Here is a 72,089-nt window from a genome sequence, read left to right as displayed (position 1 = left end):
TCCGATGATATTCCTGGGTCAAGGGGTAAGTTAATAATTTTGGAAATTCACAACTGACCCAGGGAATCTCGGAAATACAACATGTAAATAGTTTAATCATTCTCTAAAAAAAAAAAAAAAAAAAAAAACAAAAAAAAAAAAAAAAAAAAAATGTGTATTTATGTGTATATAATTTCGAAGCACCAGACTCCTAGGGGAACTCGTATTGTATGTCCTAACCTAGACCCAGGGGTCTGGAATCTTCAAATTTTATTTTGTAGGGCATGGTCGAGGGGATTCGCCAGGAGAGACCCTGAAGGAAGGAGTCAAGGAGGGAAAGGATATTTTGAATTTCAAATTCTGGCCGATAATTATGGGAGATGTACGGTTGCTTACATCACGCCTGCAACCGCACCATCTTTTCACCAGAAAAGGCAACCGTCGTCCTTCTCTCTCCATCATTCCTCATTAGACAAAAAAATTGAGTTTGCTCTTCCTTCTCTCTTCATTCACTTCTCTCTCTAAAAGACGGACGAAACCCTAACAACAAAATTGCCCAGTTCTTTTCGTTTTCTTTTTCGTTCAGATCTAAACCGATGGATTCTACCAAGGGAACTGAGTATGACCCCACTTTGTTGGCCGAATTGACACAGAAGGTGGGAAGCATAGAGAAAGCGAAGGAGGTGTACGCCCTATTCGCCGCCAGTCTGATGTCGTCTGCGCCGACTGTACCGTCACTGCCAATTCCGGCGGATTCGGCCGCGACACCGGCAAGTCTCTCTGAAACAAAATCGCAAGTCGCGGAACCGCCGCATGCAAAGGCCGTTTCGCAAGTAGCGGAGAAAGAGGAGGCTTTACACAGGCAATCGGAGGACGGTGAACAGACGCATGACGAGACCTTGAAGGAGACAGAAGGTAAGGTACCGGAGAACCCTAATTTTGAGGGTAGGGAAATGTATGAGGGGGAAACCCCTATTGCTGATGAAATTCTTGAGGGGGAAACCCCTATTGCTGTTGAAATATATGAGGGGGAAGCCCCTATTGTGTTTGAAGTTCGTGAGGGGGAAACCCCGGTTTCTGTTGATATTGCTGAGGGGGAGACCCCTGTGTTTGAGAAGGCTGCTGAGGGGGAGACCCCTATGTTTGAAACAATTACTGAGGGGGAAACCCCTACTTTGGAGAGAATCGCTGAGGGGGAAACCCCTATTCCAAGAGATGTCAGGGGGGAGAACCCCATCTATATCGAGGGGGCAACCCCAATGTTGATTGGAGAGGGGGAAACCCCAGAAAACCTGTTGGCGGAGTCGGATCTACATTCGACGGAGGTACCGGAGCCCGAGGAAGGGCTGAAATTGATCGTGGACCTGGTTGATGACCAGGAAACAAGTGAGCCCAAGATTGATGAAAGGGCCGAAAGGAGGCGCACCAGGAGAAGCCTCCTTGACGAAGTTGATGACTTCATACCTGAAGCGACAGAGACAGAGGCGCGCTTGGCCAAGGAGAGAGCAAGAAAAGGAAAGGCGCCGGCGACTGCATCTACCCGGTCAAGGAAAGCTCCCTCCGTCCAGGAGGTCGAGGAGACCCTTTCCCCTGAGACCGAGGAAACCCTTGTCGACGAGCACGAGGAGCCCATCCCTGAGCCAAGCTATAACTCTGAGGAGGTTGAGGAAGAGCCAATTCCCGGACGCCCCGTGATTTGGCTGACCAAGAGCTTGCTGGAGGAAATGAGACAGTTTGACGACCAGAAAAGAATCGCGGTGTACAAGGAACGATGCAGCGCAGGAAAAATGGCCAAGTCAGGAAAACAGTATAGCAAGAGGGAGCTCAAGATGATTGCATGTGACAAAGAATTTCGCGCCTATATCCAGGCAATAGGGTTTGAGTGGCTGTTGCAGCACAGCCAAGAGAGGGTACCAGTGGATCTGGCAAGGGAGTTTTTCTCCACTTTTCGTTTGAAGAATACCTCAGACCTGGACGCGGATTCCATCACATTCAGACTCTTCAATCAGGAACACGAGTTGAGCATTAGGGAGTGGTCCCTACGGATGGGGTTATTCACTAAGGAAGAAGATGAAGAGGGGGCTTGGAACGACAGGATGGTGGGGATGCCAAAGAACACACCTGGGTTCAAAGTCCAGACAGCATGGGAACTGGTCACGCACTCTAAATCAGGGGCGTTCAAATCCAGCTACTCCAAGGCCTCCCACATCGAAGATCGGATCCTCCGTTTTGCTCAAACATTTATCAGTTACAATTTGATGGGCAGTGCGAATTCAGCCCTCACTACTACCGATCTCTACTTCACTTGGTGCATGGCAGAGGGTGTTAAGGTGCACCTCGGATATTGGATGGCTCAGGCGTGCCACCAGATGACAAGCAACCCAGGACGTCATATGTACACCTGCCACCTCATCGGCGCTTACCTCCAGAGGAATATAGAAATGAGAATTGCCAAGGCTGCTCCACTTGTAGTCATGTGCGACCCCCCAGAGGTGTTCAGTGTTGATTATTTCTTCAACAAGGGGTTGCTGCAGACTCAAGGCACCAAAACTCTCTTCTATTCTTTAGGAGACAAGGTGAAGGCGGAGCCGGAGGAAGCAGAAGAGGCCATACCAAGTGAAGAGATCGAGGAGCTGCGGAAGGAAGTCCAGGACATGAAAAAGGAGATGCAGATAATGCGGAAGGATATGATGAAGGAACTCGGTGGGATAAGGAACGAATTGATGGGGAATCGGGAGGCAGTGCAGACCCTGAGGGGAAATATTGCTGATTTGGCAGTGAAATGTGCCAAACAGAATGATAGGATGACGGAAGCGGTGGAGCTTTCAATGAAAATGTTGAAGTGGATGCAGCAGACGCTCCCCTTGACCCAGTTGAGGACAACTCCTGGGTCCAGCAGTGAAGTCAGGCAGACCACCCATAGCAGTCCCTCCGTCAAGCGACCACAGCAGTCGCTTCAGATGATCTCCCCGACCATTCCCGTGCAAGTTCCAGCCCCACCAAAATCAAAATTGATCGTGAGAAAGTCAGTACCGGAAATCCCAGAGCAGAAGGAAGAAGAGCTGGAGCAGCCAGCTAGGAAGAAGGTGAAAGTGACCCGCCCCGGAGTCCCACCCCAGTCTGGCTCCCGAGGGAGCCAGCCCCAGAAATGATCAAACATCTCTTGACCAAGTAACTTTTATTTTTCGTTCTTTTCTTTTTTTTATTGTCTACCTGTTATATATGTGTTTATCGCTTGTTATATCTTCTCCCACTTAGCCCACTGCGTGGTCTAAGTGTGAGAAGTTCGTGTTTTCTGTTGATTTATTTGTTTTTCTATGTTTTTCTGTGTCTTTCTCCCACTTAGCCCATTGCTTGGTCTAAGTGTGAGAAGTTTTATGATTTTAGTTTTGCATTGATCTCTCTGTTCCCCCCTTCACGACGATGGCTTAGGGACAAGCTTGAGTGAAGTGGGAGGGGGAGAGGAGTCAATGCATTATCCGTATTACATGTTAAGAGTCTGTTAGTTTTAAGTATTGTCACATGAGCCAGTGGATTTAATACGGCATGATTCCCTTAGTGAAAGTAATTGAAGATAGGAGGCATTTCAACTTAGAAGCTTTTTCCTTAAATGAGCCTAGTTAATTTGAATGAAGCGAGAATGACGGAGAATGCCTCTACTTACTTAGTTGTGAAGCCCTACTATATAGTGAGTTATAAACCTCAGATAACTTTGAGCTAACAAATGTTTAAGGGCCACCACTGAATGCTTAGGGAAGAAGAGCTATGAAGGAGAAAGAAAAAAACAAGAGGGAATTGGGTTATGAAGGCATAAGCTGGACGAAGTCCAGGGTAAGGCGGTATAAGCTGGACGAAGTCCAGGAGAAAAAATGGAGGAACAAGCTGGACAAAGTCCAGATAATAAAAAAAAAAAAGAGAGAAGAAAAGAAAAAAAAAGAGGAGGAATAAGCTGAACGAAGTCCAGAGGGGCCGAGCCTGCGAAAAAAATTTCAAAGCACAAAATTAAACTAAAACCAAAAATACGTAACTTAAAACCAAAAATTGTCAAAAACAAGGTTGGGTTGCCTCCCAACAAGCGCTCTTTTATAGTCATTAGCTTGACGTTACCCCCTTCTTTACTCCTTGGGTGGTTCCTCTAGATCAACCTCCTCCTCCACTATCTTGTCCGAACTGTAATACTTTTTCACACGGTGGCCATTGGCTTGAAACAATTGTCCATCCGGAGCTAGAAATTCCACTGTTCCACTATCTTATATCTTCTTCATCATGTACGGCCGGTCCATTTAGACCTCAAGCTGAGCCGACTGCAATATCACTTGCGTCGCACATGATCTCAAATGGTTGACTCCAATCTGGCGTGATGAGGATAGGAGCGCTGACTAGAGCTTTCTTCAAAGTCTCAAAAGCCTGCAAACAATCGAAGTAAAATTAAATTTCACATCCTTCTCAAGCAATTTACAAAAAGGTTTAGAGATCTTAGAAAAATCCTTGATAAATCTTCGGTAGAAGCCTGCATGTCCTAGAAAACTTCTTACTCCCTTTTCATGGGATGGCGGTGGGAGTTTCTCGATGGCTGCAATCTTTGCCCTATCTACCTCTATCCCTGCAGAAGACACTTTATGCCCTAGAACTATACCTTCTTTCACCATAAAATGGAACTTCTCCCAATTAAGAACAAGGTTAGTTTCTACACATCTCTGCAAAACCTTAGCTAGATTGTCAAGACAATGATCATACGATTTACCAAACACAGAAAAATCATCCACAAAAACTTCCATCACCTTTTCAATCAAATCATGAAATATGGCCATCATACATCTCTGGAAAGTGGCAGGGGCATTACACAAACCAAAAGACATTTTTCTATAAGCATAAATACCATAAGGACATATAAAAGCAGACTTATGTTGGTCTTCGGGGCAATTGCAATTTGATTGTACCCAGAATAGCCATCAAGAAAACAGTAATAATCGTATCCCCCTAGTCTATCAAGCATTTGATCAATAAAAGGTAGAGAGAAATGATCTTTCCTAGTGGCTGCATTTAACATTCTATAATCAATGCATACTCTCCATCATGTGGCTACCCTAGTGGCTATCATTTCTCCATCCTGGCCGGGTACTACTGTCATCCCCCCTTTTTTAGCTACTACTTGCGTAGGACTTACCCACTCACTATCAGATATTGCATAAATAATCCCTGCGTCTAGTAACTTTATCACCTCTTTTCTTACTACATCTTGCATGATAGGGTTAAGTTGATAAGGTTAATTTCATGCATCGGTAATGTGCAAAGAAATGTTATAAATTGCTGGGTCTAACACGTTTCCTAAGCCAGGTGTGTGAAGAAAATCGCTAGATCAAGGAAGTAAGGAAGACGATGGTCTAGCGAAAGAAAAAGGACGAAATGAGCAGGATTTACAAGGAAAATTGGCGTGACGGGGGAGTCTACAGCTGAGGGCAACAAAGTCATTATCAATACCTCGCTGGATCCACTAAAGCGCCTATAAATAGAGAGGAGCATGCAGCGTAATGGATATAGTTTTTCACTCTTCTTAGCTCATACATTTTACACACACTTGGGGAACATTCTGGGGAATAATCGTAATAGGGGGGTACTTTCTAAATATCTCGAGTTTGGTAACACCGTCCCAGTGAGGGCGAAGATACATTTGTTTTAATTTCAGCTGTTTTTGCTAGTTTCCACCGTTGAACTTCACTTTTGGGAGTCGACTTTGATGTTGATGATGTTTTACTGTTTATCGCTCATGGATCTGAGTTTAGCTGTTTGATTTCAAGTTACTTTTGCTTAGATCTCTCTACTGTTAGCGTAATTCTTAAATTGCTATGTCGATCTCTGTTTATTTCGTTATTGAGGTGTTTGATGTGGAATTGGGTGACAGATCTGTGGTTGATTGAGTGTTTGGAGCTTAAATTTGTAAATCTGACGTGATGGAGAATTTCTTCTGTTTGGAGTCCGTGTCGGACGCTTGGATCCGGAGTGGATTTAGCGTCTGAAGTTGGTTTTGGCGTGTGAAAGAAACAGTAGTGGATAGACTTGTTTTATTTCCTTTGTTTTCTATTTCCCTTCGTCTAGGTATGCAGATCTGTAAGTTCTTCGTTATTTATGCATAGATTTGATTCCAAGTTAGTAGCTCTGTTTTTTATTTGCTTATGTGTCTTTCTCAAGAAGTTTTATGCGAATTTGGTTGTAGAAGACGATGTCACTGCCAGTTAGTACTAGAGTTAGTTATTCTGCCACTTTCCAGTCGTACTCTGCTTTTTCTTAGATGTGGTCCCATCGTAGAATTATTTCCTAGGTCTAGCTGTTAGGTTAAGTTTCTTTCTAATATTCCCAAGTCAAGTTAATTTTAATTTTTCCTCAACCCAAGAAAATGCGTGGCAGCAGCCAACACCAAAAAATACTCCCAAATCCTTGATTACGATTCTTACGCATCCTTCTCTGTGGGATCGATCCCTACTTCCCTATACTAGGTTTAGTAAAGTGGTTGAGGGTTTTTGAAGCGGGGAAGTACTTGTGTCCCGACGACCGGGATTCCACGCAACCTACGAGTTCCTGGACCAAGTGATCTAGTGGACTTGCTGGATCTGAGGAACCTGCCTTATTTGAATATCGCAACACTGCACACACACCACACTTGTACTGTCACAACCAACCAGGTAGCTTCATAAGTCTACGTTGGTTTTGCACATGAGGTTCATGCCCTTCCTCAAGTAAAATTCTATGCATGCATGTGGTAGGGCTAATTCCTTTTAGATCACTAATAGACCATCCTATGGCAGACCTATACTTGTTCAAAATGCATAAAAGCTTCTCACACTCTTGCTCACTTAATGCAGCGGATACAACAACAAGGTAAGTGTTTTCCGGCCCTAGGAAAACGTACCTGAGATGGTCGGGAAGAGGTTTAAGCTCTACCTTGGGCGGTCCTCGTGGCTTTCCCACTGTTCTTCTCCTTTCTGCCTCTTCTTCGGGAGTGCGTAATGGCAAGAATGCATTCCCCATTTGGGGGATTCTTTCTGGCAGCACTTCCAATTCTGCAATGATGGCACATACGTTAGCATCACAAGAAAATAAATCAGTGTTAGGAGTAAAAGAATTCTTGAGACAAGTTTCAAGAGGGTCCTAGTTTTGGTGATAAGTGACTTCCACTTCTCCAACACAATCGGTGACGACTTGGATGACACTGCATTCTTGGTAGCCTTCTGCCCTTCTTTTCCATGAAATTTCAGGGCATCGTAGATGTTGAATGTAATGCTCTCATCATGTAGCTTTAATGTAAGCTCTCCCTTTTGTACATCTATCATGGCTCCCCCAGTAGCTAAAAACGGTCTTCCAAGTATCAAGGGAACCTTCTTGTCCTCCTGCATGTCAAGAACAACAAAATCAGCTGGAAAAATAAATTCTCCTACTCTTACCAAGACATCTTCTACTATCCCCATTGGTGTTGTTGTGCTTCGATCTGCCATTTGCAGCGTGATTGAGGTGGGACGAATGCTGTCAACATTAAGTTTCCTGTAAAAAGACAAAGGCATCAAGTTAATGCTAGAGCCTAGATCACATAACGCCCTACCCTTTACATCATTCCCCAAAACACAAGATAAATTAAAACTCCCTGGATCTTTGTGCTTAGTGGGTAAGCCCTTTTGGATGATAGCACTGCAGTTCTCTGTTAGGCCTACTGTCTCGTATTTCCCCCATTTCCTTTTTCTTGTCACCACATCTTTCAGAAATTTGGCGTAATTGGGCATTTGTTGCAGGGCTTCTACTAGTGGGATGTTGATGTGGACTTTACTCATTGCTTCCAAGAATTTGGCAAACTGAGCATCAAGCTTCTTGCTCTGCAGCCGTTGAGGTTACGGGACAACGATACTGTTCTGTGCGGGACTGTTTGGCTGCTGCTGTCCAGCAGGCGGGCCGCCGCGATGAGGTGTGGCGGTCACCGGGTTTCCGCCAGTGGCTAAGCCTAAGTTCTCCTCGACCTGCTGAAGTATAGGCGGCGGACCGCCGTGTTGGGGTGCGGCGGACTACCATACTGCTTCGTCAGATGCATCCCCAGGCGACTTCTCTGCCTCCCTTCTTCTCATTCCTAGATCTCCTGCCTCTGGCGGTTGATATTTAGTTCCGCTGCGCAGCTGTACGGCGTGGCATCTTCCTCTCGGATTAACCTCTGGCAGGCTAGGAAGGTACCTGGGGTGTGCCTGTTTCCTATGGTTGTGGCTATGATCCCAAGATTAATTTCCAGCATCTCAACTTGAGCAACTAGGGTTGCCAACCCTCTTTCCAAGGTGCTTGTGTTTCTTTCTAGATTTTCCAACCGCTGGTTCGTCACATTTCTATGTTCGAAAACTTCTGCGATGCAGATTCTCCCAAGTAGAGCGGGGTTGATCTTCCATACCTGCACATAATTCAGACGGGTTATCAGAGCAGAAATCTTGTGCATCATAGGAAAATTCAGAGCAGTTTGGGTCATAGTATGATCCCCCATGGTCGGAGTTATAGTATTCATTGCTTAACCCCCACTGCTGTTCGTAGCCATATGGATCCTCCATCCCTACAGGAAAATCCATCGTAAGATGAAAATAAAAATAAAAGAAAAAGAACTAAAATAAAAGCGATTAAAATCCAAAGTAGCAAAATTATTCGTTTGAAGATATCACTCCAAAGTGAATTGTCTTCCCCGGCAACGGCGCCAAAAACTTGATGCACTTTTTATTAGCACTAAATAAACCTGCAAGTATACAGAGTATATATAGTATAGCTAAAGGTTAGTATCGGATATCGAACACGGGGAAGACGAACACAAAGTGTCTATCCTCTACTAAGACTCAAATACTATCTGGAAAAACAATTGGGTTTTGAAAACTTTTGAAAAACTAAAAAACAATAAGAGCATAGATCAACTAAAAGCAGATAAATCAAGAGGAAGACAATAGAGATAAGGGAATCCCAGGGATGTGTGTTCACAGTTATGGTTATACAAAATTCCAACTACAATACCCTAGCACAGTTTATACTTTGAAAGGACGAGTCACTTAGCTTATGCTCATGCGATTCAAATGTTGATTACAAGATTAGGGTTGTCAATCCTAACACGTAACTCCAAAAAGCTCCTAAGACCCTTGAAAAATCCTCACTCTCAATTAACAGTGCCGTTTTAAGGGAAGCTAACTATAGTGTCTACTAAGTGAATCTAACTCACTAGAACTCTGTCACAGTTATGAAGCAAGTTATATTAAATCATACACGATTGTGTCACTCAATCATGTAGCATCAAAACTACTTAGGGAAGAAACAAAGTAAAAACAAAATGGATATTAAATAGAAAAAGGAATTTGTATAACCAAAGTCGTTACTAACACATCCCTAGAATCCTATGAGTTTAGTTACACATAATTGAATAAGCTAAGAACATAGATTGAAGGGAAGACAATTTGAACATAAAACTAAAGCAAATAAAACCCGTGGGTTGAATCCTTGTCGTTCTTGATGTTCTTGAAATCTTTCTCCAACTCCTTGCACCAATGAAGTACTCTAGGCCTTGATCTCTAAGAAGTATTTTGCAATTAGAAGTTCTCCATTTTTGATGAAGCTTGGGGCCTTATTTATAGGGGAAAAACCATGCCTTGTTGTAGAAGGAAATTTTTTTCCAAAATATGGTAAAACTGGGCGCAAATCTAGGGCTTCTCGGATTCGGCACCTTTTTCCGGCGGGCCGCCGCACCTTGCCCGGCGGTCGCCGCATTTGAGTCCAGAGAGTCTATTCTCTCGGCGGCGGACCGCCGCACATCTTCCGGCGGTCGCCAGACGAGACTTCTCTTCCAAGCACATTTTGCCGAGGCGGACCGCTGCATTGTTCTGCACGCAGGGCGCCGGCGGTCGCCAATACCAATTCTCTAATTTTCCCTTGAAATTTGAATCGTGGCTTCCGTTGCACAAATTTCTCTCTCATTCTTGTCATTCGATTCTCCCTCTCTCTGTCCCCTTCCTCTCTCGCTCTCTCACTACCTCAGTCACAAGAAGACTTCACACCGAAGAAGAATCCACAAGCCGTTAATCGTCGTGCTCCCTTACCGTTCCACCTATCCCACTCGAATCCACCTCTTGCACACATTGCAATGTCTTATTCTTCCACAATTTGTTTTCGTAATTGTTGAAATATTTCTAGATTCGGGTAGATCTAGTATTGCGTCATGACAAGTAGATCCAGGCAAAACAAAGAAGTAGATCCAGTCTACAGTTCAGTCGATTTCAACAAAGATTGCATTTTTTTGTTATGAGGTTATTGATGCACTATTTATTAGCACTAAAAATTCCTGCAAGTATACAGGATAGATCTAGTATAGCTAAAGGTCAGTACCGTGTTCTCGAACAGGGGAATAATATCACAAATTGGCTACCTTCTACTAAGCCTCTTTTACTATTTGGAGAACCAGAGAATTTTGTGAAAACAATTGAATTGAAAATAGAAAGCGGATGAATGCAGCACAAACTAGAGATCGAATAGATGAGATAAGAGAATTCTAGGGATGTCCGTTTACAACTATGGTTATACAAATTCCTTCTACAATATCCTAGCACAGTCAATACTTCGATAGGACGAGTCACATAAGTTCTGCCCATGCGGTACAAGCGTAGAATACTAACACTAGGGTTATCAATCTTAGATTCGTAACTCCTAGAAGCTCCTAAGACCCTTGAAAATTCCTCACTCTCAATTAACAGTGCCGTTTTAAGGGAAGCTAATTGTAGTGTCTATTAAGTGGATCTAACTCGTCAACCTCCTCTCACGATTATGTAGCAAGTTATAGCAGATCAGCATCGAATGTGTGATTCACTTGGATTTTACATGATTTTAGAGGGTAGTTTTACTTGAATTTGATCGTATATTGTGTATTTTGAGACATGGTTTATAGCTACTTCTCTATGTTATTGGCGAAAGGTGGAAAAAGGACGAAATTGCAGCACGAGGCTGGCGAACCGCCAGCTTCGCATCAGTACCAACCTGGCGACTCGCCAGGTCCTTCGCCCAGAATTGCCGAGAGCAGCTGGCGACTCGCCAGCTTCACCGTACAACGAACCTGGCGACCCGCCAGGTTCGGCCGACAGATCCAAACAAGGAAATTTCGAGCCCTATTTAACCTAATGTGCATGGGACGCCTCCTACAACATTCTACACGCCTTCAACCCCAAAAATACTACTTTTTCACCTAGGAAGAAGAGAAGAACGAGCAGAGGACGAGTATTCATCGCAAGATTGAAGACGAGACCTCCAATCCGCCCAATCCAATTCTAGGAGTTTCTACTTTTAGTTTAATTCTTGTTCAAACAATGTTTTTGAATATTTCTTTGAATATTTCTTTGACTTTTGTGATGAATATGAGTAGCTAAATCCTTCGTAGGCATAGAAAAAGAAAATCAATTAAACATAAGAATCAATGTATCTCCCCCGTAGAACTCTACGGGGGAGATACATTGATTCTTATGTTTAATTGATTTTCTTTTTCTATGCCTTGACTCATGTGGTTATTTTGATTTCTTCTATGCTTATACATTTATTTGACTGATCACCTTATAAATGCATGTGGGTTTTACTACAAGAACTGAGAAGTGAGTAGTTTAATTTGGAATAAAAGAAATTGACGTCTTTTCCAATATAATCGAGAGATTTGAGCCTTTGGATGAAGCTAATCTTAGGAGCTATTAGGAGTTGTTGCCTTAGTTCTAGGAAGGAGACTTCGGTTCTAGGTAGCAATCTACAAATTATATGCTTTGAGAAAAGATATAGTTTTACCTTAGTGATAGCTTAATAACCCTTGAGACCCTTTGTTGGCATAGTTAGGAAGTTAGTTGAGCATAGGATAGTTGTTATCGATCTCGTAGGATTCTACCTTCTCATCCCTGATCTACATCCATTTTCTTATTTGCTTTTAGTTCTCTAGTTGTTTTTAATTGTTTTTACTTTGTTTTTAAGTAGATTTAGAAAACCCAAACTTTCCGATTCATCTAGATAGTAGTTGAGGTTGGTTCATGGTAATTAGGTTGACACTGATTGTCTCTGTGGATACGATACTCTTTGCTTACTATTTGCTACATTAGCCCCGTACACTTGCGGGTATACTTGTGTTAAAAATAAGTTGAGTCAAGTTTTTGGCGCCGTTGCCGGGGACAATATTGTGTTACTATAGCCTAATATCGTGATAAAAATTAAGATTACTAATTTAGATTTTACTTGCTTTATTTTTCTTTTCTTTTTGAGTTATTCTCACTTTCGTGTTTTTCTTTTCAGGTTGTATGCTCACTCGCTCTAAGGGGCAACCATTAGAGTTATTCGATCCTGAGATCGAAGCATCCAATCGAAGGAGAAACGCTCAGAGAAGGCTCAACCAAAGGCGATCACTTTCGCCTCATAAGAGAGAACCGCCTATTCTTGTTGCAGTAACAATGGCGGACAACGGAGAGAACAATGCACCACATCCAGATCCGGTAGTCCAACAACTCCAACTACAACTTGCAGATTTGGTGAAACAGGTTAAAGAAAAAAATGAACAACAAGCCATGGTGCCAGTGCAAAACATGTACGCTTACAGAGGGGTAGAGGACCCACCAATTGGCAACGATGGGATCGATGCCAATCATTTTGAGCTCAAGCCAGGATTGCTAAATATGGCTGAGGCTAATGCTTTCGCGGGGAAGGCCAATGAAGATCCCAACAAGCATCTTACTAAGTTTATTCAGATCAGTAACACGGTGAAGCTTAATGGGGTGAGAGATGAACAAATCAGATTAAGGCTATTTCCATTTTCCTTGAGAGATGATGCTAGAGACTGGTACGACAGCATGGGGTCAGGATCTGTTAAAACGTGGGATGCCATGGTAGACTTATTTTTGGAGAAGTATTTCCCACCCAGTGAAGTTCTAAGGAGGCAAGCAGAGATAATTCAGTTTAAGATGAAGCCTCATGAGACAATCCGAGAAGCATGGGCTAGATTCAAGACACTGCTGAAAAGATGCCCCAAACATGTGTTGGGGATAATCGCAGCGGAAAATGCAAAACAAATAAATCCACATAAGAATCTATTTAGGTGATTATGTGGGTCGATTCAATTTCATGCTTGAACATGTAGAGACATATAATTGCGCAATTAATCACACACCTATTGATAAGTCAAAGCAGCGTATGATTAAATAACGTGTGTCCTATATTATTACAAAGATTAGGAAATATTAAATCTCCAAGACATCGTCTTACAGTAGATAGCAACAAAGACGTGTCTATACTTTAGATCCATTCAATGCTATACCACACCAGTGTCACTAGTCATTCTCAAGGTAAAGACGACTTTCGGATGGACACTGCAACCTTTCACGATAGGTAGCCAAAGCCTATCTAGGTTGTGAAAAAGTTTTACTTCTACAAGGTACCGGTTGGGCCACCTACTGTGATGACCTGTTCCACGACCCAACCTTCAATGTAGAAGACTTAGACTGATTTTACTTTCCGGCGTTTTAATTATATAATTTAATATATAATTAAATACGGTCAATACCCATTAAAGTAAAATACACAGTGTGAAGAAAACATTTATTATTCTCATTAAATGAAGAGTGTTTACAATATACAAGCAATTTATCAAATTCAAAAACTCGAAAAATGCTTTTTAGTATATATGTTCCAACAATCTCCCACTTATACTCAAAACATGCTTTCGACTATTATAGGGGATTGTCCCCGGCAACGGCGCCAAAAACTTGACTCAACTTATTTTTAACACAAGTATACCCGCAAGTGTACGGGGCTAATGTAGCAAATAGTAAGCAAAGAGTATCGTATCCACAGAGACAATCAGTGTCAACCTAATTACCACGAACCAACCTCAACTACTATCTAGATGAATCGGAAAGTTTGGGTTTTCTAAATCTACTTAAAAGCAAAGTAAAAACAATTAAAAACAACTAGAGAACTAAAAGCAAATAAGAAAACGGATGTAGATCAAGGATGAGAAGGTAGAATCCTACGGGATCGATAACAACTATCCTATGCTCAACTAACTTCCTAACTATGCCAACAAAGGGTCTCAAGGGTTATTAAGCTATCACTAAGGTAAAACTATATCTTTTCTCAAAGCATATAATTTGTAGATTGCTACCTAGAACCGAAGTCTCCTTCCTAGAACTAAGGCAACAACTCCTAATAGCTCCTAAGATACTTAGCTTCATTCAAAGGCTCAAATCTCTCGATTATATTGGCAAAGACGTCAATTTCTTCTCTTTCAAATTAAACTACTCACTTCTCAGTTCTTGTAGTAAAATCCACATGCATTTATAAGGTGATCAGTCAAATAAATGTATAAGCACAGAAGAAATCAAAATAACCACATGAGCCAAGGCATAGAAAAAGAAAATCAATTAAACATAAGAATCATTGTATCTCCCCCGTAGAACTCTACGAAGGATTTAGCTACTCATGTTCATCACAAAAGTCAAAGAAATATTCAAAGAAATATTCAAAAACATTGTTTGAATAAGAATAAAACTAAAAGTAGAAACTCCTAGAATTGGATTGGGCGGATTGGAGGTCTCGTCTTCAATCTTGCGATGAATACTCGTCCTCTGCTCGTTCTTCTCTTCTTCCTAGGTGAAAAAGTAGTATTTTTGGGGTTGAAGGCGTGTAGAATGTTGTAGGAGGCGTCCCATGCACATTAGGTTAAATAGGGCTCGAAATTTCCTTGTTTGGATCTGTCGGCCGAACCTGGCGGGTCGCCAGGTTCGTTGTACGGTGAAGCTGGCGAGTCGCCAGCTGCTCTCGGCAATTCTGGGCGAAGGACCTGGCGAGTCGCCAGGTTGGTACTGATGCGAAGCTGGCGGTTCGCCAGCCTCGTGCTGCAATTTCGTCCTTTTTCCACCTTTCGCCATTTAAGCTCATTTTCGACCCTTTTTCTACACATTCTTCACAAAATGGTCAAAATACCAATAACATAGAGAAGTAGCTATAAACCATGTCTCAAAATACACAATATACGATCAAATTCAAGTAAAACTACCCTCTAAAATCATGTAAAATCCAAGTGAATCAATGTGTCACTTAGACATGCAATATTACGGAACAACTTAAGTAAGAAATGAAGTATAAACAAAACGGATATTAAACAGAAAACATAATTCGTATAAACCAAAAAGAATATTACTAGCACATCCCTAGAATCCTATGAATTTAGTTACACATGATAGAATAATCTAAAAACATAGTTTGAAGGGAAAACAATGTAAACATAAGAACTAAAGTGATAAAACCCAAAGGTAGAATCCTGTAGCCTTGATCTTCACTTGACTTCGTCTTCAACCTCTTGCACAGTGATGAACTCTCAAATATTTTGCTCTAGAATTGTGAGGCAATTAGTGTAAAAAAGGGTTGTCTTAAATGAAGAGGTTTAAGGGGGTATATATAGGGAGTAAGTCGAATCCTATGGAGGAAAGGAAAAGATTGGCTAATCTTGGTAAAATCTGGAGAAAATCTAATTAAATTCGTGCACCGCCTTCTCGCAGCGGACCGCTGCACCTTGGCCAGCGGTCGCTGTGCATTGTCCGAAGCCTCTGCAGATTTGGGTAGCGGTCGCTGCTGGGGTTTGGAGCCCCTTGCACAGCGGAAGACTTGTACAAAATAAATAAATCAGACACGGATCTATTTGACCGATTATGTGATTAATCTATTCACATGTTAAACAGATAATTGCATGCTAGAACGCAAATAATTCATGCTCATAGAAAATAAATCCTAAACATGATTTCTACGGTTTAGAGTTACCGATTTGATTCTCCAAAGAATCGACGATTGCTCGCGCCTTCTCCACGTGATGATCTTCAATACTAGACCACGGATCTTCTCTCTGGTTCCCGAACTATATCTCGATATCAGGGTGGGCTGATCTTATCAAAATACTAGGACTCGAATAAAGAAGACAGAAGAAATCCTTTTGGGAAAAGGAGTAGAAATCGAAATTCTCCTCAGCTGGAGAGTTTGAAATTTTCGAAAAATTAGAGAATGAAAATTGTGATAATTCTGTCTCCTTTATTCTCCTATTTATATTAAGTTCCTTTTGGGCCCAAACAGGGATCTATGGAAGGTTTTGGATATGGGCTCATCCAATTTACTTTTTACTAATTAAATTGAACCCACAATTTAATATAAGTTATAACTTTTCAGTATACCAACGACATCATCTTCTTCAACCAAATTGCGTAAAAAAAACTCATAAGGAAAACAACATGAACGAAATCAGAGCAGAGCAAACTAAATCTAAATCAAATTGATGCATAACAATGAAGAACTGAACGGATCTACAGATGCTAGACGAAGTAAAACAAGCAGAAAACTCAAATCCATCTAACAATTTCCTTTTCTCACTTCGGATCCAACCTCAGACGCTAAATCCACTCCGGATCCAAGCGTCCGACGCAAACTCCTCCCAACAGAAACACTTCATCACTTCAGATTTAAACAATAACCTCCAATCAGTCAATAAACCACAGATCTATCACCAAATTCCCAGATCGAGTACCACAACATCAAAATAAAACAGAGATCGACATAAAACTTGTTTAAATAAACTCTCAGCAGCAAGATCTACGTAAATCAACTCGAAATATCACAACTAAACGCAACCAACAGAAGCGAAAAGATAACGAGTAACATCAACAGCCAAGTCGACTCTCGAAAGTGAAGTTCGACGCAAAAGTGCAAAACAGCCGAAATTAAAAAGAGATTGTATCTTCGTCCACACGCGGACGATGTTGCAACTGAGACCTTCTAAAGAAATGAACCCTTCGTAACCCCGAACTACCCCAGATCTCCCATTCCCAAGTGTGTGTTATGTGTGTGAGCTAAAAGAGAGTAAAAAAAAGTTCCTCCTTGTGCGTTGCATGCTCTTCTATTTATAGGCGTTGGAGTGGGGTCCAGCGAGGTATAGATAGACTTTGTTGCCCTCAGCTACTGACTCCCTCCATCACGTCTTCTTTCCTTTGAATTCTGCTCACTTCACTTCATTCCTTTGCTAGACCATTTCTTTCAGCATTTCCTCAATCTAGCGATTTTTTCACACACCTGGCTTAGGAAACGTGTTAGACCCAGCAAATTATAACGCTTTTCACCATATAACGCTTTTCAGCAAATTATAACGCTCACTTCACTTCATTCCTTTGCTAGACCATTTCCTTATCAAATTACTCACACTTAAACCATACTTGTCCTCAAGTATAAAGACAAGAAAAGAAAAATAATAACGCGAATTTCAAGCAAGGTTATCTCCTGACCGACTCCTAGACCTAGACACAATTAAAAACTTAAAAAGTTTAAGAAAAACATACAAATACATAAACACATATACATGAGCTAGCTTCAACCTTTAGGCATCCGTCCCCACAAGATTAAGGTCAATTCAATAGGTTGCACTCCTCCAAATAGGCCCTTTCCCTTCCTTTACCTAGCCAATCTGTCAGCTTGTCAAGATAGCCTTTTACTTACCCGATTGTTGGATTCACTCGATCACTCATTCCTCACCAGGGATGTTAGGATCGATTCTCTCTTAAGTTAATGCTACACCACTGAAGCGTCGGGTTATGAGAGTTCCTTTTTTTCCTGGGTCGCTATTATCATTCCTGCCTTCTAGACAACTTCCCTCTGGACTTCGTCCAGCTTATTCCTCCCTTTTTTTTTCTTTTTTCATTTTTCTTTTTTTTTTTTTTTCCTCTGGACTTCGTCCAGCTTATTCCTCCATTCCTCCATTCCTCCTCTCTTCTGGACTTCGTCTAGCTTATACCTTCATAACCCAATTTCCCATTTTTTTCTCCTTCACAGCTCTTCTCCCTAAGCATTCAGTGGTGGCCCTTAATCATGTGTTAGCTCGAAGTTATTTAAGGCTTATAACTCACTATTATAGTAGGGCTTCACAACTAAGTAAGTAAGGGCATCCTCCATCGTTCTCACTTCACTCAGATTGACTTGGCTTATTTAAGGAAAAAGCTTCTAAGTTGAAATGCCTCCTATCTTCAATTACTTTCACTAAGGGAATCATGCCGTATTATATTCACTGGCTCATGCGACAAAACTTAGACCTACAGACTCTTAACATGCAGACAAAGTAATGCATTGACTCCTCTCCCCCTCCCACTTCACTCAAGCTTGTCCCCAAGCCATCGTCGTGAAGGGGGGAAACAGAGAGATCAATGCAAAACAACAAAACAAAACTTCTCACACTTAGACCAAGCATTGGGCTAAGTGGGAGAAAAACACAATAAAACAAAAAACACAAACTTCTCATACTTAGACCAAGCATTGGGCTAAATGTGAGAAAAACACAAGAAAACAGAAAATACAATCTTCTCACACTTAGACCACGCAGTGGGCTAAGTGGGAGAAGACACAAACAATTATAAAACACACATAGGTAACAAATAAATAAATAATAAAAAAAAATTAAAAGAATGAAAATTAAAAGTTACTTGGTCATGGGATGGTGATTCACTTCTGGGGCCGGCTCCCTCGAGAGCCGACTGGGGTGGAATTCCGGGTCGGGTCATTCTTACTTTCTTCTTTGCTGGCTGCTCCAGCCTCTTCCTCCTCCCGTGCCGCTTGTTCGAGTACCGGCTTCCTCACTATAGATTTTGATTTAGATGGGGCTGGAACTTGTTTGGGAACGGCCGGGGAGATCAACCGCTTGAGCGATTGCTGCGGTTGCCTGACGGAGGGACCGCTCCGAATGGGCTGCTTGACTTCACTGCTGGACCTGGAGTTGCCTTCGACCGGGTCAAGGGGAGCGTCTCGCTGCATCCACTTCAACATTTTCATTGAAAGCTCTACCGCTTCCGTCATTCGCTCATTTTGTTTGGCGCACTTCACCGCCAAATCTGCAATGTTGCCCCTCAGGGTCTTCACTTCCTCCCGATTCCCATTCAACTCCTTCCTGATCCCACCAAGTTCCTTTATCATTTCCCTCCTCATTGACTGCATTTCCTTCTTCACGTCCTGGACTTCCTTGCGTAGCTCTTCAATCTCTTCACTTGGCATGGCTTCCTCGGCTTCCTCCGGCTCTGCTTTCACCTTATCTCCCAACGAGTAGAAGAGAGTCTTGGTGCCGTGAGTCTGCAGCAACCCCTTGTTGAAAAAATAATCAACACTGAACACTTCACTTCTGGGGGTTCGCACATGACTATCAACGGAGCGGCCTTAGCAATCTTAATCTCTATGTTTCGTTGGAGGTAGGCGCCGATGAGGTGGCAGGTATACATATGACGCGCAGGGTTGCTTGTCATTTGGTGGCACGCCTGAGCCAGCCAATATCCTAGGTGCACCTTCACGCCTTTCGCCATGCACCATGTGAAGTATAGGTCGGTAGTTGTGAGAGCTGAATTAGTGGTACCCATCAAGTTGTAACTGACAAACGTCTGAGCAAAGCGGAGAATTCGGTCTTCAATGTGGGAGGCCTTGGAGTAGCTGGACTTAAACGTCCCCGCCTTGGGGTGCGTGATCAGTTCCCATGCCGTTTGCACCTTGAAACCGGGTGTGTTCTTCGGCACTCCAACCATCCTATCATTCCACGCCCCCTCTTCATCCTCGGCTTGGGTAAACAACCCCATCCGCAGAGACCATTCCCGAATGCTCATCTCATACTCTTCATTAAAAAGCCTGAACGTTATAGAATCCGCGTCGAGATCAGTGGTGTTCTTCAAACGAAAGGTGGAGAAAAACTCCCTTGCTAGATCCACGGGCACCCTCTCCTGGCTGTGCTGTAATAACCACTCAAATCCTATCGAATGGATACAAGCGCGGAATTCCTTGTCACATGCAATCATTTTAAGCTCCCTCGAGCTGTACTGCTTCCCAGATTTGGCCATCTTCCCAGCGCTACATCTTTCCTTGTACACTGCGATCCTCTTTTGGTCGTCGAACTGCCTCATCTCTTCTAACAACTCTTTAGTCAGCCAGACTTCCGGACATCCTGGAATCGGCTCCTCTTCAGCTTCTTCAGAGTCATAGATGGGTTCAGGGATGGGCTCATCTTGTTCCTCGACAGAGGGTTCCTCGGTTATAGGGGAAAGGGTGTCCTCGACCTCCTTGACGAAGGGAGCTTTCCTAGACCGGGTAGATGAGGTCGCCGCCGCCTTTCCTTTCCTCGCCCTTTCCTTGGCCAAGCGGCGCTCCTCTGCCTCTGCAGCATCAGGAACTAAGTCATCGACTTCATCAAGGAGGCTCCTCCTGGTGCGCCTCCTTTCTGCCTTCTCATCAATCTTAGGTTCATCTTCATCCCGGTCGCCCACCAGGTCCACAATCAATTTCAGCCCTCCCTCGGGCTCCGGTACTCCAGTCGTGAGTAGATCTGCTTCTTCCAATAGCTTTTCCGAGGTTTCTCCTTCGCGTTCCACTATCGGGGTCGCCCCCTCAATATAGATGGGGTTCTCCCCCCAGACACCGCTTGGGGTCGCCCCCTCTTCCACGAACTCAGGGGTCGCACCCCTGAAATCAATTGGGGTCTCATCCCCAGTTTCCAAAGGGGTTTCCCCCTCAGCAACATTCTCTAAAACAGGGGTTTCCCCCTCAATCACACTATCCACAATAGGGGTTACCCCCTCCACAACTTCATCTAAAACAGGGGTTTCCCCCTCACAAACTTCCCTACTTTCAAGATTAGGATTCTCAGTTTCTTGCCTTTCTGTCTCCACCATGGTTTCGTCGTTCGTCGGTCCGTCACCCTCCGGCCGTTCGTGTACTGCCTCCTCTTCCTCCGCCTTTTGTGAAGCGGTTTCTGCATGTTGAGATGTAGAATCTTGCGGTCCTTCTTCATGAAGATTCGCCGGTTGTGCAGCCGAGTCTGCCGGAATCGTCAGTGGTGGTACGACCGGCGCAGACGGCATCAGGCTAGCGGCGAACAGGGCATACACTTCTTTTGCTTTCTCGACGCTCCCCAATTTCTGCGTCAATTCCGCCAACAGGGCTGGGTCGTACACCGTGCTTTGTGAACTTCCGGTGCGTTGGGTTGAATCCATCGGTGCAGATCTGAAAATGAGAGAAAAACTGGTCGAATTTGGTTAGGGTTTCTATTTTAGAGAGAGACAACGAAAGTAGAGAGAAGGGAGAGTAAATCAGATTTCGTCGATTCGGGATTATTGGAGAGAGAAAGACGACGGTTGCTTTTCTGATGAAAAGATGGTGCGGTTGCAGGCATGATGTAAGCAACCGTACAACTTCCATAAATATCGGCCAGATTTTGAATTTCAAAATATCTTTTTCCCTCCTTGACCCCTTCCTCCAGGCTTCCCTTGACTTCTCCCTTCAGGTTCTTCTCTAGCTGATTCCCTTGACCATGTCCTAATAAAACAAAATGAAGGTTCCAGACTCCCAGGTCAAGGTTAGAGTATAAAATATCGGTTTCCTTCGGAGTCTGGTGCTTCGAAAATATTTTTGGATTTTCTAAGTTTGAAAAGTAATTAAACTATTTACACATTTTTCAGAGTATTCCCGAGATTCCCTGGTTCAGTTTGTATTTTCAAAATTGTTAACCTACTACTTGATCCAGGAATTCATCGGGAATATCCCCTCGTCTGTTTAGGCGATAGTAGGGAGTGCATGTAGTGGAACTTCGTCCACAACACACAACTCGGAATTATCCCTATAGACTTTCACTCTATGACCATTAACAAGGAAAGAGACAGAGTTCGGAGCACTTCCCTGGATCTCCACTGCTCCATTTGCTCGGATGCCGATGATGGTATATGGGCCGATCCATTTAGACTTCAATTTTCCTGGCATTAGCTTGAGCCGGGACTGGAAAAGGAGCACCTTCTGTCCCACATGAAGTTCCTTGACCCGGAGATTCTTATCATGCCATAACTTCGTTCTTTCTTTGTACCACATGGCAGACTCAAATGACTCCAGCCGAAGTTCCTCCAAATTCTTGCAATTGTAACTTCCGCTCTTCTTCGCAAGCTATCGGTTTCATGTTCAGTTCTTTCACTGCCCAGTACGCCTTGTGCTCAATCCCAACAGGTAAGTGACACATCTTGCCAAACACAAGTCTGTAAGGCGACATTCCAATAGGCGTTTTATAAGCAGTTCTGTAAGCCCACAATGCGTCTCCGAGCCTCTTGCTCCAGTCCTTCCTTGATGGATTAACTGTTTTCTCCAATATCGCCTTGATCTCGCGATTAGAAATCTCCGCTCTGGCCATTAGACTGAGGATGGTATGGAGTCGACACTCTATGGTGAACACCATATTTCTTCATCAAAGCCTCGATGGTGCGATTACAGAAATGAGTTCCCTGATCCGAGACGATGGCCCGAGGAACTCCATATCTGTTGAAAATATTGGCCTTCAAAAATTTTGCCACCTCCTTCGATTCGCATGTTGTGGTGGCCTTAGCTTCTATCCACTTAGACACATAGTCCACTGCAACCAATATATACGTGTTCCCACAAGACGATGGGAACGGTCCCATAAAGTCCATTCTCCACACATCAAAAATTTCGCACACGATCACCGGGACCTGAGGCATCTCGTCTCTCCTTGAAATTCCCCCCGTCTGCTGGCACCTCTCGCAACATTGGCAGAAATCAAAGGCATCCCTATTTAGCGTCGGCCAATAAAAACCGTTGTCCAAGACCTTCCTCGCTGTCTTCCTTGGTCCAAAGTGGCCTCCACATGCTAAGGTGTGGCAATGAATTAACACCTCTCTTTGTTCCCATTCAGGAATGCAGCGTCTAATCACTTCATCTCGAGCACATTTTCCACAGGTAAGGATCGTCCCAAAAGTAATATTTAGCTTCACTTCTAATCTTCATCCTCTGGGCCCGGGAAACTTCGTCTGAACTTGGCATCTCTCCCGTGACCAAGTAGTTGGCTAAATCAAGAAACCACGGTTCTGCATTTAGTGTGCGCTTCCCCTTCTCCGATTCCCCTAGACCGGTCAGAGCCAAAACTGCTTCCCAGTTAGGTGGTCTAGGAAATTTCCCTAGAAGGTACAAATGCTCCTCGGGAAGGCATCGGGTATGGCCTCTTCTCGTTTCCCCTCGATGTATTCCCGCTCAAGTGATCACCTACTCTATTCTCCGTTCCTCTTTTGTCTCTTACTTCCCAATCAAACTCCCCGCAAGAGTAACACCCAACGGATTAATCTCGGCTTAGACTCTTTCTTAGACAACAAGTACTTAATCGCCGCATGATCCGTGAAGACTATAACCCTCGACCCAAGGAGATACGGTCGAAATTTTTCAAACGAGTATACGACCGCCAACATTTCCTTCTCTGTGGTGTCATAATTTTTCTGAGCCTGATTCAGCGTCTTGGAAGCATAGAAGATCACATAGCTTTTTCCATCAATTTTCTGTCCTAGGACAGCTCCCACAGCAAAATCGCTCGCATCACACATTATCTCGAAAGGATGGCTCCAGTCTGGTGCCCTGATAATTGGTGCTGATACTAACCTGTCCTTAAGCAACTGGAACGCCCTTTCGCATCCTTCGTCAAAGACGAATTCCACATCATTATGTAACAACCGAGTGAGTGGTTGCGCGATTTTTGCAAAATCCTTGATAAACCTCCTATAGAACCCTGCATGGCCTAGGAAGCCTCTCACCTCTTTTTGGTTCGTAGGGTATGGTAATTTTGATATCACATCCACCTTTGCTTTGTCTACTTGAATACCTCTCTCAGAAACCACGTGACCCAGGACAATGCCTTCAGTCACCATGAAATGGCATTTCTCGAAATTCAACACTAAATGCTTCTCTTGGCATCTCTGTAACACTAGATCAAGGCTGGCTAAACAAGTATCAAATGAGTTCCCATATACGGTGAAATCGTCCATGAATATCTCAATGCATACTTCCAACAGATCCGAGAAAATGCTCATCATACACCGTTGGAAAGTTCCCGGTGCATTACACAATCCCCATCAATTTTATGTCCTAGGACAGCTCCCACAGCAAAATCGCTCGCATCACACATTATCTCGAAAGGATGATTCCAGTCTGGTGCCCTGATAATTGGTGTTGATACTAACCTGTCCTTAAGCAACTGAAACGCCCTTTCGCATCCTTCGTCAAAGACGAATTCCACATCATTATGTAACAACCGAGTGAGTGGTTGCGCGATTTTTGCAAAATCCTTGATAAACCTCCTATAGAACCCTGCATGGCCTAGGAAGCCTCTCACCTCTTTTTGGTTCGTAGGGTATGGTAATTTTGATATCACATCCACCTTTGCTTTGTCTACTTGAATACCTCTCTCAGAAACCACGTGACCCAGGACAATGCCTTCAGTCACCATGAAATGGCATTTCTCGAAATTCAACACTAAATGCTTCTCTTGGCATCTCTGTAACACTAGATCAAGGCTGGCTAAACAAGTATCAAATGAGTTCCCATATACGGTGAAATCGTCCATGAATATCTCAATGCATACTTCCAACAGATCCGAGAAAATGCTCATCATACACCGTTGGAAAGTTCCCGGTGCATTACACAATCCAAACGGCATTCTTCGGTATGCATAGGTACCAAAGGGGCACGTGAATGTGGTTTTCCCTTGGTCCTCTGGATTAACGTAGATTTGGAAATAGCCGTTGTATCCATCAAGGAAACAAAAGTACTGTTTGCCAGCCAGTCTTTCCAGCATCTGATCAATGAAAGGTAGGGGAAAATGATCCTTCTTTGTGGCTTCGTTTAGCTTCCTATAGTCGATGCACATCCTCCACCCCGTCACTAGTCTGCTGGGCACCAGCTCATTCTTTTCATTCTTAACAACCTGTATTCTAGATTTTTTTGGTACCATATGGACAGGACTGACCCACTCACTGTCAGGAATGGAGTAGATAATCCCTAGAGCAAGCAATTTTAACACCTCCTTTAGGACCTCCTCTCGCATGTTCGGGTTCAGTTTCCGTTGTGCATCTCGATGAGCCTTCGCACCTTCTTCTAAACGAATGTGGTGCATACAAAGATCCGGACTTATTCCCACCAAATCTGAAAGAGTCCATCCTATTGCTTTCTTGTTCCTTTTGATGACTTCTAATAACTCATTCTCTTGCTCCTTGGTCAGGTTGTTGTTGATTATTACCGGAAATGTCTCATCCTCCTCCAAGTAAGCGTACTTGAGGCCTGGTGGAAGTGTCTTCAGCTCCTTTCTTGTTTCATTCGTCTCCTGGGACAAGGGATTTTTGCCCGCAATTTCTGGTGATGCCTCCTTCCCAGACCCAGGAGATGTTTCCAGACTAGCCACGTGAGCTAATCCCTTAGATTTGGCTGACTCAGGACTTCTGCAGAATTCCATAATGGCCTCCGTGAGTTCTTCATCTGTCAATTCTGCTGTGTTCATTGCTGCACACCATCCTACAACTTCTCTGTCAATCGAATGACTCAACTCCGAGTTGTTGATTTGTTCCTGTATCAATTCCGTCTCAAGATACTCTTGGACTAAAGGGTTAATAACATCAATAGCATAGAGATTCTCAACATCTAAAGGCCTTTTCATCCCCTCATCTATGCTAAAGGTATACTTTTCCCCGTTATAGTCCAAGCAAATTGTTCCATCAAAGACATCGATAATGGTCTTAGCGGTACGCAAAAATGGTCTCCCTAAAAGTACCCCACTGGACTCAGCAGACTCATTATCATTCATCTTGATCACATAAAAATCAGCAGGATATAGAAAATCATGCACCTTGACTATAACATTTTCCAACACTCCTTCAGGGCAGATGCAAGTTCTATCTGCTAACTAGATCACTACCTTGGTAGCAACCATTCTCACCCCAGTCAACTTCTTATAGATCGAAAGTGGTAAAACATTTATTGACGCCCCTAGATCACACATAGCATGCTCGACCTTGATATCCCCTAGAGAGATGGGTATGTGAACATACCTGGGTCGATGCATTTTGAGGGCATCCTTCTCTTTTGTATCACAGCAGACACAGTCTCCCCGATCACAATCTTCCCATCTGGCTTGGTCTTCCCTGCAATAAACTCCTTGATAAACTTGCTGAAGGCAGGCATTTTAAGGGCTTGCAAGAATGGCAGGTTGATTTCCAACTTGCTAAAAATCTCCATGAGATCCTCTGTATCATCCTTTTTCTTCTTTGCTTCCCCACGGTATGGAAATGGTTTTGCTCGCTTTACTGCATTTGTGGAAGTCCCAGCCTGGGTTTCATCAACTCCCTTGTTTCCTTCTTTGCTCACTCCTTCCGGTTCTTGGTCTAGGAAGAATGGGTCTCTCGGTCGAGGTAGGGACCCCCCTAAATCTCCCTTCTGGAGGTCATCTTGAACAAGGCTTTCCCTGGGTCTAGGGTTATCCCCTTGATGCATCTGGCCTTTTTGTCCTCTACTAACCTGCACGGGTACTTCCTCGTCAATCTCCACAGTCGGCCCTTCATAACCCCGCCCAGATCTCAAGGTGATTTGACTAATGTTTGCTCGGTCTAGCGGTTTGACGGTGGCGGGAAGTTTCCCTTCATTCCCTCGCATTTCATTCAAGGAAACTGCGATCTGGGACAGTTGCTTTGACATCATGTCCATGGCAGCCTTATGTTCAGACTGAGCGTCTTGCAATTTGCTCTGCATGAACTGCTGTGAATTCACTAGATCATGTACCATGTCGTCTAAACTCCTCTGTGGTCTGGAGTTAAATTGACCAGAATTTGGTCCTTGACCTTCGTTCTGACGATAGTTACCTTGATGATTGTTGTATTGGCTGTTAGACCCTTGATTTCCCTGATGGTTGTTGTACTGGCTACCAGACCCTTGATTCCCTTGATGATTTGGTTGGGAATTCTGGTAGTTCCCTTGGTTATTCCTCTGATGAGGTGGCACATAGGAGCTCCCTGGATTGTTGTTCTGATTCCTATTTCCCCAATTAGTATGGTCCTGATTCCTGTACCCTAGCTGCAATTGCCCCTCTTGACCTTTCCCTGACCAGTTGGACTGCCTCCCCGGAGGGTGTGCATAATTCTTGAGCTGAAGTGGGGGTGGTTGGCCTTGATCATGGTCAGTCCATCTGAAGTTTGGGTGAGTCCTCCATGGAGCGTCCCTCTGTCTTCCTTGGTTCCAACTTCCGTCGGGATTCCAACTTCCCATCGAATTTGCCTGAGCTTGACACTCCCCTTCGCAGGGCTAACAGTAGTATGGTTGAAGTTTCCTTTCCTCCTGACCAGGGGGTTTCTCAATTTCCACCGGAGCATGCGGATTGTATTTCTCAATTGCATTTAGCAAGGCCTTTTCTAGTTTATCGATCTTATCTTCCACCTTCTTATCTTCTTGTTCCATCACTGCATTGGCTGATCCTCTCCTCAATATGATTCGCGGGTTATCATAGGCCTTCTTCGTCTCGATCAGCCTTCCCAAGGTTTCCCGAGCTTCACTTGCCTTATTCTTGGAAAAATTTCCCCCGCTCGAGGAGTTCATCAAGTCCTTTGATTCAGGGTTTGCACCTTCGTAGAATAGATAGTAAGTCTCCGCTTCTATCATTCTGTGGTTCGGACAAGCATCCAGCAGCCCCTTGAAACGGGACCAATAAGAACTCAAAGACTCATCGTATTCTTGTTTGCACTCCTGAATCTCCTTCTTCAAGGCATTCGTCTTGTTGGATGGAAAAAAGTAATCCAGAAACTCCAGTTTAAAATCCTTCCACGTGTTGATCGAGTCCGGTGAGAGCCTTAGCAGCCAAGTGTTCGCCTCTCCTTTGAGAGCAAACGGAATTGCTCGAAGACGGTAGTCCTCCTCTGTTGCCTCATTGGGTCGCTTTTGAATGCTGCATAGTTTACTGAACTCGTTCAAAAATTCATAGGGGCATTCGTTCCTACGCCCAGAGAAAGTGGGTAGAACTCCGAGTACATTCGTCTTGATATCGATCGACCTCCGTCGTGGGTTCGATACTATAGCATGAGTGGGTTCACCGTCAAGATGTGCGGTGAGCGACCCTATTTTCGGATCAGGGTCTACTAGATGAGCCATATTCGGGTCTTCGTCCTCCTCATTCTCAGAATGCTCTGGTTCTGTTGACGACTCCGGGTTCTCCTCTGTCGACGAATTCCACTCTTTTTCACTCTCTGACTCGAACGGGAATGGATCCTCCGTCCTTAATCCTGATCTGGTGGTGATGGTAGATGTAGATTCCTTGACTCGCCACCTGTATTGGCCACTCCCTTACCCAGATGAGCTTGCCCAACTTCCAAAATGGACGCTTGCGTTCATAAACTGTCAAGGAGAAAGAAAATAACAGAAATTAAAATATTTACATCAGATCTTTAAACGAAATAACAATAAACGCCATCCTTCCCCGGCAACGGCGCCATTTGAAAGTACGTGGATGTGTTCACGGTGCGCACAGAAGGAATAAACAGGTTCCCTCGGTCCAGCAAATCCACTAGATCACGTGGTCTAGGAACTCGTTGGTCGTAGGAAATCCTGGTCGTCGGACACACAGAGCACTTCTTTCAAAAACCCCCAACCACTTTACTAAACCTAGTATAGGGAAGTAGGGATCGATCCCACAGAGAAGGATGCGTAATAATCATGTTCAAGGATTTGGACTTGTTTTTGGTGTTGGCTGCTGCCACGCATTTTTCTTGGGTTGAGGAAACAAATTAAACTTGACTTGAGAATCTTAAAACTCCTATGCTAATAGCTAGACTTAGGCGAAATAACAAGAGAACGTTGCAAGAAAATTAACTGCTCAATCACCAAATCTAAGAAAACTACTCTGATTACCTAGACCTAGGAAACAAACTGACTGTGGGGACCATGACTGAAAAAGCAGGGTACGGACGAAAAGCTGGCAGAATAACTAACTCGGGTACTAACTAACAGCGACATCATCTTCTTCAACCAAATTGCGTAAAAAAAACTCATAAGGAAAACAACATGAATGAAATCAGAGCAGAGCAAACTAAATCTAAATCAAATTGATGCATAACAATGAAGAACTGAACGGATCTACAGATGCTAGACGAAGTAAAACAGGAAACAAGCAGAAAACTCAAATCCATCTAACAACTTCCTTTTCTCACTTCGGATCCAACCTCAGACGCTAAATCCACTCCGGATCCAAGCGTCCGACGCAAACTCCTCCCAACAGAAACACTTCATCACTTCAGATTTAAACAATAACCTCCAATCAATCAATAAACCACAGATCTATCACCAAATTCCCAGATCGAGTACCACAACATCAAAATAAAACAGAGATCGACATAAAACTTGTTAAAATAAACTCTCAGCAGCAAGATCTACGTAAATCAACTCGAAATATCACAACTAAACGCAACCAACAGAAGCGAAAAGATAACGAGTAACATCAACAGCCAAGTCGACTCCCGAAAGTGAAGTTCGACGCAAAAGTGCAAAACAACCGAAATTAAAAAGAGATTGTATCTTCGTCCACACGCGGACGGTGTTGCAACTGAGACCTTCTAAAGAAATGAACCCTTCGTAACCCCGAACTACCCCAGATCTCTCATTCCCAAGTGTGTGTTATGTGTGTGAGCTAAAAGAGAGTAAAAAAAAAGTGATATCCTTGTGCGTTGCATGCTCTTCTATTTATAGGCGTTGGAGTGGGGTCCAGCGAGGTATAGATAGACTTTGTTGCCCTCAGCTACTGACTCCCTCCGTCACGCCTTCTTTCCTTTGAATTCTGCTCACTTCACTTCATTACTTTGCTAGACCATTTCCTTCAGCATTTCCTCGATCTAGCGATTTTTTCACACACCTGGCTTAGGAAACGTGTTAGACCCAGCAAATTATAACGCTTTTCACCATATAACCGATGCATGAAATTAGCCTTATCAGCGAGCGAAGGGTACTCGGACCCGATGCAGTCGAAGAGATGATTGGAATTGTTCGACAAATTCGTGCAAGAATGAAGGAAGCCCAGGACAGACAAAAGTCATACGCTGACGTCCGACGGACCGACTTACAATTTCAAGCCGGCGATAAAATTTTCCTCAAAGTGTCCCCGTCGAAAGGGATAACGCGCTTTGGTGTTAAAGGAAAGTTGAAACCGCGTTTTATCGGACCTTATGAAATTCTGGAAGAAGTAGGACCCGTAGCCTATCGATTGGCGCTACCACCAAGCCTTGGAAATGTGCATAACGTTTTTCACGTATCGCAGTTGCGGAAATATGTGTTTGATCCGAAACACGTGATCCACTATGAAGAAGTCGCGCTAAATTCCGACTTGAGCTACGAAGAGAGACCCCAGATGATCTTGGACCGAAAGGTTCAAAATTTGAGAACTAAATCCATTACTAGTGTAAAAGTACTATGGAGAAACCACGAATACGAGGAAGCCACGTGGGAGCTTGAGGACAAGATGATGGAACTGTACCCAGAACTCTTTCCATGAAGGTACAAAATTTCAGGACGAAATTTCTTTTAAGGGTGGTGGAATGTAACGCCCCACTTTTTCAAACCCTAAATTTCGGGTTATAAAATTTTTGCATTAAATGCCTTTAGTGCTATGGTATTATTGATGAGTGAATTAATTGCATGATTGCTTTGTGACCTAGTCGCGTTGTGGAATTAAGATTTATTTGCATAGTCAAATATATGACATGGCGTTGAAAAGTCAAAGATGTGGAAAATATGACGTGGCCGTGGAATGGTCAAAGTCGTTGGAAAATGTGAAGTGGAGGTGAAATTCGAATATGTGAATATTTTGATGTGGGGTGAAATAATATTGTGGTGAATTATTTTTCCTAAGGGATGAGTGAGAATTAAATAGGAGCACTATTTATTTATTTGGAAATTTCGACCCATATCATTATTGGAGGAGAAATCCTATTTTCTTGGATTTAATTATTTACTTGGGATAATTATCCGAATTAAATCCAAAGTCCGAATATTCCTAATTTATATCATAAATTTTCGGCCCCCATGATTGTATCAAGGAGATTTTCGAAAATCTCCTATTATTGGGAGAAGGGATTATTTTATTATATTATTTGATCCCTTGTTTATTCTCTTCCATATATAAATTCAAATATCTTAGCATATCTTACCATATCTAAGAAGATCTTGTCATATCCTATTTGAATTAGGATTTGAATTTAAATCATAGGCATAAAAATCGCCAATTCCATAATTATTTGGGAGGATTTATTATTTTTGTGCTCCGTGATATTTTATTCTACTCTGTAAAATATCCAAATAAAATCATAGGCTAATTAAATAGCCTATAATTCGAAAATCCCCCTTATTTTCCCAAATTACACGCCAACTACTAAATCAAATCTCTCCATATCTTCTCCAATCTTTAATTTATTTAATTAAAGATATTATTTTTGCACTCTATAAATAAGAGAGAACCTAACCCTAGAAGTGAGAAAAATAAGGACATGGTCCTAAATCTTTATTGATGAGAATGAGATCTGTATTATCATGCCTTGATTTGTTTTATCGTGCCTATCCCTCGTGGCTATGCCAATATTGATTAATCGAATTCGGATCCTCGTAGAGCCGCAAACTCTACTTGGGTTAGTGTACACCAATGTTAGACCGAGTGTTGGCATACGGGTCGGCCGGTCTAGTGATCTGGATTGCGGCCGCATTCCTTGTCATGTAGAATGAGGATATGGTAAACGTCGATGTGAAAAATGGTTGCGCGACCGTGATATTTGATAAAGGATATAATTTGGTGCCTCGGGCCTTTCTAAAGATAAAACCCCGATGGACACTTGAAAATGGCATGATAATTGCTATGGTTTATAAATCTGCTTTCGGCATAAGTCCACTGAGTATGTTTATAGTACTCAGCCCTGCATGTGTTTTCCCTATGTGCAGGTTGAGCAGTGACGAGCGGTTGGCGGTGTTGAGCAGGATAATTGAATAAAATGATTGTTATGGTACTTCGTGTGTAGTTGTGTCTTCATACATGGCTTCACCTTCTCTTGGTTGCTTCCGCTGAAAAATATGAAACTTTCTATAGTTCTTTGATGTTCGAATTATTTTATTTCTTTGGGATATTGAGACATGATTACCGTTGGGGTTATTTTTGAAACCTTGTCATTTTGGGAATGTTAATTGTGATAGTCCTTTCTCTTGAAATCTCATCGCTAAGGCATTATTTCTTCTCTTATTGATAGTTGCTCATTAGATACTTAGGGAAAATTTCTTTAAATGAAACCCTAGCCTATGATCTTGTTGCATTTAAGTCCGCCTAGTTAACGATCGCCGCATTTAATATACCCTAAATGGGCGGGTCGTTACAGTTTAAATAAATAGTTTGACCAAAACATTTAATATTCAAATAGCAGAGGAAAAACTACAGTAATGACTTGACATTTAAATCCAAAAATAACGGTTATCATAATTAATAATCCAAGAGTAAATGGGGCTCAAAAACATAATTGTGAAAAATAGTATTTTTCTCAACGGAAGCATTCAAGAGAAAGAGTGACGTCATGTGTGAAGACACGACGACCCTCGAAGTTCAAAATAAAACCCAACAAGACTTTCAAGTTCGACTCAACACCACCCCAAGCTCATTGCCTCTCAACCTGCACATGAAAAAAACACATTCAGGACTGAGTACTACTCCTTCCATCCCAAGATATTAGACTCATATACCATTTTGGGGTGTCCAACATACTTGAGCCATTTCTATTTATGGTAAAAATTTACTTTATTAGCAACTCCACTTACGCCACTAAACAACATCTCCTAAATTCCTGTGCCCAAAAGAAAGGGGTCTAATATCTTGGGACGGAGGGAGTATAAAATATTGTGCTATCAAAAATATTTATCATGCCATCATCAAGTAACCATCGGGGATTTAGCTTTAGAAAAGCCTAAGACACTAAAATATTTCATCATTCAAAATCATGACTACGAAGAAAATTTCCCATATACGTCAACCATATCTGCACATACATGATATGGACTGTGTGTTGGGGCAGCGAAAGACACGTAAAACAAACATATCCTTACGAATCTATTTTAGGTGATTATGTATTTGATTCCAATTTCATACAATTAAATCTAGATTTATCCTAATTCATAGGATTAGATCAAGGCAATCTCATGTTTTTGCGTGGTTCTCCCAAGATCTCACTTCAATATATTGATTCTTCAAGATCCACCCACCCGTATGAACAATCAAGGACGTGGGAATGAATGGAAGATTCGTGGTCGACGAATCATGGATTGACGGGAGATTCAGCTAGCAACATCGAGCCACTTTACTAGAATGAAAAATTCTTTTGCTTTAATTCATTTTGATGTGTGGGGTCCTGCACCGATTACTGGGGGTTATGGATTTCATTATTTTCTGTTATTTGTGGATGATTATTCTCGCATGACTTGGGTATATTTCCTAAAAAATAAATCTGACAGTTTTGAGAAGTTTAGCGAATTTTATGCTCTTATCCAAACCCAATATAATCAGAAAATCCAAATCCTTAGATCAGATAATGGGAGAGAATTTGTAAATGAAAAAATGCAAGACTTCTTTCGGGAAAATGGTTTAGTTCATCAGACTTCTTGTGCCTACACTCCAGAACAAAATGGGGTAGCCAAGAGAAAAAATCGATACACCCAGGTAACAATCAACGATCTCTACATCAAATAGCATGTTTATCAATAATTTGATGTGATATTCTATAGATCAAGATTAAATTGCATGAAATTGGAACCGAATACATAATCAACTAAATAGATCCGCAAGGATATGTTTCTTTTCCGTGTCTTCCACTGCGGTAACCCCAACAATTGGATCAGAGCCAATTTATTAAGCTCTGATATGTATTTGATTAATTGAAATTTTCGAAAATTAGTGTAAAAATCTAGGGATTTTCGAAAATCATGCAATTACATGTTATATGTTTATAATATGTGTTGGATATATGTTTTTCTTGAATTTATTTTCAGATCCATGACATGATGTTCTAGCGATGATTGAATATTGAGATTAATATTCTAGATCTATGATAAACATCATTAAATCTATATATTCTAAGTAATATATACTAGATTATATGTATAAATTGATACATATATGTATGTGTTTAAGTGAATATATGTGTTTGAATTAAGAAATAAGGTGATCCATGATTGAATATTTGGACCGATGAAAGAATATTACGAATTTTAGATCTAATTCAAGTTCTTCACAAAAATATTCTAAATCTAAGCAAGTATTCATAGATCTATATATTTATGTTCTTGAATATGCTAAAGCGATTTAAATGGCTAAAAGCTTGAAATTTAAATATGCATATTTTGACATGAACATAAGTGATTGTTACAATTGAAAAACGAGATAAAATTGAATCAAAAGAAAAAAATAAAATTGAAACTAGGGTTTCGAAAACCCTAGTTTGGTATCCGCTGCAGATCGGGGCGAGAGTTGGCCTTACTCGTCATCCGACAACAGCTCCAGTCCAGTGGTAGCACGACAGACGATGGATCGAGGCGGCGGCGAGAGGCTGCAGCAGCGGCTGCAGCGGTCGACTGCGGCCCGAAACCTTAATTAGGGTTTGGTCCGCAGTTTTGGTTTTCGTCCCTTTGTTTTTCGTGTTGTCGTTTCGTTTCCTGATACACAAATTTATAATTTTGGTTTAAAATCCTAAACCAATTAAACTAAGAAGAATTACTTAACTTGTGAGAAATTGGAATGATTTAATTAATTAATCATGATTTCCAATTTGTAAGGGAATTTCTTACCTTATTTAAAATTGCCATTTAGAATAATTAGCTCAATAATTTATTTAATTTGTTAATTAACTGATTTAGGTAGATTCCTTCCCTCTTGGTAAAGTCAAAATAATTAACATAAGAAAATTCAATATTTGAAACCTAATTTTTTGGCCTTTCTATAATTGGATGGAATTTTAAAAGAATATTATCTCTAATATATGCTTTCATATTTATTTTAAGGCTTAATTGAAATTGTCTTTATTTTAATTGGTGGTTTGTGGATTTATTTCCTTGAAATATAACTTGGCAAAAGACATAAAAAAATTATTTAAAGGCCTTAAAATTTCAAAAATTACATTGTTAAAAATTGGATGAATTTTAATTGGAATTCAGTTCCTAGATTAAAAACCTGAATATCTTTAATTTGATGAAGATGAATTTTATTTCATTTAGGACGATAATTTAATTTAAAGATAGAGATAAATTCATTTGGCATTGAAATCCTCAATTATTAAAGTTTGAAATAATTAATTGGAATTTAATTGGAATTCAATTCCTAGATTAAAATTTGAATTGTATCTTTAGTTTTTTATGAAGATGAATTTATTTCATTTAAAGAACGTCAATTTAAATTAAAGCTATGAGAAATTCATATAGCACCAATTTGCTATTAAAATCCTTAATTATTTATTTAAATTGAATTTTGTCTTTAATCTTTGATTAAGGTGAATTTTATTTCATTTAGAGAACATCATTACAAATTAAAGATGTAATAAAATTCTTCTTATCATGTGATTTTCTGAAAGCTATGAGAATTTTTATTCTCGAATTTAATTGGTGTTTTTAAATGGATTTAGTCTTAATTGGATAAATGCGGATTTTTATGTCCATGTGGGCATTATCTTATTAAATTAAGACTTGGCTAATCTTTTATGATATACACCTAGACAATAATTTAGGAATGGTGGATTATTTCTATCTAAGTATATTCTAAGTATATTAAAAGGTATTAATAATCAAGATACATTGTTTTAATTAATAATGTATGATTATTTAAGACTAGACTTTAGGTATAGATAATCTTGTTTATGTGAAGGTAGAATATTATTTTTATCTATATTAGATGTTTAATTAAATAATCAAGTTTCGTCATTATGTTTATGTGAACTTCTTGCAAGTGTGTTTACATGTTCTATGATGATTTATGGATATTTAATCGTCTAAGTTGTGATTTTATTTGTTAAAATCTAGTTTTAACTTAAGTATCGCCTATGTACTTGTTGTATGCTATGGATAATGTGCTTTCAATGCCTTAGAAATGTGCATGCATAGCTAGTAACATGTTTAGTTATCCTTTGAATGTGGATGTCTGTCTGATCTGCTTAAGTGATACTTCCTCTGTCCGCGGATAGGAGTCCCGGTTCACTTTTACTATAAATGGTAATAGGGTTCCACCTTCCACTAACGCATTTCACTCACATTTCATTTAAAACTAATATATACAAGTGGGAACCCTATTTCACTAACTTTTTTCCACCCACTTTTCTTAACATTTTTTAAAACCCGTGCCGCCAAGAAATGAGACTCCTAATGGCGGACGAAGGGAGTAATTTAACAGTAAACCAAAAACTCCAAAATATAAAGCGATAATTACAACAAGTTTGTACATGGCCTCCATAAAATTGATCTAAGTACGAAGTAGTGACCGACCTGTCATTACGGGAGGAACATTACCAGTTTGTATGTTTAGATTTCTCTAAATAAAGGTTATTAAAATCGGTAAAATTAGTTTTTCAGTAATATTGCGACTGGTCTTTACCAGAGCAATATTGCTACGAAATTATAACGACTTGTATTTTAATAATGTTTGGAGAGAGTTATAGGAGGAATTGCTTGTCCGATTCGACCTTTCTTTAGAGGAGTTCACGCATAAGTAAGGAATCCGTAGTGCATGGTTATAACGCTTTAGCAATATTAGTCAGTCATGCCATTTTTGTGGCTGTCGATATTGTGGCCAGTAAACCTAATAAATTTCTTGCATGAATATGACATTGCTTCTTAGTTTAACACCGTTTGTGTTTGATTTTTATGGATGTAAGATGTATTAATTATTTTATGATTATTTGCAATTCCATGATATTTTACATGTTTATATTACCAGTGTTTGTTCTTAGCTTGAACGAAATGTGATTACAACTTGGGACATATATAGTGTCATTCTTAAATCAAAGGAACATGATTCCGATGCATATGTGGAATGGAAAAAGAGACTCAATACTGATCAGTTAGCTGGTGATATGAAATCGTCCTTCTGCCTTTCATACACCAGACAAGGATATGGAAGCTTATGATCGATGGCATGCTGCGAGTAGTCATGTTAAGCAGTTTTTGTTAGCCTTGGTCGGCAATGCTCTTGGCTGGATTGACAAGCCCGACAGACCATTGATATAAGAACCCAAATGGTTTGATTGGTTGTCCACCAAGTGTCTTATGAGATCGGTGGTGAACACATTGAAGAAAACTGTCTTGAAGGAAGACCAAAAGATGAGTGACTATGTCGTAGAAATGTTGTATAGTTTTGATAGACTCAAAACGCTGTGTGGGAAAATAAAGTCCGGAGACCCAACAACTCATGATCCTCGATGGCCTTCCAAAAGAGCTATGAAGATGCAAAGAATGAGATTTTGTACACTTGTTGGCCAACATCTCTTCTAGTACTGTTCAACAAGCTTATTGATGCTCAAATTAAGATGAGGAAGATACAAAGAAATGTGGCAAAGAACTCTTCTGACCTAGGACGGGAGTCCGACATGGCAGAAAGTTCAAGTCAAGTTCATTTGAAGAGGAGAAATGTTTAATTTCGACATAGCCATAACACTTTTGTGTTTTTGAATAGTGGGAGTTTATTTTGCTTATATTTACGATTGTTGAATTTTAGTTTTTGATATTGTTTTTTTGTCACGTTGGATTATTGGTTTGGAATTTTTATTCTTATATTATCCGTTACTGTTTGGGAATATCAATATCGCTTTATAATGCTTGCATTATTAAAAATGAATTTTGATTATCCAATTACTAATGTTATCGAATGAAACTAAATTTAATATCAAAATGTTTACTTGTGATATTTCTTGTTGATTAAGTTATTAAGAAGTTTTACTTCTAAGTTGTTAAATCAACAAGAATATACATAAGTAAACATTTTGATATTAAATCTGGTTTCATTCGATGTCATTAATAATTAGATCAAAATTCATTTTTCCAATAATGCAAGCATTATAAAATGATATTGATTTTCCAAAACAGTAATTGATAATCAAAGTATAAAAATTCCAAACCAATAATCCAATGTGACATAAAAAACAATATTCAAAATATCAAAAACTATAATTCAACAATAGTAAATATAAGCAAAATAAACTCCCACTATTCAAAAACACAAAAATGCTATGGCTATATCGAAATTAAACATTTCTTCAATTCATATGAACTTAACTTGAACTTTCTGCCATGTCGGACTCGCGTACTACGGTCAAAAGAGTTCTTTGTCACATTTTTTTGTATCTTTCTCATCTTGATTTGAGCATCAATAAGCTTGTTGAACAGTACTAGAAGAGACGTTGGCCAACAAGTGTACAAAATCTCATTCTTTACATCTTCATAGCTCTTTGGAAGACCATCGAGGATCATGAGTTGTGGGTCTCCGGGCTTATTTTCCCATCCATCGTTTCGAATCCATCAAAACCATACCACATTTCTATGACATAGTCACTCATGTTTTGGTCTTCCTTCAAGATAGTTTTCTTCAATGTGTTCACCACCGATCTCATAAGACACTTGGTGGACAACCAATCAAACCATTTGGGTTCTTATATCAATGGTCTGTCGGGCTTGTCAATCCAGCCAAGAGCATTGCCGACCAAGGCTAACAAAAACTACTTAACATGACTACTCGCAGCATGCCATCGATCATAAGCTTCCATATCCTTGTCTGGTGTATGAAAGGCAGAAGGACGATTCATAGTGAGGAACAATTTCAGATCACCAAACAATCGATCAGTATCGAGTCTCTTTTTCCATTCCACATATACATCATTATTTTATTCCTTTGATTTAAGAATTGCACTATAAATATCCCTAGTTGTAAGCACGTTTCATTCAAGCTGAGAACAAACACCGATATTATAAACATGTAAAATATCATGAAATTGCAAATAACCATAAAACAATTCATACATCTTACATCCATAAAAATCAAGCACAAACGGTCTTCAACTAGGAGGCCCATGTCGCTGGATCTACCGAAGCAAATCCGACGCGCCGCCGAGAGCACCACCGCATCCTCGAACCGTCGGCCATCGTGCTCTCATTGGACTGGAGCTGTCACCGGACGACGACCAAGACTGGTCGTCGCCCCCAGCTCCTCCCTCGTCGCTATGGGTGTCGAAACGGGTACTCGCGGGTACCCGCACCCGATTTCGGCCAAAATTGTTGTCCCGATACCCGTCCCGCACTATGTCGGGTATTACCCGATACCCGAGTCGGGTATCCTGCACCCGACACGGCGGGTACCTGACCCGACCCGACCCGATTTTTTTTAAAAAAAATGTTTTTGTGTTTATTATTTGCATTATCCTCAACTTGTTGATCGTCATCCGTAGTAATGTTAGTATTTTAATGCATCTTAAAAGCATATAAAAGAATCCAAAAAAAATCTTTTTTGTTTATTATTTGCATTATCCTCAACTTGTTGATCATCATCCGTAGTAATGTTAGTATTTTGATGCATCCTAAAAGCATATAAAAGAATCCACAGATCATTAGTGATTAGACATTGAACATCTACAATTTAATAAGTATATGTATGCTACTGTTTATATCTCCAGTGTGTACATATGCTACTGTACATATGCTACCATATTTATACATATGCTACTGTACATATGTTACTATATACATATACTACTGTATACTATAGAGTATTGGTATTTGTATGCTCTTTATTAGAGGAAAAAATGACAAAAAAATTATATGTTGAAATCTGAGTATGACCCGAATAATTTAAGTTATATTAATATTTATACTTACAAAATATTTGACTATAATTGGATAATTTTCGGGAATATCGGGTATCCAATCCGATACCCGCAAAACCAAAAATATGATTACCCGATCCCGACCCGTTACCCGTTTTCGCCGGGTAGCGGTACCCGATACTCGACGGGTATCGGGTCGGGTGTGCGGGTACCCAATACCCGCTACCCGTTTCGACACCCCTACTTGTCGCCAATCTTTGATGGGCTCGAAGCTAGGGTTTTTCGAAAACCTAGTTTCAAATTTTGTTTTCGTTTTCAATTCAATTTGATTTCTCGTTTCTCAATTGTAACAATCACTTATGTTCATGTCAAAACATGCATATTTAAATTTCAAGCTTTTAGCAATTTAAATTATTCTAGCATATTAAGAACATAAATTCATAGATATATGAATGCTTGCTTAGATCTAGAATATCATCGATCCAAGTATTCAATCATGGATCATCTTATTTCATGATTCAAACACGTATTCACTTAAACACATACATATGTGTATCAATTTAAACATATAATCTAGTGTATATTACTTAGAATATATAGATCTAATGATGTTCATCATTGATCTAGAATATTTTGTAGATTTTGGGATTTAAATCCAATAATCTCAATTTTCAATCATCGATCTAGAACATCATGTCATGGATTTGAAAATAAAATCAATAAAAACATAAACCCTAAACCCTAAAACATAAATCCAACGCATATTATAAACATATAATATATAATTGCATGATTTTCAAAAATCCCTAGTTTTTTACACTAATTTTTGAAATATTAAATTAAAAAAACATAATCAAAGCCTAAGAAATTGGCTCTGATACCAATTGTTGGGGTTACCGTAGAGGAAGACACGGAAAACAAACATATCCTTACGGATCTATTTAGGTGATTATGTATTTAATTCCAATTTCATGCAATTCAATCTAAATCTATAGAAAATCACATCAAATCGCACATAAGCAAGCTATTTGATGAGAGAACCGATTGTTACCTTTTGATCCATGAATGGATTGATGTTGCTAGCTGAATCTCCCGTCAATCCATGATTTCTCGACCACGAATATTCCATTCTATTCCCATGTACTTGAATGTTCATCCGAGTGGGCAGATCTTGAAGAATCAATATAGTGAAGTGAGATTTTGGGAGAACCACGAAATAACATGAGACTGTTTTAATCTAATCTTATGAATTAGGATAGAACAAGAACAAAATCCAAAACCATAATCTCCCTAGAGCAAGGGCACGAAAAACAGATGCAAGAGGGAGAGAGAGAAGGCCGACGACGACTAGGGTTTGGAAAGGAGTGTGTTGTGCTATTGTGTGCTAGGGTTTCCTACCTCTCTTCACTATTTATAAGATGAACTTCTATTGGGCTAGAATGAGAATCCATGGAGTGATTAGATGTTGGGTTAGCCCATTAGACAATAAACTTATTAAATCAATTAACCTATGATTTAACATATTATTTAATGGAGTATTATTTTATTCCATTAAAGAATAATATTGAACTCTCATCTAAATCACTAAATCACGAAGAACTTGGGTTCTATTTTATTTTAGCATTTAAGATTATCTTAATTCATTAATTTTATTCTTTGTCTGCTATGTGATTTGAAACTTTATTTATCATTCATGGAACTACGCAGATTTCTAAATAATAAATTGCTTTTTCAAACATCTCTTGGAGATAAAATCATACCATACTTGACATGCGAATTCTATGAAATAATATTATAATATTTTCATGTTATTCAATTACTACCACCCAAGATATCATGATTGACTTGCAAAAAACTCTCACATATTGACAAGTCAAAGTGACGTCTGATTAAATAAACAATATTAATATTTGCAAAGACTAAGAAATACTAAAATTTCTGAAGTATATTGTTTTAGTAGATAGCAATAAAAAATATATTTCGGGTTGATCCATTCAGTGCTCTACCACACTAGTGTTACTAATCTCTTCTTAGGTAAGAGAGAATTATCACAAACACTGTAACCATACCAATATATATCCAATGTCTATCTAGGTTGTAATTTATTTTTTCTTCTTACTAGATTCGGTCAAGTCCCCTGCTGAGAACCCATCAGATTCCCTACTTTAACCTTTGGACTTGTTTATTTACATTTCAATAAATAAACCATTATATTATATTATCTATTCTCATAATTAGGTTTACAAGTGGAAGTGGCGTTATCTCGTATACGTGCATGAGTTGACTGTACAAGGCCATGTACGCTCGAAACATCTTTTAGTATACAAACCCCAACACTGTGGTAACAATCCAAGTCACTAGACCGGCCAACCCATAAGATGACATACAGTCTCTCATAGGTGTACACTAATCCAAGTAAGGTTTGCGGCTCTACAAGGATTCTAATTCGATTTAAATAATACATGGCAAAGCCATTACAGATAGACACGTTAATAACAAAATACAGCATGATAAACATATTCACATTTCATTCTCATCGATAAAAATAGTTAGGACATTGTCCTTATTAAATTCTCATCGATAAACATATTCACATTTAAAAGAAAGCTCACCTCGAGTGCTTAATCCTCGATTAAATTCTTTCCCTTACGATCTCGGCTCGTTTGCGAAGATTCACCTTTAGAATTTAAATAAAAAATTATCAACACAAAGAATCAAGTAAATAAATAAGATGCATGCATCGTAAGGCTTTGATTATTTTTATCGATAAGATTACAAATTTTTCCAATTAGAAACTTAGGTATTTCGATTAATTTTGGCTGCCCAAGGTCGTGGTGACGCCGGCCGACCACTCACGTTTTCAACAAGCTCGTGTTGTCGTTCTCGAAATTCTTCTTCTCCTTCGGGATGATGTCGTAAAACAATACTCCCTCCGTCCCACCACAAGTGATCAACTTTCCATTTAGAGTTGTCCCACCACAAGTGATCAATTTCATTTTTTTAGCTAAAAACGAAACTTCAACCATTTTTTACTTTATTCTCTTTCTTACTTTATTATCTCTTTGTCTCTCTTACTTTTTCCTCTCTCATACTTTACTCTCTCCACTTTAATTTAATATATATCATTTTCTTAATTTTCATGTCCAAAAGAAATCCATCACTTATAGTGGAACGAAGGGTGTATAATTTTACTCTAGCCCCAATAATATTAAAAGAAATAGCACGCACATTTAATCCATTCTAACCCAAAACATTTTAAATTTCCGTAGGCCCAAAAATAATCATGCCGCCCACTATTATGCCCAAACCAACCAAAAATAATGTGTAGAAAACCCAAGTCTATAACAAACCCACTCAATTATTGGCCCAAATCAAAAGAAATAAACAAGAAAAAAGGGAGCTAGTGGTAAAACAATAGAGAAAAAAGAAATGAAATATATACTCCCACTCCAACTCTCACACGTAGACCCTCCACTTTAACAATCATCAAATAGACGCTCCAACAAAATATTCCCATCCCCAAATTTCTCCTTTCTTCCCAAAAATGGGACTCAAGCATACACCTCCAGAAAGGAAATTTCCGTCGACACGAATTGAATAGAAATTAGAGCTCCGTCTCTCTCATGCTCTCTCTCACCACATCGAAAACGAGATTTCCAATTCACCGCTGCAGATCGCCGTCGCACTGCCCCAAACGACCCCGATTAGCCCCGTTTCCCCATTAAAGGTACGATCTTGATTTATTTATGTTTCGACTTCGATTTATTCGATTAGTAGCTTGATTGCAGAGAGACGACGGCGTAGAATGTATGGATGTAGTAGTATGAAATTCAAATTGGGTGGAAGAAGTGTATACCTTCAATAACAGACTGTGAGTGAAAGAAACAAAAAGATAGGCGCTACTTCCTCCCTTGATTTTCTGACAGAAGGGTTACAGTGAGTTGTTTCCGCCATTTGAAGAATAGTTGTAGGGAGTTTACCTTAAGCTGGATTGGATTTGGTTATGAAGAAGCCTGTTCAAGCAAGAATTGCAGATTGTGTAGAAAACAACAAATTGTTAAATTAGCCAAAACGTGTGGTTATAGGAAGGAATAAATCGTGAAAAGTTATGTGGCCGATTACCTTGACCGAGTGAGTGAGAGTTAAGAGAATTGGCATTGTTCTTGTGAGTTGTTGCAGATTTTAGAGAAACAATAGGTGTGGGGTGAAACTTAATTTGAATATTATGGAAAAGTGGCGGTAGGAGTAGAGCAGGTTAGGGTTACGGTTGGGAAAAGAAATACCGTGATTGTCAATGAATTAAAGAGGGGAAATAATTTCCAAATTGATTGAGAAATCTATACAATATATAAAAAGACAGTTTTGAGGGTATTTAGGGAAATAAGAGGAGTTTTGAGGGTATTTAGGAAAATGCCTTTTTAAAATATATATTATTATTTAAATATTAACATGAATGTTGAAGACAACGTATTTGGTTTAGAGTCAGTTATTTAATTTCATAATTAGTGGATAAGAGTTGGTTATTTAGTTCTATAGTGGATTAATGGTATAGTTAGTGGCATAATGTTTTCACGAGTACTTATTTATCCTACCAAATCAATTTTTTTATATGTGAATAAGATGATTTGATTTACTTTACATCTCATTTACTTCATTTATGATGGGTTTGGTTGCATTCTGTTTATGAAATAGGTATAACTGCACTTACTCTACTCATTGAGCTGTCGGTTCCTTTTGCTAAAAATTTTGAGTATTCATATTTCTGCTGTGAGCTTACTCTATTGGCAGATTACAAACACATACACAACAACTGAAATTGCATTCACGGGGGACACTACGTCAGACTTCATTACTGATGTAGACAATGCTGATGCTTTGAGGGCAAAGATTCTCATTATGGAACAATAGATACAACGCCAAGATATTCAAATCTGCAAGCTTTTGGTGGCAAAGTGAGAGACAAACAAGCAGAGTCTTGGTCTCAAAAATATAATGATGTGAACGGAAGGGTTCCCTTTGGAGAATATGCAGAACATGAGAATTCCACCTTGGCCACAAGAAGAAATGGCTACTACAGCTCTGCCGACAAAGGGCTCCGAAGAGAAGTTTTTAAGGTTTTGTTTTCTCTTAAATTAACTTTCTTACCTACTAATTGTTTTTCTTTCTGTTCCTTTGGTGTGCTGATGTAATAATAATGTATATCACATTATTATTATTATTACTTGGAGTAGTTAATACAATATTCCAAATAATTTCTTTTTTGTTCTTTCATCGAATGCATGTGGTGTGAATTGTTCAATTGTGCGCTCTCAACGGTCTCATCTTATGCTTTGCCCTACATATTATCGTTTTAATACATATTGATTGTTGATTTTGTGCATTGCAAATTGATTTTGTTCTCTATTTTGTTGTAGTTTTAGGTAAATATTGTAGTTTTAGGTGAAGCGGGCGACTTTAAAAATGACAAACGAGTTATTTTACCTATGAGTTCTATCGAAGAATGACGAATTGTGAAGAATTGAAGGTTTTAGTTTATAATGATGAGATTTATTGTAATTTTAAAGTTAATGTAGTTTATAAAGAAGTTTTAAAAATGACGAGTAATTATCCATTGTGTTTAATTCTTTATTGTGTTAGATTTTTATATTCTTATTCCATAATTTAATATTTAAACATTATATTAAGTAATTTGTTTCAGATTTATTATGTTTCATTGTTGATTTGCATAGATTTTTTATTCTCAGATAACTAAAATTGTTACTCATATTGTTTATTGTTAATATTGATTCTAATTTTATTTAATTAATTTAAAATTTAAAATTAATATTTTAAAAATATATTAATATGTGGATAGCACGAGCGAAGAATAAGAAGAATAAGGGCTGATTGACTGGTTTTAATTGAGAACTTTATTTTGCAGATAATGGGAGAATCGGAGAAGTGGATCTTTACAGATTTAATTTTCTGCAATTGAAGATCCTAGAATTTAATTAAATTAATTTGGGCTCACATCCCTTGTATTTTATTTAAATTTTGTAGTTCATACTTTATAGTATTTCAAAAGATTGGATTTGTATCATTTATTTAATTTATCGGATCCAAACATGGAATTGAGTCCAATAAATATTCCTCAAGGAAATAAATTATTAATATTCGACTTGTGATTTTACCGTTACAATTTCAAACTAGTTAAGCAAGTTATCTTGTGTCTTGGCAATGATCCCAACCATTTGAATAACAATTAAATTCACCAAGTACTGATTATTTAAAAAGTCTCGTCACATAATCAATGAAGTTGACTTAGTCAACGCACAGTCAAAACTTCAAATCGAATAAGGTTGCTAGAATATCAAATAACCATCTCATTTGTCATTTAATTCACGGACTTCACGACATTAAAAGCATTAAATTAATAAGAGTGAACTACATAAACGGTACCTGATCTTTCACTTTCGCACATAAACGGTACCTGATCTTTATTTTATATCGTTTTTGGTACCTATTAATCACATTTTTGGTACCTGATGCAATTTTCACCCCAAAATACCCTCTAAACAAATTCATTTTTCCATTTGTGTCATAAAGGGTATTTTGGGCATTGACAAAACTAGTACCAAAATGATATTATAATACCTTCTCTCATTCTCCCCACTCTTTATACTATTATTATTAATCAATATTAATATTATTATTTTGATGTTATAAATTAATAATTTATTTATTTTTTAATATCATTTAAATATTTTTAATCATAATTATAGTTATAATTATGTTTAAATATAATAATAATAATAATAATAATATTGTTATAATAGTAATAACTAGTAGTAATTAATAAATAATAATAATTATTTTATATTAAATTAATAACTAATCAATATAGTCTTAATCAAAATTTAAAATTGTGTATTGTATTCATAATGATAAAGAGTTGAGCATTTTTAGTTAGGTGTTTCAACCTTAAAATGAGTATAAATAATTGATTAAAAATATTCAATTGATTTAATTATTTTAAATAATTAATTTAATTAGGTGTTTTGTTATTGATTTATATTATTAATGCAATTAGATGAATGTATAAAACACTAAAAAAAAGAAGAAGAAAAAAAATAGAAAAGAAAAAAGAGGAAACATAAACTAAGGAAAAAAAAAGAACAAGAAAAGAAGATAAAATACTAAAAAGAAAGAAGAAAATGAAAAAAAAGAAAGAAGAATAAACTAAAGAAGAAAAACAGAAATAAGAAAGGAAGAAAAAAAAATTACATATTTGGTTCTATTTAATTGAAATTCCAAAAATATCCTCCATAACAAAAAAATCACATGTTTGGTACCTAAGATTATTTTTGTCATGGGGTACCAAAAACGATATAAAATAAAGATCAGGTACCATTTATGTGCGAAAGTGAAACATTAGGTACTATTTATGTAGTTCACTCGATTAATAAAAAGGTTCGAAAATTAGGATTCAAAAAGTGGGGGATTACACGCCGGCTGTGTATGCAAAATTCTCGTAGCTTCCTCGCGATCCGCCAGGTTGGTCTTGAAGCGGTGACTCGCTGGAGTTGGCAGTTCTGGGCGGTTACTGCAGCAAGTTTTGAGGAGTATATACGACGGTTTTTGACAGAAGCGTGGGTGAGTTGGCAGTTCTGGGCGGTTACTGCAGCAAGTTTTGAGGAGTATATACGACGGTTTTTGACAGAAGCGTGGGTGAGTTGGCAGTTCTGGGCGGTTACTGCAGCAAGTTTTGAGGAGTATATACGACGGTTTTTGACAGAAGCGTGGGTGGGGGGTGGGGGGGGGGGGGAGAAAAACGGCTGGAGATAGAGTTAATATTTGGGGGATTTTAAAGTTTGATTCATGGGGAGATTTAGGAGATAGCGTGGAGATTGGAGTGAGGACTATGGGAGAATTATTGGAGAAATTGGATGTTGCTAAGCTGGAGATTAAGTTAGAGGAGAAATTCTAGAGAAAGTTCCAACAAGTCAAGCCATCATCATCTTCAAATTGTTGCTCCATGAATTCTAGGGTTTCCATTTGTTATTGTTCCTAGTTTGATAATGCTTGGCTAAAAATCTCTTCATGCTCCAAACATGTAGATGAATGATTTGTTTGTATGATTTATTTTATGTTCTTCTTTATCTTATGATCGTCGTATCACAATTTTATTGCTTGAATCTATTACTTTTGATGCATCATTTGTAGTAGATCTTTATTCTTATTTAAATGTCTCTTTAACTTTGAATAAGATAGATATTTGTGGTAGTGAATTATCAATTCGAATTGTTTAGATAATAATTTGATAATGATATTTCATGTGCTAACAGTAGTTGATCTTGAGTCTCGCGCATCCGTAGGATTCTTAGGTTAATGAAAGTTAGTTTATAGAATATGTGTTCAGCTATTCTTAAACTATTGTATGTCGAGCATGTTCAGTGCTAGCATTGAGAATTCATTTTATAGTCCCGTAATTCATAACATAGAATTGAATATTAGAATAAATCATTGTTTTATCGGTAGATGTTTGGCGTAACAATCTCTTCTCTTAATTCATCTTGCTCGTTTTTTTCTTTTAATTATTGTTGCATTTTCTTTAATCAAAATCTTCAAACTAAAGTACTTTTTATTATGTGTTTTATTTGCTTTAGAGTTATATAATCTTTACCTTCCCTTTGGATTGACACTCAATACTACATTCAACGTTGTATTCTTGCAGTATCGTTATAATATTAGAGTTATTTTTATTAAACTTGTATGATCTTGCACGTGATAGTTGAAATTGAAAATTACACATCATAAGACATGGTATGGTTGGGTTTTGTGTAGGGGTGAGCATTCGGGTTTCAGTTCGGTTTTTTATCCAAACCGAACCATACCTGAAAATTCGTATTTAGTTCAAAACTCATTGAACCGAACCCAAAGAAAAAAACTGAAACCGAAAAACTGAAAGCCGAACTTAAAAAATCGAGCAAAACCAAAAAAACTGAAAAAAATACATTAAGATATATATATGTGTGTGTGTGTGTAATTTATTTTATTTTATAGTATATACTACTCCCTCCGTTTCTTCATAGTTGAGGCAGAACTTTTCGGCACGGAGTTTTAGAAATGAATGTTGGGTGTGTTAAGTAAATAGATAAAAAAGTAAGAGAGAGGAAAATGTAGAGAGAATAAAGTATAAAGTGAATAAAGTAGAGAGAATAAAGTAAGAGGGAGTAAAGTAAGAGAGAGGAAAAAATTACCATATAAGAAAACGACTCAACTATGAAGAAACTTCCCGAAATGGTAAAATGACTCAACTATAAAGAAACATAGGGAGTAATACATAGGAGCATTAGGGTGACACCGTGTTTAAAGTGGCACCATAACACTAATCCTAGCCCTTAGATCTTTGAGATGGACGCCTAGGATTGAATTGATGAAATGAAGTTCGAATTGCAGTCTTATGTGTTGGATATTGCAGGCGTGGGTATTTTAATCAATTTCCAAAAATTTAAATCAGAAACGGATTTGGTAATATGTAATCGGCAAATACTAGTAGGGGTGAGCATTCGGGTTTCGGTTCGATTTTTTGCCAAAACCGAAAAACCAAATTTAGTTCAAAATCCAAACGGAACAGAACCGAAAAACCGAAAATCGAACTTCAAAAACCGAACAAAATCGAACAAACCAAAATTTTCTTAAAAAAACCGAAAAAACCAATAAAATGTAATATACATTAATATATTATATATAATATTTTATTTTATACTATATACTAATAGAATATAATATAGGGGAGTGTTATATTGCTAACTCATAACTTAATTACTAACTACAACTAAATAATAGCCATTAGATATTCAAATTAAGGGCTTAGATCATTAATCCCTAAATGTCAATACGATAAAAAAAACGTCAATAAGGCCATGGGATTAATTCTAAAAAATATCAATACGAGTATTAATGTCAATTAACTACATGTTTAGTTATAACTAATTTTTAAAAGAAATCCCAAAACTTTAAATTCATATAACATATATCAAATTAAATTTCATAAGGATTCCAATGATATCATACATGCATATGTTCCGACGTCAAAATTTGAAAAAAAATTCGAAAATTTTTAATTTTTTCGCACAAGCAAAAATATCAACATACTATATAAAATATGTCAATATAATACATGTAGAATGTCAATATAAGCAATGTGTTAACATTCTTAAAGCATTGTGTTCACATTCTTAAAGCATTGGACAGTGATGCGTTGGGCTGTACTTGAGGCCGCATTGGAAACATGTGTCTGCGGCCCTATGTTTCTGGTATTCCTCCTGAGACATGTTTCGGAACCGGTGATTGGGACGCTGCCCTGAGGACAACGCAAACGATGAGGCTAAGTCTGAATGTGGGAAAGTGGAATTGGGGGTACCAAAGTTGGGCACTACAGAGGAATTGGGCGAGTAGGATGCTGAATGTTGGGGTGGTTGAGAGTGTGCCCGTAGAGGGGGACTCAAATGCTATATAGAGGAACGGTGAGTGGAGAATGAAGAGCTTTCCTTATGTGATATGGTCTAGAAGCTAATGATGGTTAGTGAAAGCGTGTTCTTAAAAATACTGAAGAAAACCCTCGGTCAAAGAAATCCGCTAGACACTGGGTCTAGGAACTCAGAGAACCTTGAGCTACCTGTCATCGGGCACACAATCACTCCCTTAACTCCCTCTTCAAAAACCTTCAACCTGTTTAGCTAAAAGAGACTAGCACGTGGAAGTAGGGATCGATTCCACAGAGATGAATGTGCAAGTAAACATGTTCAAAGACTTGGGGACTATTTTTGTGTTGGTTGCTGCCACGCAATTTTAGGGTTGAGCTTTTTTTATCCTAGACTTGGTAATTGAAATGTGCTACTCTAACAACTAGATCTAGGCAGAAACTTAAAAACATGCATATAAACCGGAATAAGCGAGACAATTACTAGATCAAAGAACTATTTCCTAAATTAACCTAGACCTGAGAAAACAACTGAAGGTGGAGACCATTTTCTGAAAAGGTAGAGTACGGTTGAAAAGCTGCAAAATAACTAACTAAAGGACTAACTAACAGCGACATCATCTTCTCCAACATTTGGCATGAAACAACCAGTAAAAACAGAGCGAAAACGTAAATCGAAACGAAGCAGATGGAATTAAAAGTAACAAAACCGAAGAACAGTTAAAACTAAGGCAGATCTACGGCTACTAGATGAAGCAAAGTAAAAACGAAAGCAGAAAATCAAAGATCCATGCACAACTCAGTTCCCCTGTTCAGATCCACACTTCGGATGCTAAATCCACTTCGGATCCAAGCATCCGAGACAAACTCCGATCAAAATCATCTCCATAACTGCATATTCGCCGATTCGCCACAGATTAACAACAACAACCACATATCAACTCAGATTTCCCAGATCAAGTACACAAAACATCCAAAGCAGAGAATAACAATCAACCTCCGAAATAAAACCTCAAAACATAAAATCAACGTAAATCAACACAAAATCAACACCATCGTGACGTAAAATAAAATTCATAGATAAACGATAAGTAGCAAACGAGCAATCGACTTCGAAAACGGTGAAGTTCGACGGAAATCAAACGCAAAAGCTGAAAAGTAAACAATTGTATCTTCGCCCTCCTTGAGGACGGTGTTGCAACAGAATTTCCCGAAGATGAACCTCTAAACTACCCCAGAATCCCCATTTTTCCCAAGTGTGTGAGTGTGTGTGTGAGCTGAGAGCTAAATCATGTATATCTTGTGTGTTGCATGCTCCTCTTTATATAGGCATGGAAGTGGGTCCAGCAGGGGCTCTTTTGTGTGAATAGTCTTCTTTACCCTCAGATTTGGACTCCCTTCGTCTAGCCATTTTCTTCCTTGATTCTGCTCACTTTTCATCTCCTTCCTTCGCTGGTCCACTGCCTTAAGTTCTTCCTGGACCTAGCGAATTCCTTCACACACCTAGCTTAAAAATTGTGTTAGACCCAGTAATTGGAAATTTTTCATCACATAACCGATGCATGAAATTAGTCTTATCAAACTGCTCACACTTAAACCATACTTGTCCTCAAGTATAAAGACAAGAAAAAAGAAATAAGGCGAATTTCAACGCATGGTTATCCCCTGACCGACTCTCTAGACTCTATCTTAACACAGACTCCTAGACCTAGACACAAACTGGCACACAAAATAACAAACACTTAAAGAAAAACACATAAACACATATGCATGAACTAGCTTCAACTTTTAGGCAACCGTCCCCACAAGATTAAGGTCAATCCAACAGGCTGCACTTCTCCAAATTGGCCCCTTCCCTTCTTCTACCTAATCAATCTGTCAGTTCGTCAAGATAGCCTTTTACTTCCCCATTTGTTGGATTCACTCGATCACTCATTCCTCACAGGGATGTTAGGACCGAATTTCTCATAAGTTAATGCCATACCACTGAAGCGTCGGGTTATGAGAGTAAGGTTACTATTGCTTCCTGCCCTTAGACATATTTCTCCTGGACTTCGTCCAGCTTATACCTCCTCTTTTTTCTCTCCTTCTTTTTTTTTTTTTTTTTTTTTTTTTTCTGGACTTTGTCCAGCTTATTCCTCCATTTTTTTCTCTAGACTTCGTTCAGCTTATAACTAATTTCCTTTACATGGACTTCATCCAGCTTATACCTTTATAACCCAATTTCGCCCTATTTTTTCTCCTTCATGACTCTTCTCCCTAAGTATTCAGTGGCGGCCCAGTTTTACATATATTAGCTCAAAATTGTTTTTAGGCTTATAACTCGCTCTTATAGTGGGGCTTCACAACTAAGTCAGCTAAGGCATCTTCTATCGTTCTTACTTCATCCAGATTGACATCGGCTTATTAAAGGAAAAGGCTTCTAAGTTGAAATACATCATGTCTTCAAATTCTCTCACTAAGGAGATCATGCCGTATTATATTCACCAGCTCATGCGACATAAACAAAACCTAGACTTAACGACTCTTAACATTTAAAACACATACAAGCATTGACTCCCCTCTCCCTCCCACTTCACTCAAGCTTGTCCCCAAGCCATCGTCGTGAAGGGGGGAAACAGGGCAGGCAATCCAACATAAAACAAACAACATAACCAAATAAAACTTCTCACACTTAGACCGAGCATCGGGCTAAGTGGGAGAAGACACAATAAAACAGAAAATATAAACTTCTCACACTTAGACCAAGCATTGGGCTAAGTGGGATAAGGTAAACACATATAGCAATTATCAACAGAGACACAGACAATAACACAGACATAAAAAAAGACAACAATTACGCTAATACAGAAAATAAAAGTTACTTGGTCATGGGGGGGAAATTCACTTCTGGGTCTGGCCCCCTCGAGAGCCAGACTGGGGTGGGATACTGGGTCGGGTCATCTTCACCTTCTTCTTCGCCGGCAGCTCCGGCTCTTCCTCCTCCTTCTCTTGCTGATCGGACACTGGTTTCTTTAACGTCAGGGACTTTGATTTGGATGGGATTAACACTGGCTTGGACGCGGATGGGGTGACCACTGGCTTGAGCCGGTGTGGTGGTTGCTGGATGGAGGAACTGCCCTGGCCGGGCTGCTTGACCTCACCGCTGGATCCAGGAAGCGCCTTCTGCTGGGTCAGGGAGAGTGTCTTCTCCACCCATTTTGACATTGTCATCATCAGCTCCACGGCTTCTGCTGGGTCAGGGAGAGTGTCTTCCCCCGCAGCGCCTTTATCTCCTCCTGGGCCCCGCTCAATTCTTTCCGCATCCCACCGAGTTCCTTCATCATCTCCTTCCTCATCACTTGCATCTCCTTCTTCAACTCCTCAACCTCCTCACTGGGCACAACCTCCACAGCCTCCGACTCCGTCTTCACCTTATCTCCCACCTCGTAGAAGAAGGTTTCCTTGTTGAAGAAATATTCAACGCTAAATATCTCTGGGGGCTCACACATCACGACTAGAGGAGCGGTCTTGGCTATCTTCATGTTGATGTTCCGTTGGAGATAAGCGCCGAGGAGATGGCATGTGTACATATGTCGCGCGGGACTGCTTGTCATTTGATGGCATGCTTGGGCCAACCAGTAGTCGAGATGTACCTTCACACCTTTCGCAATACACCAGGTGAAGTAGAGGTCAGTGGTTGTCAGAGCTGAGTTCGCCGTTCCCATAAGATTATAGCTAATAAATGAGTGGGCGAATCGGAGGATGCGGTCTTCAATGTGGGAGGCTTTGGAGTAGCTGGATTTGAACGCCCCCGCATTAGAGTGGGTGACCAGCTCCCATGCTGCCTGTACTTTAAACCCTGGTGTGTTCTTCGGTGCCGACCATCCTCTCATTCCAGATGCCTTCATCATCATCGGCCTTGGCAAAACAACCTCATCCTCAAGGACCACTCCCTGATGCTCATCTCATGTTCTTCATTGAAAAGTCTGAATGTGATGGAGTCCGCGTCGAGGTCAGAAGTGTTCTTTAGTCGGAACGTTGAGAACAACTCTCGAGCTAAGTCCACCGGCACCTTTTTCTGGTTGTGCTTCAATAACCACTCAAATCCGATCGCGTAGATACACGAGCGGAACTTCTCATCGCATGCAATCATCTTAAGTTCTTTGGAGCTGTACTGCTTCCCTGATTTTGCCATCTTCCCTGTGTTGCATCTCTCCTTGTATGTGGCGGCCCTTTTCTGATCATCAAAGCGTCTCATTGACTCCAGCAGTTCCCTAGTTAGCCAAACCTCCGGGCACTCATAGTTAAACTCCCCATCAGATTCTTCGGGTTCGGAATCGGACCCTGGAGTAGGCTCGGCTCGTTCCTCGGTGGAGGAAACTTCGGTCAGTGGGGAAAGTGGCTCCTCAACCTCCTTGACGGAGGGAGTTTTCCTTGACCGGTTTGACTGGGTCGCAGCTGCTTGCTTCCCTTTCCTTGGCCAGGCGGCTATCCTCCGCCTCATCAACTGCTGCCCCTCGGGCTGGGAACTCTTCTTTCTCAGAATAGGCCAAGTCGTTGATAAGTCGTATTCTGAGCCTTGGTTACTGGTCAGTATGTCGTGAAATGCATGTATTATCTGCAAAACAGTTTGCTCAAGTGTGCGGGATTAAAGGATCCAAGTCAGTAGGAGACGACTCGGGCGACGCAAGTGAAAAGGGCGCTAGAAGGGTGCAATACTGACCAGGATGCATGCCAGAGAAAAGGCTCGAGATGGAGAGGAAGGATAGCTGGGATGATCATTAACAAGGGCATAAAAGTCAAAACTTAAAGGAAGCCTACCCTAAAAGCAAGGGCAAGCCTCCCTATAAAAGAAGCCACTTGGAGAGAGAGAAGTACACGCTTGAGAGTTCGACCTTTAGTTCTCGGTTCAAAGATACACTTGTAGAATTCTCTCAAGAAGATCAGTTCCTTCAGCATTGTCAAATCTCTCGTTCCTCGCCACAACCATGGTCACTTGACGTCCAAGAGTCTGCCGGAGAAGTCATCGATCCACCGTTCCAGCTAGTTATCGTAGTAGTATAGTAGTATCATCTCCCGAAGTGGCCAAACAATCGTTACTTTGCTTTCTAGTTTAATTCTTACTTGTTTTCGTCGTTGATTTTGTTGCAAACACTCATCGTTGTTGCCTTTTGAAATACTTTGTGAAGTTCCAACGCTTAAATTATGAAGTTTCTATTTCGTATGTCGCTTTGTTTCGAGTTTGCTTCATTCTGCCTAGGGAAATTAGATCTAGTAGTTGCTTTTAATTTCTAAGTGTTTTCTTATCTGGAGTTGTCGAATTGAAGTTGTAGTTATGTTTAGTCAAATTTCCGTGCGTGAGTTTCTTTTCTGCGCCGTGATTACCACCTTGCATGTCAGTCAGTAGAAGTAAAATTGCAGTTTCATCGTTTGTTCTAAGTTGAGCATTTTAATCAATGGATCTTGAGTTTGAGGTTATGAATCTGAATTTAGTTATGGTGTTTGTGTTCATATGATTTTTGTCAATACTTGGTGAAGAAGAAAACGTCAAAATCAACTTTAGTTTGGACCACTTTTACTTTTAAGTTACTTTTGCTTTTGTTCCCTACTTTTCAGTTGTACTATCCAGACCTGTCAGAGAGCCCCCAACCACCAGATTAACTGTCTACTTTCCATATGCCTCTGAGACACCTTGTCCCCTATTTTCACGAACACCACCACATGCCTATTATTTTCACGCCTACTAGTCAATAGAGTACCACCTTTATTTCTTGCCTAGTTAAAATCTCAACCCAAATGTGGTAGCTAACCAAAAACACCCAGGAAAGTCACCGCAGTTATCAAAACGTGTCCATCCTCGTGGGATTCGACCCTTACCTCCATTATACTAATCAGTAGAAGTGGGTTGAGGAAACTTGTTTGAAGCCAAGTCCCGGTTGTTGTACCAACTACTCAGCTGGGTCAGGAATCTCTTCCTGATCAGTTGGATACAAACCAATTTACATACGAAAACCCGAGGAATGTACCTGAACAGATGCTTCAGTCGTCCACTTCGTCTAGTAAACTCCTCATGTCCCTCCGCCTCTCTGTTTTTTTGTCAATCCTTGGTTCGTCTTCGTCCTGGTCATCCACCAGGTCCACAATCAAATCTTGCCCTTCTTCGACGGGCTCTGGTACTCCAGTATCGTCTGGGTTCGTCTCCCCTAAAGGCTCCTTTGGGGTTTCCCCCATATCATCCACCATTGGGGTCCCCCCCTCAATATAAACAGGGGTTTCCCCCTTGACATCACTCGGGGTTGCCCCCTCCTCCATTGGCTCAAGGGTCGTTCCCCTAAAATCTTTCGGGGTCTCATCCCTGGTCTCCATTGGGGTCTCCCCCTCAGCAAACTTTTCCAGAAGAGGGGTTTCCCCCTCAGCAAACTCTACTAGAAGAGGGGTTTCCCCCTCAGCAAACTTCTCTAGAACAGGGGTTTCCCCCTTTTTCTCACCCTCGGAGTTAGAGTTTTCACTTCCTTGTCCCTCGGACTCCACCTTCTCATCATCATCTTTCAGCCCACCATCTGCCGCCAGTTCCCCCGTCGCCTCTTTCTTGTCCGTCTCCAGTGGACTTGTGCTTGGAGCGGTTTCCGCCCGTTGAAGACCAGAGTCCGGTGTTCCGGTTGAAGCTTGAGGACTTTCGTCGTGGGGCACTGCGGTTTGAGCCGTCGAATCAACATGGATTGTCGGCGGTGGTGCGGCAGCCGCGGATGTCATCAGGCTGGCTGAGAATAGGGCGTAGACCTCCTTCGCTTTCTCGACGCTCCCCAATTTTTGCGTCAATTCTGCCAGAAGAACCGCGTCGTATGGGTTCTGTACGGTTTCCGATCCTGTGGCTGACACTTCCGGCCGTGAACTCCTTGTGGTGTGAGTTGGATCCATCACTGTTATCTGTTATCTGTAATCTGAAATCAAAAAAAACTTGGTAGAAATCGGGTTAGGGTTTGCAATTCTTGAGAGAGAAACAAAGTAGAGAGAAGGGAGAGAATCTACGGTTCATCGTTTGGGATTATTGGAGAGAGAAACTGGCGGTTAGCCTTTTTGGTGAAAAGATGGTGCGGTTGCAGGCGTGATGTAAGCAACTGTACACCTTCCATAAATATCGGCTAATTTTGAAATTCAAATTTTCCCCATCCCCCCCTAAACTTCCTTCTCTAGACTTCCTTCCCCTAGCTAATATCCCTGACCACGACTTTACACATATATAAAAAGGAAACACCAGACTCCCAGGTCGAGGATAAAATACAAGACAAACGATTTTCCTATGGAGTCTGGTGCTTCGAAATTTTTTTTGGAAGATTTAGATTTTCTCTTTTTTTTTTGGATTTTTACTTATTTACATAACGCAATTAAACTATTTACACAATCTGTTGGAGTATTCCCAAGATCCCCTGGTTCAGTGTATATATTAAAAGAATGTAACCCAATTTACCTGACCCAGAAATTCATCGAGAACACTTCCTTGTCCATCTAGGTAATAATAGGGAGTGCGCGTAGTGGTACTTCCTCCACTACACACAACTCAGAATTATCCCTATAGACCTTTACTCTATGACCATTAACAAGGAAAGGGATAGAGTTAGAGGCACTTCCCTGGATCTCTACAGCTCCATTTAGAGGCCGACAATGGTATATGGACCGATCCACTTAGACTTCAACTTTCCTGGCATAAGCTTGAGCCGCGATTGGAAAAGGAGCACCTTCTGTCCCACATGGAGTTCCTTAACTCAAAGATTCTTTTCATGCCATAACTTTGTCCTTTCCTTATACCACATGGCAGACTCATAAGACTCCAGCCTTAGTTCCTCCAGCTCTTGTAACTGTAATTTCCTTTCCTCTTCACAAGCCGAAGGCTTCATACTCATCTCCTTGACTGCCCAGTACGCCTTGTGCTCTATACCCACGGGCAGGTGGCACATTTTGCCAAACACCAGCCTATAAGGCGACATTCCGATAGGAGTCTTGAAAGCAGTTCTGTAGGCCCATAATGCATCACCGAGCCTCTTACTCCAGTCTTTCCTCGAGGGATTGACTGTCTTCTCCAGTATTGCCTTGATCTCTCGATTAGAAATTTCTGCTTGGCCGTTAGACTGAGGGTGGTAGGGGGTAGATACCCTATGGTGCACACCATATTTCCTCATCAGAGCCTCGATGGTGCGATTACAAAAATGTGTTCCCTGGTCCGAGACGATGGCTCGAGGAACTCCGTATCTGTTGAAGATATTGGCCTTCAGAAACTTTGCTATCTCCTTCGATTCACATGTCGTGGTGGCCTTGGCTTCTATCCATTTAGACATATAGTCTACTGCGACCAATATATATGTGTTCCCATAGGATGATGGAAACGGTCCCATGTAGTCAATCCCCCACACGTCGAAGATTTCGCAGACAATCACCGGGACCTGGGGCATCTCATCCCTCCTTGAAATTCCCCCTGTCTGTTGGCACCTTTCGCAACACTGAAAAAACTAGAAGGCATCTTTATTAAGCGTCGGCCAGTAGAACCCACTATCCAATACTTTCCTCGTTGTTTTCCTTGGTCCAAAGTGACCTCCACACGCCAAGGTGTGGCAATGATTTAGCACATCTCTTTGTTCCCATTCGGGAATACATCGTCTGATAACTTGATCTGAGCACATCTTCCATAAGTAAGGATCATCCCAAAAGTAATATTTGGCTTCACTTTTGATTTTCATCTTCTGGGCTCGGGAAATTTCTTCTGAACTTGGCACCTCTCCCTTGACCAAGTAGTTTGCTAAATCAGCGAACCATGGTTCTGCACTTAGTGTTCGCTTCCCCTTGTCAGATTCTCCTAGACCAGTTAATGCCAAAACTGCCTCCCAACTGATCGGTCTAGGGAATTCCCCTATATAATACAAATGTTTTTCAGGAAAAGCATCGAGTATGGCCTCTTCCATTTCCCCTTGAAAAATTCTACTCAAGTGATCGGCTACTCTGTTTTCTGTTCCCTTTTTGTCTCTCACTTCCCAATCAAACTCTTGCAAAATCAATACCCAACGGATTAACCTTGGCTTAGACTCCTTCTTTGCCAGTAAGTACTTTATCGCTGCGTGATATATGAAAACAATAACCCTCGACCCAAGCAGATAGGGTCGGAACTTCTCGAATGAGTACACAACAGCCAACATTTCCTTCTCCGTGGTATCATAGTTCTTCTGAACTTGATTTAGAGTCTTGGATGCATAGAAGATCACATAACTTTTCCCTTCTATCTTTTGACCAAGGATAGCTCCTACAGCAAAGTCACTAGCGTCGCACATTATCTCAAAAGGGTGATTCCAGTCTGGCGCTCTGATTATTGGTGCTGACACGAGTTTTTCCTTGAGCAGTTGAAAAGCTTGCTTGCATCGTTCATCAAAGACGAATTCCACATCATTGTGCAACAGATGGGTGAGCGGTTGCGCAATTTTTGCGAAATCCCTGATAAACCTCCTGTAAAACCCCGCGTGACCCAGGAAGCCTCTAACTTCTTTTTGGTTTGTGGGGTAAGGTAACTTCGATATCACATCCACCTTCGCCTTGTCCACCTGTATCCATCTTTCAGAAACCACGTGACCCAGGATAATACCTTCAGTCACCATGAAGTGGGATTTTTCGAAATTCAAAACCAGATGCTTCTCTTGGCATCTTTTCAATACTAGGTCAAAGTTGGCCAAACAAGTGTCGAATGAATTTCCGTATACGGTAAAATCATCCATGAATATCTCAATGCATACCTTAAGCAAATCCGAAAAAATACTCATCATACACCGCTGGAACGTTCCAGGTGCGTTACACAACCCAAACGGCATTCTTCGGTATGCATACGTACCGAAAGGGCACGTGAACGTGGTCTTCCCCTGATCCTCTGGGTTAACGTAGATCTGGAAATAGCCACTGTATCCATCAAGGAAACAAAAATACTGTTTGCTAGCTAACCTTTCTAACATCTGGTCAATGAAAGGTAGGGGGAAGTGATCCTTCTTCGTGGCCTCATTCAGCTTCCTATAGTCGATGCACATCCTCCACCCAGTCACCAGCCTAGTGGGCACCAACTCGTTCTTTTCATTCTTGACAACTTGTATTCCAGACTTTTTAAGCACCATATGGACAGGACTGACCCACTCATTATCCGGGATGGAGTAGATGATCCCTAGAGAGAGCAGTTTCAACACCTCCTTCAAAACTTCCTCCCGCATGTTCGGATTCGTTGTGCGTCTCGGTGAGCCTTCACACCCTCCTCTAATTGGATGTGATGCATGCAGAGATCAGGGCTGATTCCTACTAAATTGGAGAGGGTCCATCCTATTTCTTTCTTGTTCCGCTTGATTACTTCCAATAATTCCTTCTCCTGCTCCTTGGTCAAGTTACTGTTGACTATCACTGGGAATGCCTCATTCTCTTCCAAGTAAGCATACTTGAGACCTGGTGGGAGTGTCTTTAGTTCCTTCTTGGTGTCGTTCGTCTCCTGGGGCAAGGGATTTTTTTCTGCAATATCAGTGAATGTCTCCTTCCCAGACCCAGGAGAATTCTCCAGACTGGCCACATGGGCCGATCCCCTTAATCTAGCTGACTCGGGATTTTTGCAAAACTCCATGATGGCTTCTGTTAGTTCCTCATCTGTCAATTCCATTGTATTCATTGCTGCACACCACCCTACAACTTCTCGGTCGATTAAATAGCTCAACTCCGAGTTGTCAATTTGTTCCTGTATCAATTCAGTCTCAAGATATTCTTGGACCAGGGGGTTAATAACATCTATATCATACAAATTTTCAACATCTAATGGACTTTTCATTCCTTCATCTATGCTAAATGTATATTTTTCCCCATTATAGTCCAAGCAAATCGTTCCATCAAAGACATCGATAATGGTCTTGGCAGTGTGTAAGAATGGTCTCCCTAGTGATACGCTCGGATTTTGCACTGTTTTAAGGCCATTATTTGGTCCGTTTTTTATGTCAAAGTCACTCTACACGTCCATTATTTGCATATTTTGTCTATTTTGGTATTTTGACATGTTTTGTGAGAAATGTGCATAATTGAGCCGAAAAAGGGAGCCAAAATGCCAAGTTTGGAAATCTGAGTCGACGGCGACCGCGACCGTCGCGGATGTGTGCGATGATCCGCTGGCGCCCGGCGGGCAGATCAATGCAGCGGTCCGCCTGGAAAAATGTGCTTGGAAGAGAAGTCTCGTCCGGCGACCGCCGGAAGATGTGCGGCGGTCCGCCGCCGAGGGAACAGACTCTTTGGACTCCAACGCGGCGACTGCCGGCCAAGGTGTGGCGGCCCACCGGAGAAAGGCGGCGAATCCGGGAAGCCCTAGATTTGCGCCCAGTATTTACCATATTTTGGAGATTTTTTCCTTCTACAACAAGGCATGGCTTTTCCCTAGAAATAAGGCCTCAAGCTTCATCAAAAAGGGAGAACTTCTAATTGCAAAATATTTCATAGAGATCAAGGCTTAGAGTACTTCACTGGTGCAAAGAGTTGGAGCAGGATTTCAAGAACATCAAGAACGACAAGGATTCAACCTACGGATTCAATCTATGTTTTTAGCTTATTCAATTATGTGTAACTAAACTCATAGGATTCTAGGGATGTGTTAGTAACGACCTTGGTTATACACGTTCCGTTTTCTATTTAATATCCGTTTTGTTTTTACTTTGTTTCTTCCCTAAGTTAATCTTGATGCTTCATGATTGAGTGACACAATCGTGTATGATTTAGTATAACTTGCTTCATAACTGTGACAAAGTTCTAGCGAGTTAGGTCCACTTAGTAGACACTACAGTTAGCTTCCTTTAAAACGGCACTGTTAATTGAGAGTGAGGACTTTACAAGGGTCTTAGGAGCTTTTTGAAGTTACGTGTTAGGATTGAAAACCCTAATCTTGTAATCAACGTTTGTTTCGCATGAGCATAATCTAGGTGACTCGTTCTATCAAAGTAATAACTGTGCTAGGGTATTGTAGTTGGAATTTCGTATAACCATAACTGTGAACACACATCCCTGGGATTCCCTTATCTCTATTGTCTTTCTCTTGATTTATTTGCTTTTAGTTGATCTATGCTCTTATTTTCTTTTAGTTTTTCAAAAAATTTCAAAACCCAAATGTTTTTCCAAATAGTAATTGAGTCTCAGTAGAGGATAGACACTTTGTGTTCGTCTTGCCCGTGTTCGATATCCGGTACTGACCTTTAGCTATACTATATATACTTTGTATACTTGCAGGTTTATTTAGTGCTAATAAAAAGTACATCAAGTTTTTGGCGCCGTTGTCGGGGAAGACAATTCACTTTGGAGTGATATCTTCAAACAGATAATTTTACTACTTTGGATTTTACTGCTTTCATATTTTATTTTATTTTTATTTTCGTTCTTATTTTTATTTTTATTTTTATTTTTATTTTTGTTTTTTATTTTTTATTTTTTATTTAGTTTCTGCAGGTTGTGCAGATTTGCGTATCTTGTGGAGATAATAAGATGGCGGAGCCTACCAACCACGATCTTATCATCGCCCTCCGAAAGGATGTGGAAGAGATGCGAGAAGGGAGAGCTCGGGCAAAAGCTGAAAAAGAAAAACGAGCAAGGATTAAGGGATCCAAGTCAGTATGTCGTGAAATGCATGTATTATCTGCAAAACAGTTGCTCAAGTGTGCGGATTAAGGATCCAAGTCAGTAGGAGACGATTCAGGTGACGCAAGTGAAAAGAGCGCTAGAAGGGTGCAATACTAACCAGGATGCATGCCAGAGAAAAGGCTCGAGATGGAGAAGAAGGATAGCTGGGATGATCATTAACAAGGGCAGAAAAGTCAAATCATGAAGGAAGTCTACCCTAAAAGCAAGGGCAAGCCTCCCTATAAAAGAAGCCACTTGGAGAGAGAAAGGGAGTTCGTTCTTTGGAGTTCGCAAGTTCGGTTTTCATGCACACTTAGTAGAATTCTCTCTAGAAGATCAATCCTTCAGCATTGTCCAATCTCTCATTCCTCGCCACAGCTATGGTCACTTGACGTCCAAGAGTCTGCCGGAGAAGTCATCGATCTACCGTTCCAGCCAGTTGCCGTAGTAGTATAGCAGTATCACCGCCTGGACTGGCAAAACAATCGTTATTTGCTTTCTAGTTTAATTTTACATGTTTACTTCGTTGGATCTATTGCAAACATTTATCTTTGTTGCCTTTTGAAGTACTTGGTGAAGATCCAAACGTTTAAGTTATGAAATTTCTATTCCGAATGTCTCTTTGGTTTGAGTTTGCTTCATTCTGCCCAGGAAAGTTAGATTTAGTTATCGCATTTAACTTTTAAGTGTGTGCATGTATTTTCCTTCGAGTAGGCTAGATCTGTTGTTGTTGATCGAAAATTGTAGTTACGTCTCAGTTTGAGTTTTCGTGCATGAGTTTCCTGTTCTGCACTGTGATCACCACTTGCATGTTAGTCAGTAGAGGTAGTCTGTATTTTCAGCTGTTCATCTTGAGTTAAGCATTTTAATCAATGGATCTTGAGTTCGAAGTCATGAATCTGAGTTTAGTCATGGTGTTTGTGTTCATATGATTTCTGTTAATGCTTGGTGAAGAACAAAACGTCAAAATCAACTTTAGTTTGGACCACTTTACTTTTAAGTTACTTTTGCTTGTGTCCCCTACTTTTCAGTTGTACCTTCCAGACCTGTCAGAGAGCCAGCCAGCCACCAGATATACCTTGTTGTCTAAATTTCCTTTTTTAGTAACTTTCTACTTTTCATATACCTCTGAGACACCTTGTCCCCTAATTTCACGAACACAACCACATGCCTGTTATTTTCACGCCTACTAGTCAGTAGAGTACCACCTTTATTTCTTGCCTAGGTAAAATCTCAACCCAAGCGTGGTAGCTAACCAAAAACACCCAGGAATGTCACCGCAGTATCCGAACGTGTCCATCCTTGTGGGATTCGACCCTTACCTCCATTATACTAATCAGTAGAAGTGGGTTGAGGAATATTTGTTTGATAACAAGTTCCGGTTATCGTGCCGACGACTCAGCTAGGTCGGGAATCTCATCCTGATCAGTTGAATACAATCTTGCAGTTACATACGTTGACCGAGAGAAAACCTGCGCTTTCAAAATGGCGCCGTTGCCGGGGAAGGATGGCGTTCATACCTGTTATTGTGTGTGATCTTTTTGGTGTACATACTGTTTATAATTTTCTTTTTTCTTTTTATTTTCAGTTTATGAGAAGTGGCTCGGCTCCTGGCCGGTGGAGACCAAGGATACTTCCCCGAGGAACGATACTCGTTACCACTCGTTCTGGCCTGTCGACAGCACTGTCCGACCTAGGCACGAGCAGCGACGAGGAGAAAGAAGATCTAGAGTACCAAATCCCGGAGCTTCCACTCCAACAAGTAAGAACACTAGTGAGAATGGCTGACCAAGGTGAGGACGATCCCGAGCTCGCAACACTTACCGCACATGCCGACGGAGATCCCCCACAAGCCATAGTGGTCACCCCAGGCCAGACCGCCTGTGATGTGAAACCCCACGTTATTGTAATCCTACCGACGTACTGTGGGAAGAGTTACGAGGGACCCTATGAATTCTTAAATGAGTTCTGCAAAATCTGTAAGGCGCAGAGGCGGCCAGCAGGAGCAAGCGAGGATGATAACAGACTGAAAGCCTTACCTTTTGTCCTAAAGGGAGAGGCCAACACCTGGTTCATGCGCTTGCCAGCCGACTCCATCAATACATGGGCCGATTTCAAGTCAGTTTTCCTAGCTGAGTTCTTCCCGTCTTCAAAGACAAGTGCATTGAAGAGGAAAATATCGTGTATAGACAAGAATACGATGAGACCCTGAGTGAGTACTGGGAGAAGTACATGAGTCTTCTGGAGTCATGCCTCAACCATCGCATGAAGGAGATAGAGGTGCACCACACCTTCTATGAGGGGATGAACAAGGAAACAAAGGATCTGGCGAATTCATCATCCGGAGGCGATTTCACACAGTTGAGAGTCAGTGAAGCCAAGAAGGTGTTACGCAAACTGTTGAATGCAAAGAAGACGTACGACAACGCAAGGGATGGGTACAGCAGAGAAAGGGTAGCAAGTGCTTCTGCTACTGACCAGGAGGAAAGGATGGATTTGAAGATGGAGGAACTAAAGAAGGAATTACTGACTGCAATCAAGCAAAACACTCCACCACCTTCTCCGACTGGAAGAAAAGAGGCCCCAGAAACTACCATATGATCAGCCGGACAATTCGCCAGATGTGGAGCAAGCAAATGCCGCAGGATACTACCAAAACTTCCGATTGGGAGATGGAAAACAGAATCAAAACCAAAATCAGGCTCAAAATCAACCCAACCCCTAGCCAAACCAAAATTCCAATTGTGGCCCAACGAACCCTGACTACCAGTCTAACTGGGTAGGAAGAAACCAGCATCCTCAGAACCAAAACCCTCAAAACCAGAACCCGAACCCTGCCTATGTGCCATCCCATCAGCGAAACAACCAGAACCAAAACAAGAACCAATTCAACCTAGGGCCTCAACATAACATCCACAACCAAAGCCAAAATCAGTACCAGCACAACCACGACCAGTACAACCCTCCTGCCCAGTATAACCAGTACCCACAAAACCCAAACCAGCAAAATTTCTCGGGCTATCAGTCAAACCCACCACCCCAAGCATTACCAGCACCAGGGCTCGAACCAATTCCATCACCCAAACAGGTCGAGGAGGTCCATGGAGAACATGATGGGAGAGATGCTTGCTTCGCAGCAGAGCATTAAAAGCGACTTGCAGTCCAGTAATGAAACAATGCAAGGGATGCAAAGTGCCCGGATGGAGCATAGGGCAAATATGGATATGATGAACAGGCAGTTGGCCCAGCTCGCTAACTCGGTGGGCGAAATGAAAGGGAACTCAGGGAAACTCCTATCTACAGTCCATGTACCTGAAAAGGCAAATGTGAGTAAGATTACACTACGGTCCGGAACAGCCTATAAAGGACCTCAACTCAAAAACCCTATTGGGGAATCTAGTAGAGCAAGGATGTTGAGCGACACCGTCTCTGCGGAAGAGCTCAAGAGGCCTCTACCTCAGATGGAGGATCCGTTTTTTCTGAACGAGAAGCCTACTGAGGAAGGAAAGAAGGGAGAAACACAACCTGGAAACGAGCAACCTGAAGAAGCAATACCCACATCGGGACCTCAAACCCAGGAGGAACCAAAGGAAATTCCACCAAGGCTAACTGAAGAGGCTAAAGGAGAAAAACCGTTTCCATACCAGTTTGTTATGAAGAGGAAGAAAGAAAACCCTGTGGATTTCATGTCGATCTTCGGAAAGCTGGATGTCACCATACCATTCCTCCAAGCCGTGAGACTGCCCCCTCTGGGGAAGTTTATAAAGGAGTTCATAGTCGGAAAGGCCCAGGAGGATGGAAAAATCATGGTGGAAGGATAGCGTCAGCTATTGTACAGGAAAACTACCACCCAAGAGAGCTGACCCAGGTATGTTTACTTTACCCATAACAATTGGAGATGTAAAAATTGAGCATGCAATGTGTGATTTAGGAGCATTGATCCAACTGGCTGATAGGTCATATATAAATACGGAGGGTGTGTTAGAAAATGTGTTGGTCAGGGTACAGGGCTTTACTTATCCCGTTGATTTTTATGTAATTAAAATGAGTGAACCAGAAGCTAGGGAGTCTAGCGGGATATTGTTAGGGAGACCATTTTTAAGAACGGCTAAGACAATTGTGGATATGGCTGAGGGGACAATCTGCATTGACTTTAATGATGAAAAATTTGTTTTTGACATCAATGAAGCCATGAAAAAGCCAATAGATTCTGAAAATCTATGCTATGTTGATGTCATTGACCCCTTAGTCCAAGAATTTCTTGAGACCGAATTATTGCATGAAAAACTCCAAGCTTTGGATGTGTATGCCCAGGCTGATGTGGAAGCAGCTGCATGGTGTGATCTGATCAGTAGCCGAGGGTTAACTGACGAGGAGATCGAAGGAGCAATTACGGAATTCTGTCAGAAGTCGGAACTAGCAGGATCTGTAGGGGCTTTACTACCGGCCAGTATGGAGGAAAAATCAGATGGTGAACAAAAGCGAGAGGAGGATTCTAAAAAGAACCCTCTACCTACAGACACGCTACCCCCTCAAGTGGAGTTAAAAATGTTGCCAGCGAACCTTAAGTATGCCTACCTCGGGGAGGAAGACTCGTTCCCCGTAATCATCAATAGCGGGCTGACTGAAGAGCAAGAGGCAAAACTACTAACTGTGCTGAGCAAAAACAAGAAGGCTATTGGATGGAGCCTTACGGACCTGGTGGGGATAAGCCCGGATGTATGCATGCACCACATTAGGCTGGAGGAGGGAGCCAAGGCGCATAGAGATTCACAAAGAAAGGTGAACCCAAACATGCGGGAAGAGATACCGAAGGAAATCTTGAAGTTGCTCTCGCTGGGCATTATATACTCGGTACCCGATAGTGAATGGGTCAGCCCAATCCATATGGTCCCCAAGAAGTCAGGGATCCAGGTGGTTAAGAATGAGATGAATGAGCTAGTGCCCACCAGACTAGTCACGGGATGGCGAATGTGTATAGATTACCGAAGCTGAACACTGCAACCAGGAAGGACCATTTCCCCTTGCCATTCATCGATCAAATGCTGGAGCGACTGGCTGGGAGGAAGTACTTCTGTTTTTTGGATGGGTACTGTGGCTACTTTCAAATCTACGTGAATCCGGAGGACCAGGATAAGACCACGTTCACCTGTCCTTTTGGAACCTATGCGTATAGGCGTATGCCGTATGGCCTATGCAACGCTCCCGGTACTTTCCAACGATGTATGATGAGCATATTCTCGGATTTGATTGAAGATTGCATAGAGATCTTTATGGATGATTTCACTATCTACGGAGACTCTTTCGACTCGTGCTTGCAACATTTGGATGTGGTGCTAGAAAGGTGCCAAGCAAGGAGTCTGGTTTTAAATTTTGAGAAATGCCACTTTATGGTTACAGAAGGAATCGTCTTAGGACACGTGGTGTTAGAAAAGGGAATCCAAGTGGATCAAGCTAAGGTGGAAGTCATATCCAAACTGCCCTTCCCTACTGACCAGAAATGAATAAGAGGTTTTCTGGGCCATGCTGGATTTTATCGAAGATTTATCAAGGATTTCGCCAAGATTGCCCAACCCCTTACCAGACTTCTCCAGAACGAGGTGGAATTCATTTTCGACGAGCATTGCAAGGCTGCTTTCAACCTTCTTAAGGAAAAATTGATCTCTACACCGATTATTCAAGCTCCTAACTGGAATCACCCCTTCGAGGTGATGTGCGATGCCAGTGACTATGTCGTGGGGGCCATACTGGGTCAGAAGATCGATGGGAAGAGGTAAATGATATTCTATGCATCTAAGACCTTGAATCAAGCCCAATGGAACGTGATATTCTATGCATCTAAGACCTTGAATCAAGCCCAACGGAACTATGACACCACCGAGAAGGAGATGTTGGTTGTTGTCTATTCATTCGAGAAGTTCAGGCAGTACCTATTAGGATCCAGAGTCATCGTCTATACTGATCATGCGACAATTAATCTCATTGCGAAGAAGGAATCAAAACCCCGACTGATCAGATGGGTGCTGCTTTTACAAGAATTTGATTGGGAAGTAGAAGACAAAAAGGGGGTTGAAAACAAAGTAGCGGACCACTTGAGCAGAATAGTACAAGAAGGGAACAGTGAGGATGTGAGAGATCGATTCCCGAAAGAGCATTTGTGTGAAGTGATTTTCTCCGCAAGGAAGATCGACTGGGAAGAAGTAATGAGGCTTACTGGGCAGGACGCAACAACCAAGGGCAAGGAGAAAGTAGGACAGGAACCCTGGTATGCGGACTTGGCCAACTACCTAGTGACGGGAGAGCTACCAATGGTGCCAAACGTGACAAAGGCTCAAAGGATGAAGATCAAGAGTGAAGCAAAGTATTATTTCTGGGACGACCCATACTTGTGGAAGGCAGGAACCGACCAAGTTATAAGGAGATGTGTTCCTGACTGGGAGCAACGGGATGTACTAACGCACTGCCACTCCTTGGCATGTGGAGGACATTTCGGACCAAGGAAGACTGCCAGAAAAGTGCTGGATAGCGGATTCTATTGGCCGACTCTGAACAGAGATGCGTACGAGTTCTGCAAGGGCTGTGACCGCTGCCAACTGACCGGTGGGATCTACGCGAGGGATGAAATGCCACAAGTTCCAGTGATTGTTTGCGAAGTGTTCGACATCTGGGGCATGGACTTCATGGGTCCTTTTCCCTCATCTTATGGGAATTCCTACATCCTGGTGGCAGTTGACTATGTATCAAAGTGGATAGAAGCCAAAGCCACGAGCACTTGTGAATCTAAAGAAGTCACCAAGTTCCTCAAGAGTCATATATTCAGCCGATTTGGGATACAAAGGGCAATCATCTCCGATCAAGGGACTCACTTCTGCAACCGAACGGTCGAAGCATTGATGAAGAAGTACGGGGTTCATCACCGCCTATCTAGTCCTTACCACCCTCAAGCCAACGGGCAAGCGGAGATCTCAAACAGGGAAATAAAGAGCATCTTAAAGAAGACAATCAACCCCTCTAGAAAAGATTGGAGCATAAGGTTGGAGGATGCTCTGTGGGCATATCGGACAGCCTACAAAACGCCTATCGGGATGTCCCCATATCGCATCGTCTTTGGGAAGATGTGCCACTTGCCAGTGGGAATTGAGCACCGAGCGTACTGGGCAGTTCAGCAAGTTAACATGGATGCTAAGGCCTGTGAAGAGGAAAGGAAGCTGCAGCTACAAGAGCTGGAAGAACTCAGATTGGAGTCGTTTGACTCAGCCATGTGGTACAAGGAGAAAACAAAGATGTGGCACGATAAAAATCTGAGAACCAAGGATCTCCAACTTGGTCAGAAAGTACTACTCTTCCAGTCAAGATTGAAGCTTATGCCTGGGAAACTCAAGTCAAAATGGGCAGGACCTTACATTATCACTGCACTACGTGCTAATGGAGCGGTCGAGATTTCAGGGAGTGTCCCTAACTCTGAACCTTTTGTCGTTAATGGGCATAGATTAAAAATATATAGGGAAAATGAAGAGATGTGTATAGTGGAAGAAATTCCACTACACTTCAATAGCGTCTAAATGACCAGTAGAAAAGGGGTTTGGAGTTCCACCTGGTCAACGTAATATGATTTGTGCTTATTGACCAGGTAAAACTTTAAATACCCTTAGTAATGATGTAAATATTGTGAATATTTAGTAATTTAACTTAAGTTAAGTAAGAAAAATACCAAAAAGATTTTCGGATCTTAAATATTAATTTGGAGTCCGTACTGACCACGAGGATACCACTTGGGTGAAACTCTGAATTATATTTAAGAGCCATTTAATTGCTTTATTTCTATTTTTAGCTAATTGAGAAGGGGGAGATGAGTGAAGTTTGAATTTTGGGGTGTTGCAACTTTGCAGGCGAGTGCAGAGACTGGGAGGGCGCGTGGAGCAGAGACGTGACAGGGGACGTCCAATCAGCTGCGAGAACGCCCAACCGCCTCCCACCCGAAGCGTCGCAACCTGGCAACCGCCTACAACCGGTCAAAACCCTCAACTGCCCACCCCACTATAAAATACCCCACCGCCTACTCCCCTTCACTTTACAAACCCTTACGTGCATTCTCTCACCCACAACCACCACCCCACTCTGGAAACTACCACCCAAATCCTAAAACCACCGTGAACCACTAACTGAAAAAAGAGAACCACCACCGATACAGACCATGGCGAAGAGAAAAGCAACCAACAACCCAGCATCTACCACCGGCGAAGACCCCCCAGAAGTCCGAGCGACAGCCGAATCGCGGCCACCGAGTCCACAACGATCACAGCCAACGCCGACGACACAAATTCCGGCAATGGTTCCTTTAGACGCACTGGCGGCGTACCTGAGGCAACAGGACCCGAACAAGGATTGGACAGCGACCCTGGCCGGATTTAGCCTGACCGGAGGAATGCCGGCGACACCAAACCCTACCCCAACTGCAACCACAGTAAACCCACCCATCACCACCCCAAAAACCTCAAACCCGACATCCGAAAAGACCTCCCCAACAGTAACTGCACAATCAGAACCCTCTCACCTTTCTCCCATACACCAACAAACAGAGCCGCTCGACGTTAGCCCTCTTTCCGCCTATCAAGATCCCAACTGGGGAGAAACAGAGGAAAAGGAGAGCGGAGAGGGAGTAAGCGAGGGCGAGAAGGGCGAAGCAGAGGAGATAATGGCCACTGAAGCCACAGCCGATGAAGCAGAGAAGGAGGAGATAGACCTGAACGAAACGGCCAAGAAGCAAGGGTTAATGACGGATGAGGAGTTCCAATCGGTTTTACACAAGGGAGATAGGATCGTGGTAAATACTGAAGGGGTGGCTGAGGTACTGGACCTCGCATCCCAGGCAGTAGGAAGAGGGGAAACAACCATGGAAGCAGATGAGTCAGAGGGGGTAGTCCACCAATCCGTGGAGGAGATGACAGAAGAACAACCCGAGAAAGCTGAAAAACTTGAAGAGGAGAGGCAGGAACCAGAAACACAACCAGAGGAAGCCTCAATAGTGACTAAACCAAAGCCAGTAAAGAGGAAGCTAGTGTTGAAGAACGACCCCAAGGCAGAAAGGCAGAAACCCCAAAGAGTGTCACAAAGATGCTTAGGAAAGTGGAAGTCCAACAAGGCAGGAGCAAACACAGCAGCAGATGCAGTGGAGGTCTCTAGCGAAGACGAGAAGACTACTCCTACAAAACCTGGGGAGGAGCCCTCGAAAGCTAGCCAGAAGGACACCCAAATGGCAACAGGGACAGTATCAT

The 72,089-nt window shown here is 41.1% G+C and overlaps 1 protein-coding gene, 2 long non-coding RNA genes and 1 pseudogene across 6 annotated transcripts; 2 read left to right on the top strand and 2 right to left on the bottom strand.

Annotated features, from left to right (window-relative positions):
• Positions 1 to 23,126: 23,126 nt before the first annotated feature.
• On the bottom strand, positions 23,127 to 60,826 carry LOC125189897 (annotated as a pseudogene).
• Positions 32,320 to 44,503, bottom strand: LOC125186632. 4 transcript variants are annotated; one of them, XR_007170479.1, is made up of 6 exons: positions 43,833 to 44,503; positions 43,691 to 43,723; positions 43,567 to 43,629; positions 42,323 to 42,387; positions 40,762 to 40,880; positions 32,323 to 32,537 (listed from the first exon to the last, which is right to left on the bottom strand). It is a non-coding gene; the product is annotated as an uncharacterized LOC125186632 (long non-coding RNA). The 4 variants fall into 4 exon arrangements; XR_007170478.1 differs by having other exon boundaries at positions 32,320 to 32,537; positions 43,567 to 44,503; XR_007170481.1 differs by lacking the exon at positions 32,323 to 32,537 and adding an exon at positions 34,206 to 34,569 and having other exon boundaries at positions 43,567 to 44,503.
• Positions 43,018 to 44,971, top strand: LOC125186631. The gene is made up of 2 exons (XR_007170477.1): positions 43,018 to 43,437; positions 44,499 to 44,971. It is a non-coding gene; the product is annotated as an uncharacterized LOC125186631 (long non-coding RNA).
• Positions 60,827 to 66,224: 5,398 nt separating the features above from the next.
• On the top strand, positions 66,225 to 68,591 carry LOC125189896. Its single transcript, XM_048087120.1, has 5 exons — positions 66,225 to 66,623; positions 67,129 to 67,668; positions 67,767 to 68,022; positions 68,215 to 68,273; positions 68,367 to 68,591. Exons 1-5 carry the CDS (start codon positions 66,225 to 66,227, stop codon positions 68,589 to 68,591), a joined length of 1,479 nt encoding a protein of 492 aa, XP_047943077.1.
• The last annotated feature ends 3,498 nt before the right edge of the window (positions 68,592 to 72,089 follow it).

Source organism: Salvia hispanica, chromosome 5 (assembly GCF_023119035.1).
Source record: "Salvia hispanica cultivar TCC Black 2014 chromosome 5, UniMelb_Shisp_WGS_1.0, whole genome shotgun sequence".
NCBI classification, from domain to species: Eukaryota; Viridiplantae; Streptophyta; class Magnoliopsida; order Lamiales; family Lamiaceae; genus Salvia; species Salvia hispanica.
This window is presented reverse-complemented; position numbering and strand designations above follow the sequence as displayed.

Excerpts from the sequence above, each read along its gene's own strand:
- LOC125189896 (XM_048087120.1), top strand. The coding sequence starts at position 66,225 with ATGTTGAGCGACACCGTCTCTGCGGAAGAGCTCAAGAGGCCTCTACCT. Across the intron at positions 68,023-68,214 it reads TGGCCTATGCAACGCTCCCG|AAGGAATCGTCTTAGGACAC; the intron begins GTACTTTCCAAC and ends TTATGGTTACAG. Across the intron at positions 68,274-68,366 it reads TCCAAGTGGATCAAGCTAAG|GATTTCGCCAAGATTGCCCA; the intron begins GTGGAAGTCATA and ends AGATTTATCAAG.